This window comes from Lacerta agilis, chromosome 8, assembly GCF_009819535.1.
Source record: "Lacerta agilis isolate rLacAgi1 chromosome 8, rLacAgi1.pri, whole genome shotgun sequence".
Lineage (NCBI taxonomy): Eukaryota > Metazoa > Chordata > Lepidosauria > Squamata > Lacertidae > Lacerta > Lacerta agilis.
The window spans coordinates 59423322-59494845 of NC_046319.1; the positions used below are offsets into that span (position 1 = coordinate 59423322).

Here is a 71524-nt window from a genome sequence, read left to right on the forward strand (position 1 = left end):
TTTAGGCAAGCTCTGAAGCATACGTCCAAATCCTCTCCCTGTTTCTGAAATGGGGGCATTTGGAGCCCTAGCGACATTGCAGCTCTGACGACAGATGCTTCAGAATACTCCCACAGTGACAAAGAAGATCCTCCTGTCTGACATCAGAGCAACGTCAGAAAAGTAGATCCATTCCATCCCATGACAATGTGGATGCATTTTATTTACTTATTATTTCTTTATTTCATAAAGTTTATACACCGCTTGATTGTAAAAATAAAATTTTCAAAGTTGTTTACAAAAGATAGAACAGTAAAATCAAGAAATATTTACAACCCCATTTTTAAAACATACAAAAGTTAAAATACTAAAACAGATTAAAATTACCTTGTGCTACGTCTATTGTTAGCAATACTCAGAGTAGATCCATTAAAATGAATGGACATGGCTAATTTAGGTTGAGCGATTTAAATGGGTCTGCCCTGAGTAGAACTTAGTTGGTTGTAATTCTTCCTTCCTTGAAGAGCTCTTTTAATGTTTTTTTATACTTGGCTCCAGAAAATTAATCATCTGAGTGTATACACCCTTCCATGGAATTATGGAATCATTGCCTCAGGCAATTTATTAATAATGCTTTCCTTACATTCCGTTGTGTTTGGACCTGGTTGTTTGGTTCAGTGCATTTTGCGGGATCAAGTTAGCTGTGAAGTTTGGAACACAGACAACTCCTCAAAGGGTATAGGCTATTTTGAACTATAAATACAATTCTTAGCTCTCTGTAGACTGAAAATAAGTCAGACTAATAATAAAAATATTTATTAGTATACAAAGATAGTACATACTTCTCCCAATGTAATACAGAACTGAGGAATAGTCACCAATGTCTCTGCTGCTTCTGTTCTTGTCCCTTTAACTCAGGAGTGGCCAAACTTTTGGAGCCAGTGAACAAATGTGGAATTTTGAGGAAACAGACACCAGTCAGAAAATGGCTGCCGTGGATATGTGACATGCCACAAAATGGCTGCCATCTAAAAGAACAGAAAAGGCGATGGGTCCACAAAATGGTGGAGGCATTCACCCCATCAACAGTCCTGTCATCCATGAGGAAAAGATGACTTGCAGGCAAAACTGCAATTAAAACAAAGGCAGGCTAATCTCTGTGTTTCCTCCCACCCCCGAAGTTGAGGGTATCTGCCACAACATAGGACTAGCACTGTCAGGATTCCTTGTGCAAGCTAACCAGCTATGTGTGAGGGACAGAATCACCTGGGAATAATCATGCCAGCAGTACCCACCCAGTTGGCAGGGTACCTATCAACCACATTTAGTTTTCCTTTAATGGGCTGAAGTGTGATTCACAAAGAGGATTCAGGAACAGCTGGGGAAAGACATTTCCTTTCAACTCTATTTTGGAGGGAGACATTTCCACGTCCCTTGTGTTATCGCCTCCCCTCGCGCCATTCCTCAGTTGCTGGATGTGTTAACTGCTATTGAGCGTCTGCATTCCCCTCAGACTCTTGATCCCCCTGCACTGTCAGCTCCAAGTCTCTGAACAGGTTTGTAAAGAGCCCATTGCTGTGGGCAGAGTCTAAAGTATCTGGGTTTGTACCGAGGAACCAAGGCTTGTTTTCCAACCCCTTGCTCGCTTGAGTTATGCAGTCCGATACAGTGGATCCCAAAGGCTGATGCTGGGGATTCGTCCAGGCTGTCAAATCCCAGGCCACCCACTGCCCAGGGTTCTGATCTTGAATGAGGCTGCTGCAGGTGTGATGTGAAAAGAAGGGTGGTGGCATACTTGACAGAAGATTGCCATCTGAGATGGCATTTTGGTTGGATTCCACCGCAGATGGTTGCAGTTCTGCAGGCTGCTTTCTGTAGCTCCCTGTCTTTTCATCTCTTGTGGCAGGTACTCTCTCTTCCAGAAGGGGTGGAAGCAGCTGTGGCATATCTTGCATGTCTTCCTGAAGCAGCAGACATTGAGTTCGCTCTGCATCTCCCAACACAGGCACTGGCATCTGTTGGGGCTTGTTTCCCCACAATTCTCTTTTAATCTGTTCTGGCACCTGTGATTTATAACGCTCGCTGTTCAAGGAGCCCTCAGCTAAAGAATCGAGCTTCCTCGCTTGATTTGCTGAAGAATTTGCTTTGGTGGAGCTGGTGCCTTCAAAACACACGCCATATGTTAAAGGCGAAGGACCTTGCGTGCATGGTGGGTTGTTCTTGGCCATTTGTGGTGTATAACCTACAGGCCGAGCAATGGTCTGGAACAGTGGTGCGTTGGCCTGTTTCTGGTAAGCTGTTTCTGTCATGCTGAATACTCCCTGGTCCTCCAGTGCCTCCAGAAGATGTTGGGTGATCTGTGCCGGTTGCTTCTCTATAGTAAGTTGGACAGGCTTGCACGAATCATAGGGGTTCAGAATTTGTTCTACCCTCGGCACGAGAGGTTGGGAGCGTAAAATATCCTTGAAATCCTATCAGGGGAAAAGGATTAAATTTAGTTGCCAGAGATAAGAATCAGCATAAAGCTAGGCAGCTAGAGAGATAATGAAGCAGAGTAGTGGAGAGACCAAGTGGTGAAGCATTAAGCAATCAAGTTCTCTCTCTGCCATGGGGCCAGCATGGAACACAGGAAGTTGCCTTATACCAAGTCAGGCCATTGGTTCATCTAGGTCAGTATTGACTACAGCAGGGGTAAGGGGAACCTCTATCAGCCTGAGAGCTACATTCTGTTATGGGCAAGCTTCCAAGGGCCACATGCCAATGGCGGGCAGGGTCAGAGGCAAAAGTGGGTGGAGCAATGAATGTAAATTTGACTTTTGTATACTAATTTCTACAGACACTCAAACACTCCTCAGCTTCCATCCAGGCAGGCACAAGACATTACCAGAGTTCAAGGTCACATCCCAGCTGGGGAAAAACATTCAAGGAGTGTGTGAAGCAGGTCGAGTGAGGGCTGTGGCCTGGTCAGAGGGGGTGTGGCCTGTGAAGAGTTTTGAGGGCCAGGCAGAGAGGACTTGAGGGCCACAGCTGGCACCTGGGCCTGAGGTCAAATGTGACAGGCTACAGTGATGGGCAGCAGCTTACCAGGATTTCAGGCAGGGGTCCTGCCCACTGCTACTTGGAGAAGCCAGGGATTGAACCTGGCATCTTCTGCATGCAAAGCAGAGGTTCGACCACTAAGCTATGCTCCTTCCTCTAGGAGGAAAAGGTTTTTCACTTCAAGGTGGGAATCAACTTTGCCCTCAGGGAAACTTCCATGAATTTAGGGGAGGGGAGGCAGGGTTCTTATCCCCTTTCATAATGGGCTTTGTAGAAAGCACTGCTTCTATTTTATCCAAAGCCTACTGCAAAATGATCCCGTCTCTCCCCCTGGGTTCTCTGTGTAAGCCAAAGAGCTTGACGGGTTGAGAGAAATTAATGGTAACCACAAAAATCACAGGTGGCTACTAAGCCAAGCCAAAATATGGGAACTCCTGGTTAGTAAACACCAAGAACTGCCATGTTTTGTTTACAAGAGTAACCATTCCACCAAGTCTCTCCACTTGCAAAGAAATTACTACTAGGAACCCAGGCAGTGCAGCAATTTCTCCAGCATTCTTGGGTGGGAGCTACAGCCTTCTCCTTGCCCTTCAGGCGCTACTCTTTTATGTATGAACAATGCCCAGAAGTTAAAAGCCCAGGCTCATTAATAAAAAGATCCAACAACCTTCCATAAAGGGGGGCGGGGCGGGAGGTACAGTACATACCAAAGACGTGGGTTGCTGTGCGGTGTGCTGTTTAATATACTTGTAAATGAAGTAATATATTGTTCCAAAGATCAACACTGCCGCAAACAGAGCTACCGCGAACAAATATGCAAACCAGGTGGTATCTGGAGAGAGAAAACAAACCTTTAAAGATAGCAAGACCAGGAGAGTTGAGAGGGCAGGAACAGATGGCATGCACCGTCTAGTCATTCTGGCTCAAGAGTTCATAGGACTGGTCTGGGCGTTTATAAAGGATCATCATCTTTCCAGCTGAAGTAAAGGGAAGTGATGAATGTCCATAGGGACAAAGGAAGCTGCCTTAGTCAGAACATTGGTCCATCTATCTTAGTATTGTCTACACTGGCTGGTAGCGCCTCTTCAGAGCTTCGGACAGGGGTCTTTCCCAGCCTCACTAGGAGATGCTGGGGGTGAAACATGAGACCTTCTGCATTCAAAGAAGGTGCTCTACCACTGAGCTATGAGGCCCTTTACTTTTTGAACTAGCAAAATGCCCTTATTGCGGAGAGCAGAAAGAATGGCTATGAATGGCAAAGATGCCCAGAGGGAGGGCACTGCGCCTCTGTACACACCCAAAGAACCTGGAGCACCAGGGGCAGTTTTACAGTGGTGTCCACAAGTGTAACACTTCCCCACAGGAATGAAGCATAACTCTTTATTTATATGAGAGCAGGTAACAGGTTTCAACATTTGTGAGACGGAACCTGCTTCTTGCTCCTGGTGTCCCCAGTTTCTTGTGGTGGAACAAGGTTTGTCTCCTGCAGAATTGCAGCCTGGTGTAATTTAATCACCCTGCTGCGAAGGGTGCCTCTTGGTTAATGCCTCTAGGTTAGCACTTGCGACATCACCAACCCATTCCAAATCCCTCAAGCAGTGTTTCATTGTTTGCAAAATATTTGTGGCTTTCTTGTTGTTAAGATAAGGGCTTAACTCACATCCATGGAAAGGTATATGTACCTGTGTAAAATAAATAAATACACTGAGATTGGGGGGGGGGGAGACAAAGAGCTCCATAGATTCATTTGTGGCAGGCAAGACTGGGGATTGCTACATTCATTTGTGATGCAAGTTGTGCCACTTAGGTTCACAATGGGAAAATTGCCTGTGGTGACTGCTTCGTCTCTAATGTTTTAAGTATTTAAGATCCGGCAGCATTTCATAACAATGTCTCACCTGATAATGTTTTTGCCCGAAAAACATAAGGCTTGCTGCTTTTGTCTGAATATCTTATGTGTATTGTTCCATTGTATTCGGTGTTGGAATACAAGTCAGAGATTTCAAATTCATTGTTGTTGTTAACTTTGACCCACTAGAGAGAGAGAGAGAGATTTTTATTTTAAGGAGGGAAAGTGGTACTTTGTGTTATCTACTTTCAAAGCTCAACTAAGGGCCAAACTGTATGTTATGCTTAATGTGTAGTATATAGTTGTGTCTTCTGTTTCCCCATAATTAATTAGAGTTGCAGCGGGCCTGATTGGTACCCTAACTACGACATGCCAGATCAGAACCCTGCATGGCTACAATCCCCTGATTTCCACTCCTGGTGTTAGCTGGGGATAAACCTGCCCTCTCCAGACCATCAGGGATCCTTGCACCTCTGATTCACCCAGGAAAAACAGAAGATGTAGCTGCATGCTGTGAACTAGCATAACACGAAGCTTAGTCCTGACACTTCATAAAACAAGGGTGTTTCTGCATGAATATGTATAACAACACAGAGAAAGCTAAAGACTGAAGCTGAAACTTTTGGTTACCCTCAGTTTCCCATTTCTCCAATCTGAAGTTCAGTTCTCCATGTTTCCACATAAGTATGCAATTCTTAAAAAAAAAAAACGCCCTTGTGAAAATTCACGAATGTTTCAGTGCAAATTACTCCTAATCCACCCATTTTTGTATGCGTTTTGCCTAATCCACACATTTTGGCAAAACAATTTCCCCTAACATAATGCACATTTGTATGTTATTTTCACCAATATATGTATTTTTATGCACACTTCAGTATGTGCATTTTTTGACAAATCACATGGCTGGAGAACTGCATTACAACATTCGCAGAAGTGCAAATATTGAAGGGCTGGCTGTGTTTTGGTTTGCATATTACTGTATTTTAGAAAATGTGAATGAGGTAGGTTTGTCTTTAAATGAGAACTGAATTGAATTTATTTCCCATCCTTAATCTGTATGGAATAATGTAGCATCCATCTGTTTTTTTTTTCCTATCCTCCGTTCTCTCTAAGTGGGCAGGTCACGTTCCAAGTTGTGGCTTGCTGCGGCCAGATGCTGCGTCCCATTTGCCAGCATTCCTTTGAACTTAGATAGCATCTTCCTCTTACCATTAGAGGGGAAATTGTCTGATCAATCTCAGGAGTTGGTAAACAATTTGGTTTTAGGGTTAGGATGTTAGATCTTACCTTTCTGCTACCTCCTGTTTATTAGTTCCTGTCTCTATCCATTTGCTACATGCTTTGATGTTATTTGATGTGTAGGAATGTAGTTGCCAGCTTTCCCATGATATCATGGTTACCTGATGCCATCCCATATGAGACCCCTAGGGAGGTGTGCTGGTTAATTTTCATTGGCTTGTTTGAATCTGTAACATTTTTTGCCTGTTTGTAATAAAATACCCTGAGGGGAAGTGCAGAGGGTATTTTTTCTATTCTCTCTCTCTCTGACACTGTCTTCCAGGGCTTGCTGGTCAAGCGCTGCCTCTTTGTCTTTTCTTTCTAAATCCCTTTCTCACTTGCACACATGCATCTCCCTACATAGTGGTGCCCTCTCTGAGGATTATGCAAATAACTGAACTCCCTGTACAAAAAGCCAGCAAATTTTCCCTAGGTGCCGTGGACTCAAGCCTGCAAAAGGGGTGCCACAGACTGAACAGATCCCTTCAGCTCTGAATCGAGCAAAGGTACGCACTGCCATTTCGGGGGGGGGGTTTGTCCATGAGAATTAATCTTAGTAGTTTGCAGGAGAAACATAAATGTCATTTATTGCGTTTATTAACATCAGCAGGGCATAATGTGCCAATGGAAGATTGGCTGCAATCGCTGATGCTTTCGATAGCACAGATTTGGCATTTGGAACAGGAATTTTTTTTAAAAAAAATTTAAATGGGATGAAGTAGGAATTGTTTTACATGAATCTGCACAACCTGATCAGATCTTGCACGTGTGGAAACTATGCAGAGAGGCAATGGCAAAATTTTCTAACCCTCTGCTGGATATATTAGCTGAGGATTTGCCAAAGCAATCTATAATCATTTTGCCCCCTTCTCCAATGCTTCCCTTGACTGAACATGATTTAAATCTGGTGCCATCTGCTCATTCTGTGGGCTACTGCCCAGAACAAGCACCTCAGCCCATGGTGGGAGAGGTGGTTACTCAAAGTATGATAGGAGAAAGCAGCAAGTCACAACTTAGAACGTGACCTGCCCGCTTAGAGAGAATGGAGGATAGAAAAAACCAGATGGATGCTACAGAATAATACACCACTGCAGTAGGCCCATCTAGGAGAAGGAAACTCTGACCCTAAACCTCTGCTGCCTTGCAGGATATCTTTGGGAGAAGGAAAGGCCAAGGAGGGAACCCTACACAAATCCAGAGTGGAGTCCCTAAGACAGTTGGGTGGCGCCTTGTACACCTCCTTCCAGCAACTCCTGCAGACAAGCTGGTGCCAAACATACTGCTCTGCTTTCCTTTGGGCCACATCAGTAATGCAGAGAGGGGTCTTGTCATCTGGGCACACTGCCCAGGCTTGTACCCTGGGGAGGTCACTTTGGTGTGGCTAACGCAGCAGTTTGACTTCAAACCCAGAAGTGCATTCCATTGTCTCTTGAGTCAGACAACAACAGTCAAAGAAATAAGAATTGGGTACCTTCCCCCAAAGTTACCATTTTCTCTCATACACCTGTTTCCCCAACCCCCTTACCTCCTGCTTTGTCTTTCGGCAATATATCGTTAATTCATATTCAACGGTCATTCCAATTTGACTGAAAATGTCTACGACGGTCAGGGTCTGGTTATCCTTGTCTCTCAGAGGGGTAGCAGGAGGTTGCACGTAGAACTTTATTGAATTAACACTGGGTGTGTATTTCACATCAGGACTCCCAATAATGGCTTGGAGAGAGAGAGAGAGAGAGAGAGAGAGAGAGAGAGAGAGAGAGAGAGAGACGGAGGGAGAGGGAGAGAAAAAAAGGGATTTGTTTAAGACTGAATAGTTTAGTGATAGTAGTTTTGAGAACTGGATAACTGAGGCATTTTTTAAAAAAAATTGGCTCAGTTTCTTTAATACTGACTTCTCATTGTTAGCACGCTTGGCCCTCACATGATGTCTACACCATGTATTTAAAACATTCATACGTATATGTACATAATTTTAATTGTATGCCACCTTTCCACAGTTCAAACCATGATCAAGGCGGCTTACAACATGAAAAAAATACATAATTACAGCACAACAAAAGCAGCCATAAAGAAAACATCAAAAAATACACAACCAAATTGAAAAAAAATACACATAAATTATAGTAAGATCTAAAATAAAGTTAAGATAAAATAAATTAAAAATTAATATCAATAACAGCAACAGCAACAAGACCCCCTAAGCAAGTCCCCAACCCAAGAGTACCATTTAAACACTCATGGCTGCTCCCCAAGAATCCTGGGAACTGCAATTTGTTAAAGGTGTTGGGAATTGGCCCAGCGCTGCCATTAACAAACTCCAGTTCTCAGGTTCTTTGGGGAAAGCTATCAGTGTCAGAGCAGGATGAAGAGGACCAAAACACAGGAGTGGAGAACCTTTAGCCCTCCAGTTGTTGCTGAACTACAACTCCCATCAGCCCCAGCAAGCACTGCCAATGGCCACAGGTGATGAGAACTGTAGTTCAGCAACATCCGCACAACCTGTAATAGCTGCACCTGCTGAATGAGGCAGCTTTCTTAAAGAAACATGAGGCCTGTCTTTGGGGAACATGTTTACCTTACTCCTGCAGCTTTCAACTACTGTATGGAAGGGAGAATTTCAACAAATGCATCTTACCCCAACATAGTGCCATAGTGGCGAGACATCCTACAACTGTTGAAGTTTATTTTCTTGTTTACTTTTTAACAATGTGTCTCACTTTCCCACTAAAGTAGAACTCAAGGCAACTCAAGGAGAGGGCGTGTGGTTTGGAGAGAATTTTGAGGGACAGGTGCTTTGGTAGACATTTGGCTGCTGGGCCAGATGTTCCCCACCTTGATTTACAATATTAGCCACTTACTGTTTTCCCGGGGATAGAATCTTGAGGACTCGGCCCATTTGGAGACGCAACAGTTAGGGACGGTGGCTCTCACTCTGGCGTAGTAGCAATCGGTGAAGTTTTCCGTTTCAAGCGTGAGGTTGCAGGAGCTGCGTGTGATGTTTTGGCACTCATTCTTGTTCTGCCATGCATCCCCGTACCTATGAACAAAGGTAGCTGAATCAGGCCAAAAGCCCACTTAGCTCAGTATTATCCAAGCTGACTGGCAATAGTTCTCCAAGATTTCAGACTAGTGTTTTTCCCAGCCTCACCTTGAGATGCCACCGGGGATTGAACCTGGGGCCTTCTGCATGCAAAGCAGATGCTCTACTTCTGAGTTACAGCCCTTCCCCCCACAAACACTGCTCCCCACCTGCTTTAGGCAATATGTGGGTGGAGAACAGGCAGCGGCATAGACAGCACACGTCACTGTTAAACCACAGGGAAGGCAATTCAGGTCTGAGATAGACATCAGTGAAAAAGAGACACGTGCCTGGATCTGCCACGGTGTGTTGCAAGCTGCGATGCTACCAGCCACTTGGCTGGCTGTGCTATTGTTGCCAGGATTCCAGGTTAAGACAAATAAGATGTGAAGGTTTCAGAGCAGTTGGGCCTATTTGGAAGTGAGTTCTCTGCATTCAGCCCAGCATTCACTCCAGGGTTGAGTTCAGGAACCTATCTGGTTCGGCAAGCAGAACTGAGCACTGCACAGCACCGATTGGCCAGCGCCTTTTACATCACCAATGCAGCTTCCACCCCCAATCTCTAGGACAATTTTGCTTTTAAAAAGCTTCCTTTTTAAACAATGCTAAGGTGGCATATGACAGATACTTTAGGGGTCAAACAGGCTGCCACCTGGGGCACAGTGGAGTTAGTGCAGATTGTGGTGGAATAATGCCTGGTTCATCATGGGTTAACCTATCACTCCCATGTTAGGTAGGTGTTCCCTGGGAGGCGGAGCTAGTTGGCATTCTAAAAGGAGGGGGAACAACCTTGAAAGGCAGTTGGGGGTTTGGCAGTTGGGTGCGGAGGATTAGAAAGAGAAACTGCGAGGTTAGGCTTTGGGGAATGGGAGGAAAGGTCCTTTCCATTGCTAAAGGGATGCAGGAAATATTATAATTAAGCTGAATTACATAAGAAGATTTGTACCAGTAATAACCCGAGACATCCATGTTTTCAAGTTACCTAATAAAGTTAAAAGTGCTTAAACGTTCGCTGACTGTGGCAGTGTATCAGTACCTTAAGAGGTTTGACTAAGAGGAGAGAACAAAGCTTTCCTGTGGAAGAGGAAACCGTTTGCTTATTCTCCTGTCATACAGAGGGCTGGACAGTGAAGCCAAATGTGCCACGTAGTTGCCTAAAGTGAAGGCAAACTGCAGTAGGTGGGAACCCTGGGAGGGAGATCCCATAGGTGGCAAGAGGTTTTCAAACGTAAAGCACTGAGGTACCCCAGAGACAACTCCCATATAAACACTGAAGGATTCATCCTAGTTGTCAGTGAAACTTAGGGAGAGTCACGGTTGGGGAAGTATCTACAGGGGAGGGAATAGGATCCTTCACACAGATCACATCACACAATGTGGGCCACTAAGGTCAGAAGGCAGGTTTCATCCTCAACCCAACGGTGTCCTTAAGAAAGCTCTATTACTTTTTTCCCTGCGTAAGTGGAAAAGAGCAGAGGGTGTCATGTTACACTGAATCAGACCTTGGGTCCATCTAGTTCAGTATCGTGTACACTCACTGGCATCAGCTCTCCTGGATTTCAGACCCTGGAGATGCCAGGGATTGTACCTGTTTCTGGGAGGAAGGGTTGGCTATAATGGCAATATAATAAGAGGAAGAAGAGTATACTTCCCCACCACTCTGGTAACTGGTGGCCTTTGTCAATAGGAATCTCATGGGTGGGGTGAAATGCAAGAATACCAAACAGGGCACATGGCGCCTCTGTGCAGGCCCTCCTTCCAGACAGCCTCCACCCATCATAATAGCCCATCATTATTTTTTTTTGTTTCATCATTCTTGGCGCAGGAGGAGTGGCTCCTCTCATATGCCTCCCTTGAATGAGGCATGCAAAATATGCAGAACGGGGGAGGCTCTCTCTTGGGGTTGCCAGCTTGTCACCATCTTAGTTATTCAGCTATCAAATTTCCAAGCTGCCCTTTGCTGCAGAGCCCCAGGCTGGGTTGCAGCAGCACAAACAAACAAACAATGACATTAAAACCGGTTAAATGAATTTACATTGAAGAAAATGCCAGAAAAGTATATGTAAAAATAAAAAAGGGAAATTGAGTAGGTCCTAAAATATATATGTCAGAAGGCCAGGGTAGAGTGGTTTGTCTTCAGTGCACAGTGAAAACAATGCAGTGATGGCACCAGGTGCATTTCTTTACCGTCGCAGCAGGTACAAGGCCTGGGCAAAGGGGTGGGTGTTTCACTAAGGCAGAAGTAGCCAACAGATTCTTTGGATTACAATTCCCATTATCCCTGGCTATTGGGCATGCTGGCTACGCTTACACTAAGTTGCCATGTAGCATACCTTGCTCTCCATATTTGACCTGATGGTAGGGATGGATGGATGGATGGATGGATGGAACTCAGTTTCTAATTTTCCCAGTCTTTGATTCAGTTCTCTACATTGCTGCAGTGATTTACAATTTTCCGCCATGAAAAGTTGTCAGGATTTTAGTGCAAATTTCTCCCAACGAACATGTTTGTGTGCGGTTTTGATTAATGGACTCATTTCTGGGGGGCAATTTCCCCCAATATAGCACACATTTATATGTTCTTTTCATGAATATATGTGTTTTTTATGCACACTTTCCCCTAACATAATGCATTTTTGGAAAACATTGTTGCAAAATTGGGAGAAATGTGGATTTCAGTGCATGGGTGGGTGGGTTTTGGTTCTCATAAAACAAATTGGGTAGTTTCACTTAAAAATGAGAACTGAATCGAATTCCCCCTCCTCCCAACTTTCTAAAAGCCCCTGCGCGCAAAACAAAGCTGCAGTTAAGAGGAGACCAGGTGTCGCTATAGGTTGGAGATGCACTGTCCGTAACCTCCTCCCAACTTTCCAAAAGCCTTTTTGAGCAAACAAGGTTTCAGGTGAGGAGTTTTTTAAAAAGTCAGCACCTTACAGTGCAATCCTAATGTCTGCTTACAATTAAATCCTACTGGGTTCAGTGTTTACTTCCGTGTAGTTACTAGGATTTGCACTGCAGCTTTAGCAAAGCAGCAACAGCAGGATTAGAGGAATAATCCACCAGACTTTCTTTATTTCTCCAGACAATCTCATGGGTTTACAGAACAGAAAGATGACAAGACTTACTGCAACTGTCTGCTACCAACTTTGCGAAAGGCTTTGTGGGTAAATACGCTTGTGGAAGAGGAGGGCAAGTTTTTAAAGAGATGGTGTCACTTACTGCGAAAGCCATAAATATGTTTTCTTTTTTTTTTATAAGAATTTATTGACATTTTTACTTATAACAACATACAACCTTAACCACACCTACATTTATACACAAACAAAACAAATACAATTACACATCTTATACAAAGATTGCCATGATTTTTCTTCTTAATTAGACATCTGCTAAAAAAAAATTCCTTTTTCCAATCTTGACAGTTGACTTCCCCTGCCTTTTCACCTTCGAGTTTATATCCATAATCTACTTCTTAACCTCTTCATTTAAAAAAAAATTAAACTTAATTATATATATAAAGTAACACGTTCATCTTAATCTTCATCTTAGTCTTAATCGTCTTAATCTATAAACTTAAACCACTTAAAATGACTTCATTTATACTACATCCTCATAAATCCTCACAAATCATCCTCATCAAATCTATCTCTTCTATCCTTTGAACTGCTGCTAATAACATAAAAACTTGAAATATCTCTTTTCATATTCAAACAAATAATAAAACAAACTATTGTTGACAGTGATCACCCTCCGATTTCAAAATACCATAACAGATTGCTTTAGATTTTACTTAGTACTTCACCCCACACCCCCTCTGTCCATTCTTCTTCTCCTGATGGCATCAGCACTGAACTTCCATGCAACTTCCCTCTCCCAACGTCCACAGATCCAGGCACAGTCCAACACTCTCCTTGCCACGAGCTCCGAGGTATCCAACTCTCCCTCTCTCAGCTTCTCCGGTTCTTTGTAACATTCCTTTTCTTCTTGTAAATACCTTAATTCTCTGTCCCTGGCCCCCGAGCTCACACCTCGGGGACTGGATATAGCAAATCTTGACATCGCCTTGGGGCTGCCACCCCCAACAAGCGAATTTCTTCTCCGAAGTAGCTCATTCATTTCTTCCCATCTTTCCATCCATCCTCTCAGCTCTTTGACAAGATTTCCTTCCAAAGTGTCAAAAGTTTTGTTAGCCTCCTCTGTGGGCAGTTGGTTCCATTTCAGACCCCCACACAAGACTTTAACTTTTCTGTAAATTAGTTCCACCTTCAAGGCAGTGAGCCTTTGTTCATCTGTTAGTCCAGAGTTCAATACCAGTTCAAGGACGAAACCCAGCATACTGGCAGAGGAGGAGGAAGTGGGTATCATATTTCTTTTCCTGTCTCTTTGTTCGTCGCCATTTTCCTAAGCTGGAGCGCAAACACCGCAACTTTAAATAGAGATATTTTCCACTAGTTAGCTTCCCAAGAAAAAAGTTTGCCAGTCTCATGTATCAATTTTAGATACTTTATAACCAGTTCTGTGGCAGCAATCCCTCAAATTGGTTAATTTCTTAGGCTCGAAGGGAGGGAGGCAGGCTGCCTTTCTCCTTCCCCCCGGATCGTTCCAAAAACACGATTTCTGCCAAGATTATTTACTCACGACCACCGGGTTCCTTTAGCTCCATTCTTCACAGGTAGAACTTGGACGCTCACCGCGGGCTTTGCCGCCGCATTTGCATCCCGGTTGGGGCATATCCCCGTAAGCCCGGCTCCGTTGTCCCTTCACCCCCACTCCCCCTTTACAGGGGGGTAGGGGAAGGGTTCGGAGCCTCCGCGGGCACAGCCGGGGAGCCCAGGGTGCGGGACGCTCTTCCCGCACCCCAACCGGAGCCGCGCGCTGCGGTAGCGCGGCTCCTAACCCCCGGGATGGATCGGGCGCCTCGCAGCCGAAGCAGCCCCGACCACCCGCTATGGCGTCGCCAGCCGGAAGTCGAAAGCCATAAATATGTTTTCATCGTCGCCAAGCTCTCCATCAGTCAACCATTCATTATGTTTTGGTGGGTGTTCCCTGAAAGTGTGTGTGTGTAGCTATCAAGCTATCTGGCGCCCTTCAAATCAAACCAGGTATCTCTTTTCCTCCCTCTTTTGCATCTCGAAAGCAGGCAGTGGTGCAATTTATCTGCATGTTTTCCTCTTCTCTCTCTCTAGCTTAATTGCTGCAATGAATATTCAATTTAGATATTAAGGTTTAATGAGAATTTCACAACCCATCCATGGCCTGCAATCAAAGGGTTATGCTTACTGGAAAGATCAAAGGAGAAAAGTGTCTGGGTGCCAAGTTCTCCAGCTTGTGCAACAGAGGAAGATCTAAAATACGGTGCACTTCAGGGGACACACCAGGTATCTCAGCAATGTGATGGAAGCAAATTGGGTGGAAGCTGTCATCAAGAGGATTTGTTTACACGCCACCCCTACCCCAGTCATCTGAGTTAGATATTTCTTTGCTCATTTTACAGTTCTTGGAAAACATTCAGGTTGGGGTCTACTTGTGCAACAACATGAAGTGAACTGTATATCATGGGCCTGCATGATGAAAAGAGAGCTCTTTTTTATCTGTTCTGCCAGAATAGGAATAATTCTTGCATATTTTGTGCATTCTTATAACATGTGTTTTATGCACATACAGTGGTACCTCGACTTACGAATTTAATCCGTTCCGAATGCACATTCGTAGGTCGAGAAATTCGTAAGTCGGAAAAAGCAATTTCCCCATAGGAATGCATTGGAAACGAAAAATTCATAAGTCGAGTAAACCGCATCTAAAATTCGTAAGTTGAGTAAACCCCATCTAAAACCACCAACGGATGTCCTTCGGATGTCAAAAAATTCGTAGGCGTGTGGGCACCTTTTTCATTCGTAAGTCGAAAAATTCGTATGTCGAGTAATTCGTAAGTCGAGGTACCACTGTATATGTATACCTCAAGTTTCCTAAAGTTACCAGCACATAAACAGATACCTACAGCAATGTGTATAAAAGGGTATTTTGCATGAATACTTATACAATTATGTTTCAGAAATATAGTACGGAATATATATATATATATATATATATATATATATATATATATATATGAAATATAGTGTAGAAACCAACAAAACGGATAATGCCCAAGTGCTCTATGCAAGAGCACTTGACTGGGGCTGAATCTACACATGGAGGGTGGGGGGAACGGTATAAATAAGCCATGAATTCAATTGTTATAACAAAAGAAAAAACTCTATGTAAAATCGCATACACAAAGTTATTTGCTCTACAGCACCACCTGGTGTTTCGTGTTTATAACACATTTAAAACACTCTTTGTTTGTTCTCTAATGTAGCTGAGTCCTTTGTCAGGACCACCAAACACCGTGCATAAATCCATGGGAAACAGATTGGTGAATGTGTGTACTTCCATGTTTGTTTACAAGCACGCATGCTGAGCAAGGAGAAGCAAGCAATTCTTGAAAGCAGCATCAGTTCTTCCCACAGCTACAGTGGCATTGCAGCTCCTCAAGGCTGCCTCTCATTTGCCAGTTGCATTCCAAATGGTAAAACTATTTCTGCACCCTGCTACGTAGGCGTGACCTAAATTCCTTGCACTGGGAGTATTCACATTGTGATATTGGTACAAGACAACCAGTGTGGTGCAGTGGTTGGAGTGCTGGAGACAGGGGTCCAAACCCATTAAGCTCTCTGTGTGACCTTGGGCCAGTTACAGTCTTTCAGCCTAACATGCCTATTTTGCAGATAAAATGGATGGGAGGATCAATTTATACCACACTGAGCTCCTTATAAATGTAATAATTGGGACTGTCAGCTCCCATTAGTGAGAACCTAAAGCTACACAACAGCCTCAAAATATGGCCATATCCAGAGCCGCCTCAGCCATTAGGCAGAGTAAGTTTATCATTTCAGATGGCAGATACTGGGGGTGGGGCCAACAATGGCTGTCCCCTTCTAAGCCCCCCCCCCCAACTGTCCCCTTCTCTTACAGGACAGAGCTGTATTTGTCCATATGTACTTGCTGCCATCATCTGTGGCATGGGACACTGTCCCATTGACAGTACTAGAAAGTCCAATTGGCTTATGCTTCTAGAATGGGGAGGACACATCATCTTGCCTGTTCCCTCGGGCAGCAAAATGTTTTGGGCTGGACCCGGGGTCCGTTCCTTCCCTGGACCTGACACAATGCTATTCCCACAGCAAAGTATTTTTCTCCCTATCTGAGATATCTGTGGGTTCAAAGAATAACAGTCACCAGTCACACCAAGTAAGGAGAAGGAATAGTCCTCTTACTTCTTGTACTGCACATCGTACACCGTGCCTGGAAGTGGCTCCCCCCAGCTCTTCCAAGTGAAGATGTTTTCAAAGTTTGTGGACAAAAAGATTGGTTGTTGAATGAGTGGTGGTCTCTCTGCTAGCGAATTCCCTATGATGAAGGGGGGAAAATGATTATTAGAGATTAACCGTAGAAAGTGGAATCTCTGTACTTAGGCTGTGTATATCTTACCAACTTAAAAGGAAGGTAGGGTCACTCTTTTTCTCAATTCAGACTAAAGGTGGTTGCTGCTGGCGGGGGCAGGGGGGGACAACGACACATTGAAACAAGGGATGGAAGGATTACCGTATATACTTGAGTATAAGCCTAGTTTTTCAGCACATTTTTTGTGCTGGAAAAGCTGCCCTCGGCTTATACTCGAGTGAGGCGGGCGGTGGGGGCAGCGAGAAATAAGCCCTTTCTCTCCACTCGTTCCGCCGCCCGCTCACCCCAGTCAACCATTCCTTAAGAAGTGTACAAGAACGGTGGTTCTTTACTCTCCCCAGGCAGCTTGTTCCATTCCTGAACTGCTCACATAAATGCAAACTTTAGACCCCAGAAGGCAGAAAGCCTATCAGTTAAGGAAGTATTAAAACCCCACAGGTGCTCACTTTCCCTGGTTCCTGCTTAAACAGGACAGGATCCCAGCCTTCTCTGTATAACACAAGGGAACATTGCGCTGTGGGTTAAACCACAGAGCCCTATGGCTTGCCAATCAGAAGAATGGCGGTTCGAATATCCGTGATGGGGTGAGCTCCACAGCAGCAAAGGAGGAAGAGGAAGGAGCAGCCCAAAGGGCTGCTTTTGGGCTGCTCGTTCCTCCTTCTCCTCCACAGCGGCAAAGGTGAACCGGCTTATACTCGAGTCAATAAGTTTTCCCAGGTTTTTGTAGGAAAATTAGGTGCCTCGGCTTATATTCGGGTCGGCTTATACTCGGGTATATACGGTAGTCCGTTTTGGCTCTCTCAGTTTCTCATTTCTCAAAATTTAAATACAGTTCTCTACGTTTTTTTCAACAACTGATGGTGTTTTTTTTTGTCAAAAATTCGCACGAAAAGTCTCCAGTATGTTTGTGTGTAATTCTGCAAATAAATATATTTTTTCAGCAAGCAATTCCTCACAATATAATGCATCTAGTATATTATTTTAATTAACATATTGATATTTTTTGGCAAAGTTTCCCTAAATATATACCATCTGTGGTTGGAGAACTGTATTGCAAAATTTCGATATTTGCGAATTTCCATGAACTACCCTGTTTTCTTTAAGCTCTCATATTGATTTAGGAAAATGCACATTTGATGGAATCGGCTATCAATGTGAACTGAATCAAATTTATCCCCCATCTCTATTTTTTCCCCATACAGTATTTCATAAGAAATGACAGGATAGATATGGATAATGATAACATTTATTACCCACCTTAATGTTTGTGGCTAATGTCATGTGTGCACCACTTCCCAAACCAGCAGTGGGAGCACAGAACAAATGCAGAGTGTGGCCCCAATTAAAATTCCCCTCATACCAAAGTTTGAGAACCCCTGTTCTAGAGAATTTTATTTGCTGCTTTTTGTTGTAGTGTTGCTGTACATTGCTCTGGGATTCTGTAGGTGGAAGGGTGGTGTAGAAATGCAATAAAACTCAGGCCAGTGGGGACTCCATGCCTCTTTACTTGGCCCTAAGGTGGGCCACCCACCCTCTCAGGCCCCCCACTTTGCCCCCTCCTTGAGGGTTTTTGCCTCACTGGTAAGTTTCCTTGCACTCTAATAATGTTTCTTGCCTGTGTAGGTGGAGGATAGAGAGAGATATGTGCGTAGAAACTGGCTTTCTGTACAAAGGTAACATTTACACTCATTGCTTTGCTCACTTTTTGCCTCTGACCCCACCCACCACTTGCATATAGCCCTTCAAATTAAGGCTGCCTTGGGCTGAAATGGGCTCTCCGCCCCACAAACAAACGAACAATGGTTTCAGGTGGAGAGTCAGCTATTGGCTTAAACCTGTCAAGCACTCTCAGCTGAGTGGTGTTTTGGCAACAGTGATCAGGAAATACAGACCCACATTGTTTAAAAGGTTTACAGTTCATTTGTTTTTTTTAGAATTGTAGAAATAAAAAAACATGCAGCTGGGATTTCCCCCACCTCATTACCCTCGCCTCATGACAGCGATGCAAACTGCCATGTTGGGTGTTGGCTGTAGGAGTCAACTCCTAGGGGGTCTGAGGCATAGCTGTCAACTTTTCTCTTTTTTAAAGGGAAATTCCCTTATTCCGAATAGGATTCCTCGCAAGAAAAGGGAAAAGTTGGCAGCTATGGTCTGGGGCCCCCAAAGTTGATGGGCATTGCCATTCTAATGGTGTGCGTGTACTGCATCTTGTGATCGATTATGCGGGGCAGGGCTTACCCCCAATATTTTCAGTTACAGGTAGGTAGCCGTGTTAGTGTGCATGCACACGAAAGCTCATACCAAGAACAAACTTAGTTGGTCTCTAAGGTGCTACTGGAAGGAATTTTTTTTTTCCCCCCCCAATATTTTGTTCAAGTTGGCATCCTTGGTGTTGGCTCCAGGTTTTGCAGTTCCCATGGGCAAGAGGACCTCCTCAGAGTCCACTCTCTCAACAAGTCCAGCTACTATTCCCAGAATTCTTGGTTGTGTGTGTGCTTTAAAAGTGTGTTGTGTACACCGTCAGAGTCTCACAAGCCGCAAATGGCATTAAGGATGAGAATTAAGAGTCTAGCCTACATCCCTCCCTATTCAAAGGGCAAAACCTCCCATGCAGGGTAAAGGAAAAACAACTCTTCGCAACTCCCAGCTTGGACTCTCCTGCTTTGACTGTGTAGTGAAAAGACATAGGAAATACTTTGATTTCATGTCAGCTTTCTGTATTTCTCCCCCCCCCCCGCAGCCCCAGGTAGGTTGGAGACCACCTATCTATTGAGAGGAAGACTTTCCTCTTTAGGACTGAAATCCTAGGCTTAGTACATACCATACCCTGCAAACCCTTGCACTGTTAAGATTAGTAAGATTCTTTATTTTAAAAAATTCCACAATACAATAAAATTAGGAATAGAAAAGAAGAGAAAAGGACAATAGAAATAAAGAAAATAAAGAGAGAGAGAGAGAAATAAGATAAACAACACAAAACAAAAACATTAGCAAAAGCAAACCCCTACACATTTAAAGCACATTCCCCCCCCCCAAAGAATTGTAGTTTGTAGTTTGTAAAGGGTTGCTGTGAATGGCAGCTCTGAGGGTATTAAGGATTTCTAGGAACTGTAACTCTGTGAAGGTGTAAACTACAGTACCAGGGTTGTTGGAGGGAAATAATGTGTCTTGAAGGTTTAGTCATGTGTAGGCAGCCCCAGTCAGAGGGGAGTGCGACTTGCTTGGTCGCAGAGCCTTGGGGGCACAGCAAGGGATGCTGCAACTATGCTGTAGAATGGAAGGCGGGGGGGGGGCACGCTTAATTTTGACGTCACACAAGGCATTGCTGGATTTTGATACCCCAGGTCTGCCACTGGCCCCAGTTGCCATAGATGAACGCTGTTGCTACCTGCTAGCTTGACAGTTGAAACAAGTGAAGCTATGACAATGCCACTCCAGGGCGTAAGCTCGAAACAAAGCTAATGGGAGCAAGAACCGACCATGAGGATCACGTTTGCCTGCTTGGTAAACTCTCCCTACAGCTTTAAGAGATTCAGAGATCATGAAGAGAGGCTGTAATAAAGAGGAGTCAAAGGCTGGTTACTTACCCACTAGGGAGCACAGGGCCCAGAAGACGAGAAGTTCCTTCATTAATAGCACGGCACAAATAGTCGTGGTATGGGGCTCAACACTGGCTGAATAAATCTGGGAAGGCTCCGAATTCTTGTGCTGGGCTGGTGATCCTGGGCTACCCTGTCTGCCCAGGCTGAAGAGATAATACGGTAACTCTGTCCCCACTGCAGCACATGGAATCGAGCGAGCTTCCTCCGAGACGTCTTCCCTGCTTAAGTGCCAGAGGCACCAGACGCATCCAGCATTCTGAAGCCAGGCCAAGCATATTTCCTGATAAAGGACTTCCTGCTGACATTCCTCAGGAGAAGTCAGGAACTGGTTTTTCTGGTCTAGTGGCCTTTTCCTTCTTCATTTACTATTACCTCAGCCGGCAGAAATAGGGCTCCGCACCTCAGCCTGTGGCTACGGAACTTCTGCAATTCTTGTCGCGCAAGCTGCTGTTGCACTGGTGAAAATAATTTTTTTTTTTAAAAAAAAAAAACCCCTTTTGAAAAGCCTGCACAAGGGAAGACAGTGTCAGGATGTCGTTTTGAAACAGCCTTTTGCTTTGGTTTGCTTTTTAAAAAAGCAACAACCATGCATTCCTAAGCCTGAGGCGAGCTAAATTATAAAGTAAAATCAATAACATTAAATAAAATGTGAGTTCTCGTTTGAAAGCTACATCCTCTGAATACTTAACATTATCCTAAAACAACTTGCATCTGGTGCACACCTTACATTTGAAGCACATCCAAGACACGCTTAGAGCACATGACTTCCCAGAGAATCCTGGGAACTGTAGTTTGCTCCTCGCAGAGCTACAATTCCCAAGGATATTTGAGGGGAAGTTGTGCACTTTATATGTGCATGGGATATTATTTAAAAGGTGGGGCGTGTCTCTAGACTTTGTTCCCTCCAGATATTGTCGGGCCACAATGGGGTGGAGAAGTGAATGTAGGCGGCAGGCTGGATCTTGGCCTCTCCAACGACCATGGGCCATATTGGCAGGTGGGTGGGGCCACCCCCTGTCAATTAACTGATGTCACCGGATCAGATGAAGCATTTTCCTTTGCCTTTATGGTTTGAATTCAGGCAAAGGAATAGAGCTTTACTTATGAGCAGTGCCTGCAAACCCTTCTTTTGGCAGGGAGCGGTGGCTGTATCTGCCTTGCACCTGATGACATCAGGTGTAGGGCAGGTGGGCATGGCTCTTGGAAAGCAGCCTCAAATTAGGTCTGTGGGGGTCAAAGGTTCCTCACCACTGGGCTACAACTCCCAGCATCCCTGATCATTGATGCTGATGCTCGCTGAGGCTGATGGGAGTCTAGCAATATTTGTAGGGCCACAGGTTGCCCATCCCAGTTCTGGAGGGCGCCGCCTTGCCTTCCGCATGGCAAAGAAGAGGAAATGGAAAAGGGCTCAGTTTGGTTTGGATGCGAAAAAGGTCGTTAAGTGGTTTGCAGGGAGAGGGGTGGTTGCTCAGAGGGACAGAACTGACATCGCCGTGAATCTATCACAAAGTGGGGTTTAGATGGGCTCACAATGATGGAAGTGCAAGTGAGAACCCCTGTTTTATGGCAAGTGGGATTTCAAGGAAGGGCCATAGCCCAGGGGTAGAGCATCTGCTTTGCACAGTGAGGGTCCCAGATTCAGCTGGCCCTAGTCTTCTCCACTATTTCTGTTTATAGTAATTGTTTCTGATTTGCATCTATGCATATAAATTGGCATGTACAATTTCCGTGCAAATCTGTGTCCTCTTTTGCCTTTGTTTCATTGGTGCATTTTCTTGTTTTTGGTGATGCGTAGGTAGTCAACTTATGCCCCCAAAGAGACCCTGCACCAGGGGTAGGGAACCTCCAGTCTGCAGGTCTGATCAGGCCCACCAAACTTCCAGATCTGGCCATTTTATCCACACCACGCCCACTCGCCCTACAACTGATGTCATATTTGGCCTGGTTCAGCCAAAAGGGGATTTCAGGCACTACTGATCACTGATTGGTGGTGCCAGCAAAGGCCCGAGTCAAGCACTCCAGAAGACCCCACTAAGTGCTGGTTGTCAGGTCATGTGGAGCGCTTTCCAACAGGCTTCACAAGACTGGAGAGTCAGCTGACAGTTATGTCTTGCAAAACCCCTAACACAGAGCTCTGCAAAACGCGAGAATCAGCTAGCACTGGGGTTGATGGGAATTGTAGTTCCAAACATCTAGAGGTTACTAGGTTGCTGAAGGCAACTCTACAGACATTAGAGTGGTGAGTAACCTGCTTGTCTGCTTTTGATATACGTATATATAGAGAGAGAGGTTATCGCTCATTTGTACTTCCTAGAGCAAAAAGCTGCCACATCCACCTCCTTGCCAAATGAAGCTACCCAACAGGTCTGTTACTTAATATATACAGCTGCTCATCATCAACGGCCTGTTTTCAGACTTGTCATTAGAAGGCAGTCACTGTGTCAACAGCTGCCTGTCTCTGTTCAAAGGTGTAGCTGCCCTTCAAGTCACTTGGAAGAATTTTGCCAGCACTAAGAAAATTTCAGAGGGCACGGCCAGTTCACAAACCCTTTCCGCTTTCAGGTTCCACACGTGTGAGAATGTGGTGGAAACTCATTTTACCACTTCTGCTTTGTCCGAACACTATCATTAGGCTCATTTCCCCTTTCTCGCGCTTTGCCCCGGCAAACAGCCAACTTTTTTCTAAGGTCCAGAGAATAAGGAACTATGGCAGCCACAGAATTGGATAGCAATTCTCCTTTTCTGTCTGGAGGACCCTAATATTGATTTCAGATGGGAATATTGAGAAAGTGGTGTGGCCAAATGTCACAAAATGGCTGCCTGGCCGGCGGAGAGGGAGAGGACATGGCCCAGCACTGCAGAGCTAAAGCGAAAAATGTCTTTGTTTTCTCCATCCCCTAGACAGACTCGTAGAAAAGCAGCCATCAAGTTTTTGTTGCACACGTAAGAGCATAATAAGAGCCTTACTGCTGGATCAATGGCCCAACTAGTCCAGCACCCTGTTCACACAGTGGCCTAGCACAGACAGTTTTGCAAAGCAATGTTCCCTGGTCTAATGCATATTTGTATGTTAATGGATATATGCATTTTTAGCACTCATTACCTCATTACCAACTTGCACAATTGGAAAATATAAGGAAGCTCCATTATGCAAATCAGATTCCTTTTCTCACACCGATGCATCTTAAGTTCTCTTGCAATGCTGATTCAATACCAGTCTCCACTATTAGGTTGCGGCAGATTACATTCGTCTGAAACAATGGTTCCCAAAGTGGACGTTACTGCCCCCTGGGGGGTGGTAGGATTACCAAGGGGGGGGCACTAAGATAAGGTTACCAGATGTCCCCGTTTTCCGGAGACAGTCCCCGGATTTACAAATCAGTACCCATACAAAATCCATTGAAGTTGAAAAGTGTCCCCGGATTCATTGAAAAAAATCTGGTAACCTTACACTAAGAGGCAAGAGGGTGGCGGGGGCGCTGGAGGGGCACACCAGGTTCTGAAAAGCATGCACCAGACGGTCAAGTTCATCAGTTTTGTTGAATCAATTAATCTAAATGGTTTAAACTGGGTTTTCTGAAGGAGCGTCTCTACCCCCATCAATCTACCCGGACACTGAGGTCCAGCGCCGAGGGCCTTCTAGTGGTTCCCTCATTACGAGAAGCCAAGCTACAGAGAACCAGACAGAGGGCCTTCTCGGTAGTGGCACCCACCCTGTGGAATACCCTCCCACCAGTTGTCAAAGAGAACAACAACTACCAGACTTTTAGAAGACATCTTAAGGCAGCCCTGTTTAGGGAAGCTTTTAATGTCTGGTGAATTATTATATTTTAATATTGTGTTGGAAGCCGCCCAGAGTGGTTGGGGAGGCCCAGCCAGATGGGCGGGGTGTAAATAATAATAATAATAATAATAATAATAATAATAATAATAATAATTTTGAATAAATGTACAATTAATTGTTACTGTTCTGGATTTTATTGTGTTATTTATCTTCCTTAGGGGGTTGTGCAAACTGTGATTCTGAATGTTCTTTATAGGGGCACAGAGGATGAGTTTATGGAACCCAAAGGGGAGGGTTTTGGAACCACTGTCCTAAAAGTTCTGCCTCAGTGGTGAGGAAGGTTTGGCTCTCCAGAGGCTGTTGTTGGACTCCAGACCCCATCAGCCCCAGCTGCTGTGGCCAGTGGTCAGGGACAAAGGGAGTTGTAGCCCAGCAGCCTCTGGTAAGCCATAGGTTTTGCACCCCTTCTCCATATATGTAACAGATAGACCTTTCCTCAGTCATATGCAGGGCAGACCCAGCCTGTTAGGCCCACTTGTTGTCCATCCTGTGTGAATTGGGGCTGGACCCTAGTACACTCTTCTTTGGGTGCAGTGGGAAGCCATTGCTTGTAGCGATGGGGAAAGCTGTGCATTTTGAAAAGCATTATGAATCTTCTCATCGAGGAAAACTTGAGAAGCTCCCAGTGACCCCCAAGGTTACCCAGAACACAGGCCACATTCACACCATACATTTAAAGCATCATCATACCATGGGATGCGGGTGGCGCTGTGGTCTAAACCACAGAGCCTAGGGCTTGCCGACCAGAAGGTCGGCGGTTCGAATCCCCACGACGGAGTGAGCTCCTGTTGTTTGGTCCCAGCTCTTGCCCACCTAGCAGTTTGAAAGCACGTCAAAGTGCAAGTAGATAAATAGGTACCGCTCCGGCAAGAAGGTAAACAGCATTTCCGTGCACTGCTCTGGTTCGCCAGAAGCGGCTTTGTCATGCTGGTCACATGACCCAGAAGCTGTTTGCGGACAAATGCCGGCTCCCTCAGCCAGTAAAGCGAGATGAGCGCCGCAACCCCCAGAGTCGTCCACGACTGGACCTAATGTTCAGGGGTACCTTTACCTTTTAACCACTTTAACAGCCATTGCTTCCCTCAAAGAATCCTGGGAACTGTAGTTTGGTAAGGGTGCTGAGAGTGGAGTTAGTCTGAGATTTCCCTGCCCTGCTCTGGGTTCTGTTCAGTAAAAAATATTGCCTGCTGGCACTCCTGGCAGCTTTATCACCACCACTGTCAGGCCTATGAAAAATATATTGGCACCAGCAGAAGAAAAGGTGAGCCGGGGTGTTGGTGAGTTTCATTCTGTATGAAGACTTTCACATACACACCCTGAGCCCCTTCTCCATTTCAAGCTGAAAGTTATTAACAAAATGTTTGGCTCAGCCCTATTTCAAAGTGATCTTGGTTGTTCTCATCACTCCTGCATTCCACAGAAACATGTTCGAGTATCTCCCCTTTTGACCGATTGAAAAACACACAAAGTTTTGAATATATTTTTTCCTGTAAAAGTTTATTTGTAGCCCATTTATGGCTATAAAAACATACATTAGCAATGTAAATAACAATACAATTCAACATTATACACATGCAGTGACACACTTCCCATTTTATTGATAGGGTTGCCAGTTATTATTATTTATTGAATACGGAGCTCTCAGTTTCTAACCTGGCGATTCCTCAACCGTATTTTTCATTCTAAGGAGAAATACCACCTGTCAATATGCATGGGAAGGAACCATTTCTCCTACCTGAAGAAATCAAGTGAGAAGAGCATGCAAGGTTACACTTCAAATGTGTGCATGTGTCAAACTCTGTCACAGTAAAACTTCCTTTAGAAAATACTGTTTGAATTACCCGAAGTGTTACCAAGGGTTGGTGCGGATGGTGGCTTCTAGCACACTTGGCTTGGCAATGTAAGGGGACAATGACAATAAAGATTTGTTCTATTCTATTCTATAAAAGGGAAGGTGCGAAGCAGCTTTGGATGAGGTAGGTTTGTTTTCTCTGGAGGAATCATAGAATAATTGCAAAGAACTAGCCCCCGATGTCCTTGAACATAATATTCATGTCTCGAAAAGTGGGAGGCACAACACAGTTATGGAAACGTCTCCGGCTTAACGGATCTTAATTTGGGGTTCAAGGAGAGCAGTGACGCTCATTTTTCCTAACCCTTATCTGAGCATGTGTGCCCCAACACTGTATAAACATGTCAAAACAACTGCACATCAGAAGCGAAAAGGCTGTAACAACAAGAAGGCACGAGGAAAGGAAGGAAAAGGGAAGGGAGCAGAAGGCTGTATTGCTTTTATTATAATCCAAATAAAACTTTCTATCTGTCCAAAGAGGGATGAACACCAGGAGGACTCCAGATCAAACCTGCCCATATGAGGTTGACCTCAATCTTGATCTCCATTTACCAACCTCCTCTCTCCCTCCACCTCCTTTTAAAGAGCTGGGGCTGGAGGGAGAAAGACGCAAGGGAAAGGAGCCTTCCCTCCAGGTACCTGCCGCACATTATCCCCATCCCAATCGCTAACCTGCTTCAGGTAATGTGGAAGAGGATAGGAGACGAGGTTGTCAGAAAGAACAATGGCTGGATTTGTTGGTTTGGACCGTTGTACCTTCAGAGCAAAGCTTCTTGGCAAAGCTAGCTGCCAGTCTCAAGGCAAGGTTCGCAAGATTCAGCAGCCTGTAGGGCCGGCTGTCACCACCAGAGGGCGACAGTGCATGGTAAACTCTGCGCAAGAGTCTTTGCCAACCTGTTGCCTTGCAAATGTTTTGGTTCACAACTATCAGTGGCCCCACCAACACAACCCTGGCTGGGGCTGATGGGAACTGTAGTCTAAATGGGAACTGTCCGAAATATCTGGGGCACCAGATTGATAAATATATGAGGTATGTATGCACATCTAACAATATATTAACAATATAAATTAACAAATGCATTTAGAACACTTACAACAGCTTGGGACTTCAGAAGGCCTCTTGTGCTCAGCAGAGAGGATTTTTTTTTAGTTCCAACAATGGAATTTAAGACGTAGATCTATTTATTGAATTGACAGTGCCACCCTGTGCCCATGACATATTGCACTGTAAATTAACACATTTATTCTCCTGGCTTTCTTTGTGACTGCTGAGCTGGCCCCTGGAGCCAATGTAGAAGCTTTTGCTACAGTGTGGGGCTAAAACTCTGAAGCGGGAGGCACCTTTCTCTTCCCACACCTTGTTCATTAAGGGATGGGGGGGGGCGAGGATTAAAGAAAACAACATGAGCTTGGACTGAATTGGATTCTGTATAATGGTTAACTTCCCTATTGTAGAATTCAGATATTTCAGTGCAAAGTTCACCACCCTGGTACTGGTGAAACGGCTGTGATCCTAAGATTCTATGACTAGGGAAATCCATTTCAGGGCATCCAAATCAGGTTCTTGCAATATAATGTGTGTGCCTCGGCCAATACCCATGGAATTTGGGTTCTGGAGTACGGCCTGATTCCAAGTCTCTGTTTTCTCCAAGCAGCCCAGGTTCTAAGGCTCCCCTACAAGGCAGCTCCAGAAGAGGTATTTCATCCACGAGACTTCCACAACCACTGGAGTCCTTTTCAGAACCTCTTCCGTCTACAAACTGCTCCTCAAAATGGAGCCCACAGGAGTCCTGGTTGCCTAGCATCCCAAAGAGAGGTATCTTCAAGTCCTCCAGGCTTGCACAGTTTTCTTCAGGATGACCTCGCACAGGTGTGAATTGCTTCCCAGTGGGAAGGTTAATGCTAAGACCTTCTATCAATACTGATGAGAAGTTTATATCCTCATCCCATCCTTTTCCTCCAGCAGTTGGAAAGCCAACTAGAAACCCAAGGGATTCCTCCACAGAGGAACTCTCAGAACTTGAGGTCCCCTCATTCTCTTGGAACCCAGAAGAAGACTCCCCTGTCACCCACTCTGTTGAAGCAGGGACCCCTGGCACCGTTAAATCTGGCAAACCTGACTGAGAACTTCCATAGACAGAAGATGGCAGAGGTGCTTCCAGGCACATGCTGGCCATTTGGCAGTTCAAGCTTTTCTTCTGGAATCGAAGCACTTCCGTGTAGTGTATGGGGCTTCCGCTATCGTCATCTTCCTCATCTTCCTCACTTTCTTCTGACGGCACAGAAGGACTTGGTGCTGAGTGTATCTGGGGGACAGTCTTATTCCTTCTTCCTGATTCCACAAGTGCTCCTGTACATGTTAAGGGATCCAACTTGATTGATTCCCTTTCGCCAATTAACAGCAACTTTGTTGGGCCTTTGGAAAAATCCTAATTAGGGAGACAGAATGTGGTTGACCATTTTAGAGGCTAGATATTTTAAATTCTGGATATAACATTTGTTTATTTCCTTAGTTACTTATACACTCCTTGACTGCAAAAACAAAAAACCCACTAAGCAGTTAAAAGGAAGTATTTAAATTATCAGTAAAAACAGTTAAACAGAATTAAAAACCTTTTAAAAATAATTAAAACGAACAGCAAAATAGATTAAAATATGTCAACATTTCATCTTGAAGTCACCATGACATACTATTTTAAACTAGAACTGATTATGCAAATGGTCAATAGCTAAGGAGGTTTTTGGGATGGGGGAGAAATTACCTTCTGTTCACATTTCAATGCAAACCTACCTGGTTTGCACTTCCTAAAACAATATGCAAACAAATTTTAAATTCACACTTCTCTGCATTTTGAAATGCCATTTTCCGACAAAAAAAAAGTAATGTGTTAGGGGGGAGTGTCAGTAACATTGCAAATATTAGTAAAAGTAACATACAAAACTTCTTCACACAATATGGAAAATTGCTGTCAGAAATGTGTGTGTTGGCAGCATTGCATTGAAAAAGGCATATGATAGAAGAAATGCACACTAAAATGCAGAAGATTTTCATAACGCCTGCTATATATATATATATATATATATATATATATATATATATATATAATATGTATAAAATGATTTCTTGGTTTACAAAAGTATGTGCAATGTCCTCTTTTTCAAGCTGCGTTTTCTACAGATCAGTTTCATTTGTTGTGAGACATTAGTGTTACATTATGAAGAAAAGGGGGAAAGAGGTGGAGGGGGGAGTGGCGAGTGGGGTGGGGTGGGGTGGGGTGGCAATGCTTCTGTTCTACAGTTGTACCTCTGGTTACGTACTTAATTCGTTCCGGAGGTCCGTTCTTAACCTGAAACACCACTTTAGCTAATGGGACCTCCCGTTGCCGCTGCACCGCCAGAGCACGATTTCTGTTCTTGTCCTGAAGCAAAGTTCTTAACCTGAAGCGTTATTTCTGGGTTAGCGGAGTTCTTAACCTGAAGCGTATGTAACCTGAGGTACCACTGTATTTAGTGTATGTGTGGGGTCATAACGCCTTTTTCTTTTTTAAAAAAATGCAAACTGATGTAAAAATGTGGCAAGCTGAACTTAAGGTTGGAAAAACGAGAAACGGAGAGAAAGTAAAATCGACAGATTCATCCATCCCTAAGAAACGGTGCGATCAAGTGCAAAGTAGAGGAGAAATGCGTGCTTGCACATATTTAAAATGCAGCAAAATTTCCAGCTCTACTCTCCTTGCATCCCTTCCTGTCTACTGGGAGCTGTAGGCAGTAGCAACACTGTGTCACATAGAGCAAAAGTGTTTCTGGCTTAGTACAGAGGTATCTTGGTTCTCAAACTTAATCCGTTCCGGAGGTCTGTTCCAAAACCAAAGCATTCCAAAACCAAGGCTCACTTTCCTATGGAAAGTAATGCAAAATGGATCAGTCTGTTCCAGACTGTTAAAAACAACCCCTAAAACAGCAATTCATCATGAATTTTACTATCTAACACAGGGGTCCCCAAACTAAGGCCCGGGGGCCGGATGCGGCCCAATTGCCTTCTAAATCCGGCCCGCGGACAGTCTGGCAATCAGCGTGTTTTGACATGAGTAGAATGTGTCCTTTTATTTAAAATGCATCTCTGGTTTATTTGTGGGGCCTGCCTGGTGTTTTTACATGAGTAGAATGTGTCCTTTTATTTAAAATGCATCTCTGGGTTATTTGTGGGGCATAGGAATTCGTTCATATTTTTTTTCAAAATATAGTCTGGCCCCCCACAAGGTCTGAGGGAAAGTGGACCAGCCCCCTGCTGAAAAAGTTTGCTGACCCCTGATCTAACGAGACCATTGATCCATAAAATGAAAGCAATAAACAATGTACTGCAGTCACACAATCAATCAATCAAGCAATCAATCAGTAGCTGAACTGGGTTCCACACAGTCACAAAAACAAACAAAAAAAGCCGCAAAAACAAAAACGCAAAATAATTAGTGAAAACAGACATACCTCAGCGTAACACTCAAATTGGAAGCGTAACACTCAAAACGGAGCATGTTAGGCTTCCGAAAAAAGTTTCCAAACCAGAACACTTAATTCTGGGTCTGCAGTGTTTGGGTTCCAAGTTGTTCGAGTACCAAGGCGTTTGAGAACCAAGGTACCACTGTATAAAGCAGCATTATCTGTTCCATATACAAGGTGTTTCAGACCTTGGTTTCAAATGGAGAAGTTCAGTCAGGGTTAAGTCTCTGGCAAGAGGAAAGAACCTTGCCATTTGACAAAAACCACAGAACAGGGAAGTAATCTACCTTCCTCCTCCTCCCATTCTTCAACATCTACACAAAAACCCCGACTGAGGTCATCCAGGATTTTGGAGCGCGGTGTGAGCAAAATGTGGGTGGCACACAGCTCTGCTTCTCTTTTACATCTGCGAGTGTGGCAGCAGATGTGCAAGACTGATGTGTTGTCTTGGTAAATGGCTGGATGAGAGCCAATCAACTGAAGCTTAATCCTGACAAGGCCGAGGCACTGTTGGGTGTGGGGGGTCCCTAGGTCAAATGGATGGGATGCAGCCTGCTTTGAGTGGAGTTATGTAGCTTGGGGTTACTTCTGGATCCATTACGGTTGATTGAGGCTCAATTGGCCTTGGTGACATGGAGCATTGGAGCACCTTGCATGGCCGAATTGCACCCCTATCTGGACAGGGGCAGCCTAGCTTCTGACTGTCGTCTTCAATCTGGTAATCTCTAGGTTGGGCTACTTCAATGTGTTATTTGTAGGGCTGCCCCCACAGTTGGGAAACTGCAGCTGGTGCAGAATTCAGAGCCCAGATAGTGAACCAATTCTGGTATTTCTGCAGTCACTACCAGTTAAGTCTCCGAGCTCAATTCAAAGTGCTCGATTTGACCTATAAAGCCTTATGTTGCTCAGGACCCCAATATCTCAAGGACTGCCCTTCCCCCACATGAACCAATCCAGAACCTGACAGCCATCACCAATGGTAGCTCCAGAGGGTGGCAGTACAAGAACGGGCCTTTTCCGTGGTGGCTCCCCACTTCTGGAATGCCCTCCCCATGCTTGGCGCCATCTTTATCCATTTTTAAATGCCAGGCAAAAACGTCCCCCTTCCCCAGGGGTTTTGGCTCTTAATTTGAAGGGTTTCGGGTATTTGTGCCCTTTTAGTGGGGTGGTGTCTGGAAGACTTGTTTATATATATATATATATATATATATATATATATATATATATATATATATATATCTGTGCTTTTAGATTTTTATCAGCAGCTAGTTATACTAGGGTTTAGTGTTTTGTTTTTGTAATTTGCTTTGCATCACTTTTGTGGGGAAAGTGATCATCATCATCATCGTCATCATCTTCCCATACCAAAGCTTGAGGCATCTTGATTTGATTATTCATGTTTCTGTAGCAGCAGAAGGCAATAAAGGCACCAGCAGGGGGCATGAGGAGCAATGGAACAGCAACAAAGACCCAGTTTTCTGCTGCAGAAGAAAGCAAACAAACAAAGCAGTTAATACTGTATTTGGGGTAAGTTGTTCCCCTTTCTCCACTTCAGTCTGTTTTATCGTTCCGTTCTTCCTGGTCTCTTAATTAAAAGCAGTGTTTTGTTTTTGTTTTTTTAAATCACAGACAGAATGAAATTTTCACTGTGATAAAACAAAGCTTCCTTGGCACACAGTGTCTCTGAATATATTTCTGGAATGTGGGGCTCCCCAATATGAGGCCACCGGGATCTGTTCCCATCTACATAAAGAGGCAAAGCTATCTACCGGTACTTTAGCTGTGTGATCACGACGCAACTTCAAACATCCATTTGCACCCATCTAAACTGCATGTGCGCAAGCCTGTCCTGCACATGCTGGATCAGGGCAAGTATACAAAATGGACAGTAAAGTCTTCGTACAAGCGCCCGTTTCCTCCTTCCTTGTACCTTTTTCATGCAAGAGAGTGCAAACTGGTTTCGAGTAGTTGCTCCATTTTTCACTCACGAAGGCACGGGCACGGAAGCAGTATCTGCCGCTGCTCCAGTGTGTTGTGTCGAAGCCCAGAACATTCTTCTTGATCTCAGTGTAGTTCCTCTGGCAGATAAGAAAAGCAAAGGGGGTTGAAATCGACAGTGTCAGGGACCGTGCTGAGGAGGGCTGCACTGAGGAGGACCCTGAATCTTCCCAGGAGCAGGAGGACAGCATAGATTTGGAACAATAGTTTGCAGAGGGGCATAGTTCAGAAGGCAGAAGCTGGGAAGTACTGGAGGGGGAACAGCTAGTGGGAGAGGCACTGGGAAAGAAAGAGTTAACAGACTCACTGTTGCTGGAAATCATTCATCTGCTCAGCCCAAGGTCAAAAGAGCAGATAAGGTGGCAGCACAGAAAGCACAGTGGTTGCGAACTCAGGTTGCAAGACCGAGTAGTGAAGTGGGTGACTAGGGAGGAAGTGGGTGGAACCCTTAATTCGGAGCACCTTCATTCCGAGGAATGTATTCTTTGTTCTCTCACTGTGATCATTAAAGTTTCTAACTGGTAAAAGGCTCCTTTCTCTTTGTTCTGCTTATCTACTGCCAAAGGGGGGGAGGAAGCCGATTCCCTGAACAAACGGGGGGGGGGGTATCAGCAAACATAAACTTTGGCTGAGACTAGGGTTTGAGAGGGGGAATGTTCAATTTTTATTTTACATTTTAGAAACTTGCATTTCATTGGGAAACCGGGGACAAATTCACACTTTTTATACATATAAAACACAAACTGAAACACAGTGAGCGTTTGAAAATTTGTGCATTCCGAATTTCACCATGCACTTCTCCAGCCAAATAATGTGTACAAAAATGCAAACATTGTGGAAGTTGAAAATAACAGACAAAAAATGCATTATAGGAGAGGAAATGGGGTTGCAAAAATATGTAAAATAGTCAAAGCGGCATGCAAAATGTGGTTAACAGGAGAAATGTGCACTAAAATACTGACGAATTCTCATGAGAATTTAAAAACAATGGGGGGATAAATTGCTTCAGAAATGCAGAGAACTGAAGTTAGGGTTGGAAAAATGAGCAACTGAGTAAAACTGAAATTGACAGACTTGCCCATTCCTTGTCCACCAAGAGGCATTACCATGGTTCAAGGATGATTTCAAGCCAGGCAAAAAACAGCTGGGGTGCAAGGCAAGGCCAGTGAAGGGGTGTGGCCAAGGGCCAGACAGAGAGGCTTGGAGGGCCACATTCAGCCCCCAGGGCCTGAGGATCCCCGCCCCTGGTTTAAAGTATACACCAGCACTCCCTGCTGCAGCTGCACTTTGAAGAGGTCCAGTGTACCACACACAGGAGGCTTTTCAATGGAAGGAAGGGTGGGATACAAGTTTAATAAGCACTCCCTAAGCAAGCCCTGAAATGAGGAAGAATTGTTAAATGGCAATGACTTTCAAGAAGAATGTCTGCAGATGATTTTGAAGTTGCATATTCACTGCCTACTTACTGGTTTCCCTGCTCCATCGATGCCATACTCCAAGTCATAGGTCAGGTCTTGAAATGTGGCCTTTGCACAGGATGGGTAGGAGGAAGCAATGTTCACATCAAGAGCATTTTCAGTCTTTTTCAGTTGCAGAATTGGGGGAGCAAGTTCCACTGGAAACGATTGGACAGATGTTAGGGCAATACTGAGAGAGACAGAGAGGAGTAAATACCCACCCCCATCCCCCGAATGCTTGGTTTTTGCCGGTGTGTTCTACATCTCACTGATGCAATAACACACATCATTCCGCTCTATCTGTCGTTCTGCAACGCTTCCTGAATGGTACAGCACTCTTGAGCTATAGAGCAGCAAAACTCTGGGACCCAGAACATTCGTGGTATAAAAAGTTACAGGATTTCAGCAGGAAGCTACAGGGCATGTGCTGACTGGAAATGAAGGCAATATGCTTGCTCTGAGACTTGCAGGAACAAGCAGTATTTGCAAGAGAGATTGCATATAGAGAGATTCAATGTCAATTTGATTCAATTTGCAAGAGAGATTCAATGCCATCCTGAGCACAAATCATCATGAGTGCACAATTTTAATAATATGTCTGGAAGTGTCCTAAAATTCCTGCTCATTTATGGGCCTGTCAGGTAAGCCACCTTGGCCTTTCTAAACCACAGCACTTGCTCAATCTTTACTTCCCCAACCTGGTGCCCTCCAGATATTTTGGACAGTTCCGTGTCTTTCTACTTCACTGCCAATGAGAGCCAGGTTGGGGAAGGTTAATCCCATCAGGTACAGTGGTACCTCGGGTTACAGACGCTTCAGGTTACATACTCCGCTAACCCAGAAATAACGCTTCAGGTTAAGAACTTTGCTTCAGGATAAGAACAGAAATCGTGCTCTGGTGACGCAGCGGCAGTGGGAGGCCCCATTAGCTAAAGTGGTGCTTCAGGTTAAGAAGAGTTTCAGGTTAAGAACGGACCTACGGAATGAATTAAGTACTTAACCAGAGGTACCACTGTATTAGTGTTTTATCCCTATCTGCCAGGCTGTCTGAAGAGAAAGGTACCTCTGGCCTTATAAGGAGATCCCCTCCTCTCTTTCACTTATTAGGTCTTCTGGAACAGAACTGTGAGCAGAACCTTCCATTTCCCAAATTAACAATTGGCGGCACTAGTACAACCACCCTCTGCACCTTGGTCACAGGTTCCTACCAAGCATACCATTAACAGTGTAGTCAATATTATTCAGTTCCACCCATTTGGAAGAGGCCATCCCAGTGCTATTCTTCATCTGAGCTTTCACTTGGACTGAGTATCTGTTGTCCAGTTCTGGAGACACGCAAGTTACGTTGCAGACTGTTTCGGAGATGTCCCTACAGTGCAAGACGTCATCCCATTGAAGTCTGTAAGGCTCACTGCATGAGGAAGCCACCACGGTGGCAGGTTAGTATTCAGATTCACAAGAGGATGTGACGATTTCAATTCTGAAGAACAGTCAGCAACCAATTGCAGCCAGGGGTGGGGATTAGATGGGGCTTTGCCAATACTCAGTCCCTAAAGGATCTTCTTTGTTTTTAAATGACAGGCTCAGTCTTAGAAACAAAATATCCAAGAAAGTGTACCATTCTTCATAGAGGTATGATTTAGAAGAGCTGTCATGAAACAAAATAACCTTGCCTGCACAGGATTTTTTTTTACAGAATATAAATATGGTTTATATGGAATATAAACATAACATACATATACACACACATATAGGCCACATTCACACTATACATTTAAAGGACTATGTTCTCGTTTTAAACAGTCATGGCTTCCCCCCAAAAATTCTGGGAAGTGCAGTTTGTGAAGGTGCTGAGAGTTGTTAGGAGACCTCTGTTTCCCCTCATAGATCTACAGTTCCCAGAGTTCCCTGTGAAGAGGGATTGATTGTACCGATAACTGTCACTCTGTGAGGGAGAAGTGCAAGCTGGATTTCGAAGGGGCAGAGGAACCAGAGAACAAATTGCAAACATGCGCTGGATTATGGAGAAGGCTAGAGAGTTCCAGAAAAACATCTACTTCTGCTTCATTGACTACGCAAAAGCTTTTGACTGTGTCAACCACAGCAAACTATGGCAAGTTCTTAAAGAAATGGGAGTGCCTGATCACCTCATTTGTCTCCTGAGAAATCTCTATGTGGGACAAGAAGCTACAGTTAGAACTGGATATGGAACAACTGATTGGTTCAAAATGGGGAAAGGAGTACGACAAGGCTGTAATTGTCTCCCTGTTATTTAACTTATATGCAGAATTCATCATGCGAAAGGCTGGACTGGATGAATCCCAAGCCGGAATTAAGATTGCCAGAAGAAATATCAACAACCTCAGATATGCTGATGACACAACCTTGATGGCAGAAAGTGAGGAGGAATTAAAGAACCTTTTAATGAGAGTGAAAGAGGAGAGCGCAAAATATGGTCTGAAGCTCAACCTAAAAAAAACTAAGATCATGGTCACTGGTCCCATCACCTCCTGGCAAATAGAAGGGGAAGAAATGAAGGCAGTGAGAGATTTTACTTTCTTGGGTTCCATGATAACTGCAGGTGGTGACGGCAGTCACAAAATTAAAAGACGCCTGCTTCTTGGGAGAAAAGCAATGACAAACCTAGACAGCATCTTAAAAAGCAGAGACATCACCTTGCCGACAAAGGTCCGTATAGTTAAAGCTATGGTTTTCCCAGTAGTAATGTACGGAAGTGAGAGCTGGATCATAAAGAAGGCTGATCACCAAAGAATTGATGCTTTTGAATTATGGTGCTGGAGGAGACTCTTGAGAGTCCCATGGACTGCAAGAAGATCAAACCTATCCATTCTTAAGGAAATCAGGCCTGAGTGCTCACTGGAAGGACAGATCCTGAAGCTGAGACTCCAATACTTTGGCCACCTCATGAGAAGAGAAAACTCCCTGGAAAAGACCCTGATGTTGGGAAAGATGGAGGGCACAAGGAGAAGGGGACGACAGAGGACAAGATGGTTGGACAGTGTTCTCGAAGCTACCAACATTGAGTCTGACCAAACTGCGGGAGGCAGTGGAAGTCAGGAGTGCCTGGCGTGCTCTGGTCCATGGGGTCATGAAGAGTCGGACATGACTAAACAACTAAACAACAACAAAACCACTCTCAACACTCTTAACAAACTACAGCTCCCATAATTCATTGAGGGAAGCCATGACTGTTTAAAGTGGTACAACAGTGTTTTAAATGTATGGTGTGGATGTGGCCATACTTGTTTCCTGTTTTGTTTAATGTGTGCATGTAACTATGCCCTTCACCCCTGAAATATATTGTCAAAAGATAAAAATGGAATGCCCAACCCAATAGCACTGTCAATTTCCCAACCAGTCTGAGCCTGACCTATGGAAAGTTCTGACCAGCAACTGATGTTACACAACGTATTCAGTCAAAGGCCACAGCAGGCCACACCTATTTTTGCAGGTGGGATTCAATTGCAAACCAACAAATACAAGTCATGCAATTAATGAGGATTCGGCGTTCTTGGACAACACACACACACACACACACAGAGAGAGAGAGAGAGAGAGAGAGAGAGAGAGAGAGAGAGAGACCTACTGCAGTAAGGAAAGTGATGAGGAAATGCTCTGGAAAGTGTGGGGTGACAATTACTTCGTGTGACATTGGATAAGCTCCTTGCAATGAACACTCAATAAATGGTGGACATGACAACACCTCCCTGTAAACTTTGTGCAAACAAATCAGGTGTGAATGCTCAATAAACAGGGTCATCTGGGAGACTGTCCTCCCCACATTTTCTCTGAGAAGTGTGTGAACTTAGCTCATCCTGCACGAGAAAACTAGAAGAGGATTTTTTTAATTGGGAGACACAAACACACCCACTGCCTCCAATTTCTTATGGGCTAGTACGGTAATATTCCCAGAAAAATCAAGTGGAAATTATAGTCCAGCCTTTCCCAATCTTTCCCCAGATGTTTTGAACTACAACTCCCAGCCAGCAAGTTGGTGGGAATAGTAGTCCAAAACATCTGGAGGGCTACCAAGCTGGGGGAAGGCTGTTCTAGGCATTGCTCTTGTCTTTGATGCTCACATCCATTGAACAGTGTAGGTTACTCCACGAAGGTCATCGGAAGCTGGCAGCCATGTCAAGAACAGATGGAAATCCTTCGACACAAGCGTCAGATTTTGAGGAGGTGATAGTAGGAATTCTTGGCCTGTTGGAAAGGAAGACTTCCTTAAGTGCCCTGGGTTTCATTCAGGCTAGCCCAAGACTTTTTGGTGGCTCAGGCAGAAGATTCGAAGGACAACCACCCTACTGTAAGGCAAAGCCCACAGGGAACATCTGTGAGGAAACCTTGTAATCTGGATGAGAATCCCACCCGTTGGGCCTCATTTATTCATTACCTGAGTTGGTAAAGGTAAAGGGACCCCTGACCATTAGGTCCAGTCGCAGACGACTCTGGGGTTGCGGCGCTCATCTTGTTTTACTGGCCGAGGGAGCCAGCGTACAGCTTCCAGGTCATGTGGCCAGCATGACTAAGCCGCTTCTGGCGAACCAGAGTAGCGCACGGAAACACCATTTACCTTCCCGCCAGAGCGGTACCTATTTATCTACTTGCACTTGACATGCTTTCGAACTGCTAGGTGGACAGAAGCTGGGACTGAACAATGGGAGCTCACCCCGTCGCGGGGATTCGAACCGCCGACCTTCTGATCGGCAAGCCCTAGGCTCTGTGTTTTAGACCACAGCGCCACCCGCATCCCCTGACCTGAGTTGGTAGTATTCTTATTAATATGAATTAGTTGCATTCTTGCACTCAAGTGCCTCAAAGCAAATCACACGGTAAAAAAAGAACATAACGAAAACATTAAAATCAGTTTTAAAACAGCAATAAACAAAAATTAAAACACTCCCCCAATAGCCTATGTAAAGGGACCTTTCCTAGCACCTCACCTAAATGCATTTCAAGCTCAGACAAAGGCTGGAACTGTCTGAATTCTTTAGTACATATGATATGGGCTTGCCCAATGGTTACCCCTCTCTGGTCCGAGGTCCTCACACACATTAATCTAATTCTAGAGAAATATTTGACACCAGTGAATGCTGAACTGTATTTCAGTGTAACAGGACCTCACTGTTACACTATGTGGTGTAGTGGTTAAGAGTGGTAGACTCGCAATCTGGCGGACCAGGTTCGCGTCCCTGTTACTCCACATTCAGCTGCTGGGTGACCAGGGCCGTCTCATCCATAGGGGCTAGTGGCGCGGTGCGCCAGGGCGCCAGCCCCCCAGGGGCGTCCCGCGAGCCCGCCGGCATACCGGGCGCCCCCTCCCCAACCCGTCCCCACCCCCATGGGCAGGCTGTTGGCCGGGCGCTCGCGTGCCAGTGGCGCAGCTGCTGCCATCCATGCTGGTCCCGGGCGGGCTGCGAGCCAGCCGCCCTCGCCTCCGGGAGCACTGGAAGGGCACGCAGAGCCCCCACCGCTCCAGCGCCACGCCCCTCATCCCCCGCTTGCCCACCCCCCTCCCGAGGGGCAGCAAGTGCAGGAGGCAGGCGGCGGAGAGGCGGCACCCCGGGGGCACCGGAGGGATTGCCGCGCCACGGCGGCCGATCTCCCTAAGACGGCCCTGTGGGTGACCTTGGGCTAGTCACACTTCTTTGAAGTCTCTCGGTCTCACTCACCTCACAGAGTGTTTGTTGTGGGGGAGGAAGGGAAAGGAGAATGTTAGCCGCTTTGAGACTCCTTCGGGTAGTGATAAAGCGGGATATCAAATCCAAACTCTTCTACTGAGGGGCAGCAAAACTGGATTCGGTGAGTTCCAATGGGGACAAAGAGGCTGACACTGCAGTATTGGGAAGAACGCCTCTCGCCCCCAGTTGCACAGCCGTCGCACGTTCTGTTAACATTGGCAGTGTACAAGCAGGCAGCTTTTCACAGGCGGTGGCAGGACAAGAAGTTCTCTGAGATTTGGCCTGTGTATAAAGGCTTGTTTGCCTGAACTGGAGTTGAGCAACGGGCTTCTTCATCTAAGGTCGTTTGTTGAATTTGGGGGCTAGAGCAATAACCCTTGGCTTTCCCTTGTGTGTCTCTGCATATGCGTGTGGATAAATGGATGGTACACACGAGTGCCTTCTTTTAATACTGATGCAGTGACTCTCCTTCTCTGTTCCATAAATGTGTCGTTTTGGTGCCAAATAAAAACTAGAAACAATAATGATTTTTAAAGTGCTGCAGGGGAGAGAAAGGATGGTCGTTGCGACAAAGACAACCGACCTGTGTAAACCTGTGTCTGCTCAGCACAGAGAAGCCTGTTTCTGGGTGAGGCAATAAATCTATACAGTATTTGGGCTAAACCGCCTCAGACTGCAGGGTGGCAGAGCGGAGTCGAGTGTCATGTGACAGAATGCTCCTCCATAAAAATAAAAATAAAATCAGTTGGGGAAAGGTTGTAGCCCAGTGGCAGATCATCTATTTTGCAATCAGAAGGTCCCTGGTTCACTTCCTGGCATCTCCAGGTAGAGTTGGGAGACAGACTCCCTGTCTGAAACCCTGGAGAGCGGCTGCCTGTCAGTGTGGACGATATGGAACTAGGATTCAGGATACGGCACTTTCCCCCATTCTCTGAGCCCTTTCACACAAATATGCCCTTCCGCACAATTTGTCCTCACAACAACTCTGTGAGGGAGAGGGATTGGCCCATGGGCCGCTAACCACTATCTATTTTAAGACTTTCCGTAATGATGCCCAGAGAATGTGTCATGGTTACATATGTATACATAGTGATTGCTTCTTAGATAATGATCCCAAGCTATGAACTCCTGCAATACAGCAATTTTGCCTTTTTAAAGGGGAAATGTGATTGCAGTTGCAATTATCACAAACAGGAGCACTATAGACTCCCATTATACAGCAGCAAATAAAACGTTTTTAAGTGTGCTTTAAGTGCAATTTGACACTACATGGTGATGGTGAGCCTTACAGAAAATTCAAAGTATGTTTTAAAATGCTTTTTTAAAAAAAAGCATTTTCAGAACGGTTTTTATATGTGTATAGATTCCACCTATGTCAATATCCATCTTTGGTTAGGTGTTTGTCTACCCCACATTGACGCTGCTGAGGAATTTTGATGAGGAAGTGGGGGAAGAATGCAAACTTATTCGTAAAACAATATTTTACTAAACTTCCCTATAGAGCAAATATATGTAACCGGAAAGCACCCAAACCACCCAGCAGGAAATGATAGTCTAATATATATAATAAAAGGGAAGTGAGATTATGCAAAAATGATCAGATCAAAAGAGAGACGGTGAAGGTTGGAACCAATCTTGCACAGCTGCCTGGCATTTCCCCATTTCATACGTTGAAACACCCAGTTGATAAGTAAGGTTATAACTTTAGGGCCATATAGTCCCTAAAGTCATACCTCTTACCTCGGGAAACGGCCGCTTCAGGTTGCGCGATTTCAGGTTGTACACTACACCAAACCCAGAAGTACCGGAACGGGTTACTTCTGGGTTTTGACGCTCACGCATGCGTCAAAGTACTAAATTGCACTTTGTGCATGTGCAGAAGCACCAAATCGGAACCCGCACGTGCACAGATGCGGCGCTGCGGGTTGCGAATGCTGTGGGTTGCGGACGCACCTCCTGCATGGATCACATTCACAACCCGAGCGTCCACTGTATATGGAATTCTGTGACTGAAACTCTACAAGGCTTCTTTTTGAAAAGTATCTGCGGGGTGTCTATGATTTGCACTGGGGCACTGCAAAGAGGTGAGAGTCCACTTCCGCACCCAAATGCTAAAAACTCATTTAAAAAAAACACCACCCACCGAAAGTGGCTATTTACCTGTTAGGGAAAGCCCAAAGGTGCCTGTAAGTTTCCCTTAATGGGGTGTGTAGCAGCCAGTTAGTATGCCTCATTTCAGTGCACCCCCCCAACAAAGCATCCCTTCCCTAGGTTACGTAGCGACACAAGGTGACAGCAGGTACTGACAAAATCTTGTGATCACCAAATGTTGTGGTATTTGTTAAAGGGGCTGAGGGTTGCTGGGTGACCCCTATTTTCTTCAGAGCTACAATTCCTACAGTTCCCCGGGAAGAAGGATTGGTTCTTAACCACCCTGGAAGTTGTCTGAATAGGCCAGCATGGTGAATAGGGGCAGCCAAGGTGTTGCCCTCCATTGCTTGTCCATCATCCCAGGTCATAGGCCATGCTGACAGGGGCTGATGGGTGTTGGAGTCTGACAACATCTAGAGGTCGCCACATTTGAATAGGCCCCTGTGGAGGGTTTCTTCCACTGTGCAGAAGCTCAAAGCATTCAACACTGCATATGGCAGCCCCCACAACCCTGCTGCCCTCCCGGTGCTTTCGACTGAAACTCCCATCAGCCCCAGCCAGCGTGTGAGAAAAGGGAAATCGTTTTACATCCCATTTTCAGCCAGACATTCATTCCCACATCTCCTTTTGCCCTGCTGCCTTTTTCCATCTGAGGGTTCTCCTTCCACACTGATAAGACCGACAACCTTGTTCCTTGCCATAAATCATCGCTCCCCGTCAAATCTGGCCAGCAGCAGAGAGACTTTGACAAAGGAAAACCAACAGCAGGCTCTCCTTTTTAGACTTTGCACCCTTTGGAGGATAACCCAGCAAATGTATGAGTAGAAACGAAAGAGCCAGAGGGAATTTGGGCTTACCGACTGTCCCTGAAGCCTGTCCGAAGAAAGCCAGCATCACAAGACAACAGACCCTCAGGAGAGGAGCACAGCAGATCATGTTTTGCCCAGGAACGTTTGTTTCTTACTTCCACTTTCAGGTTTCCTGGCAGCTAAACAGCACCTGTGGCACACATGCCAAAGCATAGCAGCCCCCTAGAGGACAGGAAGCACATTTACTTGCTGAATTTCCTGGATGCACATAAAAAGGCACCTTTGGCTGTTGTACTTAAGAGCCTGCTGCAGTATCCATCCCTGAAGTGTCTCTCTATTCCAAGCCCTGCAGGCTTATTCACTTGCTGCTGTTGGTATTGTTGTTTGTAACATTTATATCCTGCCCTTCCTGTAAAGGATCCCAGGGCAGCAAACGCATCAAGGCTAAAACTGCAACTCAGACTTCTAAAAACAGTTTAGAAATCCTAAAAGCAATCCGGATCCCCAAGGATGTGCTGTACGCAGTGTTGGATTTACATATAAGTTAAACAAGCCATGGACACGGGTGGCGCTGTGGGTTAAAGCCTAGGGCTTGCCAATCAGAAGGTTGGTGATTTGAATCCCCGCAATGGGGTGAGCTCCCGTTGTTCGGTCCCAGTTCCTGCCAACCTAGCAGTTTGAAAGCACGTCAAAGTGCAAGTAGATAAATAGGTACCACTCCGGCGGGAAGGTAAACGGTGTTTCCGTGTGCTGCTCTAGTTCACCAGAAGCAGCTTAGTCATGCTGGCCACGTGACCCGGAAGCTGTACGCCGCCTCCCTCGGCCAGTAAAGCAAGATGAGCACCGCAACCCCAGCGTTGTCCACGACTGGAGCTAATGGTCAGGGGTCCTTTTACCTTTATCTTTTAAACAAGCCATAGCTTAGGACCCCACTCTCTTGGCCCCACCCCAAAAAAATTAAAGGAAAAAAAACCTGGATGTACATTTCCAAAATATAAGATAAAAAACAAATAAAAAAACCCTACACACAGCAACAGTGTTTTGTGTTGTGTAGCCTCCTGTGATGTAAGAAATGGGCCCCGCCTCCTAGCCTGCTCCCTAAAATATCACTGGTTTGCTCATTTCTGTATCAATTACTTTGATAAAATACATATTTTGTTATGTGCAAATGGCTTTAGATACCTATTAGTTTAATAAATTACCATATAGCATATATTCAACACAAAAAACAGCGGCAATTTGTTGTTGACATAGGTCAGCTGGCATATAAAGGGCCCCATTACCTTCAGTAGCTTAGAGCCTCATCAAACCTAAATCTGGCCCTGGCTTACAGGGAGCTGGCTTCCGGCACCAGACCAACTCTGCGTTACAAAGATGCCTGCAAACGTGATATGAAGGCTGGCAACATCAACCCTGCCATGTGGGAATCTCTTGCAGATGACCGCAGGGTTTGGAGACAGGCAGTCGAGTCGTGTATCCATAGCAGTGGCCAGAGGAGAAATGACCACTGGGGAACAGCACAGAGAGAAGAAACGCCATGGTGCATCTGCAGCACAGCAAACAGATACCTTCATCTGCTCCAGCTGCAACAAAGCATGTCTCTCCCGCATTGGTCTCTACAGCCACAGCAGGCGCTGCAACTGTCCAATAGCTTGACCCAAAGGCGCACTCCTCCATTGCCTCCCGAGACAGATGGATGCTAACAACTCTCAAAACTAGTAATTCAAGGTGGCCAGAGATAGATCTTTCTGGCATCAAATGCCTGGGTAAATTTCTTTCACAATCCCATCAACATCTTGAATGGGATGTATCTCAGCAATTGCTCTCTTTGGTGCTCTGCCTCCTTGTGGTGGAATGTGTGAATTCCCCCAAACATTCCCATTGGCCACTAGCCAGAGACAGCTGCAAAGGACACGATCCACATAAAGCACTCTTATACCACTTTAGCAGTTATGGGCCTTGGAGGTGGGGGAGAAATTCTTTGCAGTTCTCATTTAAGGGAGGATCCATCCAATCTGTAGTTTTCCAAAACAATATGTGAACTGAAACACAGCCACCTTTCCAAATTCACACATCCAAATTTTGTGATGCTCTTCTCTACCCAATGTTTACAAAAAATACATACTGGTATATTAGGGGATAGGGTATATAAAAATCAGTAATTTTTAATTAAAATGTGTTATTTAACAAAATTTATATGCTGCTTGACTGTAACACATCCTCTAGAGAGCCAGTGTGGTGTAGTGGTTAAGAGCGGTAGTCTCATAATCTGGGGAACCGGGTTCGTGTCTCTGCTCCTCCACATGCAGCTGCTGGGTGACCTTGGGCTAGGCACACTTCTTTGAAGCCTCTCAGCCCCACTCACCTCACAGAGTGTTTGTTGTGGGGGAGGAAAGGAAAGGAGAATGTTAGCCGCTTTGAGACTCCTTCGGGTAGTGAAAAGCGGGATGTCAAATCCAAACTCCTCCTCCTCCTCCTCCTCCTCCTCCTCCTCCTCCTCCTCCTCCTCCTCCTCCTCCTCTTCTTCTTCTTCTTCTTCTTCTTCTTCTTCTTCTTCTCTAAGCAGTTTTCAATAAATATTTAAACCCATGTGTATTGAACTGCGATTTAAATGTATGATGCAGATGTGACCAGACCAGAGAGAAATCCCCACCCACAAACGCATGCACAATTTGTTTCAACTTGGATATGAACGTATTATTTATTTACAAAAGTATTTGTCTACTGCTCTGTCATTAAAAAAAACAAAAATCAAAGCGGTTTGCAGCAATAAAAACTTAAAACCACAAAATGGAGAGGAAAAAAGAGTGAGTTTAAAATCTATAGCAATGTGTTGCCCGCCCCCTTTCTCAAATACTAGAAACCTCCCCAGGGTTATTTGTTCAAGCTGGGAGTGGCAGCCTTGAATCCCTGCCAGGTTTCACCCACCGTTGCTTGAACATCTGGAATGAAGGTGCCACCAGAGTCCCCCTTTGCACAAACAGTAGCAAGTGAAAATGAAATGAGGCCGGTTGGTTTGTCGACTTTGCACACATTCCTTTATCAAACCAGACTGCAACACCCAGGCTAGGAGGGCAGAGTCCAAATGACGTGGGGATTTGGGTGCCGCCTGTTTCGCTGAACAAGCACAGAGAAATCGGTGGCCGGGCCAAAGCAGTGGACTTTTAACCTTTCCTACTGTTGAATGTGTACAAGTATATTTTAATCGCACCTTGTGGAAAACAGACCAGATCAGGGTAGCCAACGCAGTTGACACCGACCACCACAGGGTTCATGGGACTAGGCAGGGGGTGAATAAAAACCTAGGGGTTGAAAGGGGGTTGAAAAGGGCCTAAGGGTGGAAAAGAAGATTGCATGTGAAAAATTTAATTAGGTACTATGATCCTTAGAAATAAGGGACAGGGGCATGTACAGAGTGCACCTCCCTTGCCGGTGAGGAGCTTCTGTGTGGTAGTATTATTTTCACTTGATTTACATCCTTATTTTTTTACATGTTATTATTCCTAGTAATAGGGATTGATGATGAATAAATGTCGATTATATATTGCTCTTTCCTGACTATTTTACAGTATTTACATTCCTGAGAATTCAGGTTGGGATCAATGACGACTTTGTAAGCCGGGTGTCGGCCCGCCCTGTTTTTGCCACCTGAGGTGAAATGGGAATGAAATGGGAATATGCTGTCCCATGCCTCCGCTGTGCTGTGCCCCCCTACTTCCTCTGCTTCCGGAACTGCCCCCCTCCTCACCAAAGTCAACGAGAGCCAGGGAATTCCCCAAGATGTTCCCACTTGCCAAAACACAGCCCTTTTGCTGGCAAGAGGGTGGCAGAAAAGATGGCGCAAGCAGGAGGCCACCTCTTGCGGTTCTGCTATCTGGGGCAGATACCTCACCCTGCCTCATGGGTGGGCCAGGTCTGTTTTAAGCTGAGAAATCAGAGAAGCTCAGAGCCAGGCCCTTGCAGAGCCAGGCAGAAACAGCAGCTGGCTGGACAGGCACTTGGGCAGCTACAGACTCTTGTGGTGTGAGCCTGGTTTTCTCCTACCTGCCTCCTACTGAGCCAGACCACTGGCTCATCCTGCTCCATATTGTCTACACTGACTGGCAGCAGCTCTCCGGGGATTCAGGCAGGGGTCATTCCCAGCCTTACCTGGGTGTCCCACTGGGGACTGAATCTGGGACCTTCTGCATGCAAAACTACAGACCCATCTCCATGCCCCCGTGTCATTCGGGCTCTGGCCTGGGATGGGTAATTTGGCAGCTCATCTTTCAACCTGTTAAAACAAACAAACAAACAAACAAACAAACAAACAAACACGGATAAGTTTTGGAAAGAGCTGCAGCAGCTGTAGGGAGAGAAATGTGTCTTAGCAACCTCAGAGGCAGCAGCCAATCATCATTGTACACAGCTAGTTTCTGTTGTTGCAAACCCCACCCAGCTTTTGATCCTGGAGGGAAATGCATTCTTGTACTGATTGCAGGGAAGACACACTTTCAAAGCAGGCTGCATACACACCATACATTCAGGGGCGTACCCAGGACCAAAACTAGGGGGGGGGGGAGCCATGGTCGTTCAGGTTCAAAAACAAAAACAGCTTCAAAAAACAAAAACAGCTTCAAAAAACAGAAAAACTTTCCCCCCAAAACAGAAAGCCCCAAATGGCTGAAAAACTCAGTTTCCCAGGATCCTCAGTCCTCGCAAAGGAACTACTCACAATGCAAGGGAACTCAGTTTCCCAAGCTCCCTTGCAACGATGAATCCTGGCAAATTCAGAAACTGTTCCTCTCTTGCCAGCACGATGTAGCGTGGATACAAAAAGCAGGCAGACGAGGAAGGATGAGAACCCAGGCTAAGACCATGGTCAGCCCTCGGATTTGCCTCCTGACACTGCCCAAGTCTCAACCTGCATCCCCGTTTGACCAAGCAGGGTGCAGGCTAGGATCCGGTCTCTGATAGGCACGCCAGCTCTTTGTCGGCATGAGGGAGGGGGAAACAGCTGGCGCAACACACACACACACACACACACACACACACACAGTGGCCTGCTGCCTTGGCAAGAGGGCAAGAGCTCAATTGTTATTGAGATTTTGGGAGCGGGAGTCGTTGAGCTTTTTTTCAGGAGGAGAGCTTTTTTTCCCTTTTAGACTGCCGATAACCATTTAAATTTTTTTTATTTTTTATTTTTTGCTTCTGGGCGGGCAGCTGCCCCCCCATACACTCATGCATACATTTAATGCACGTTTGAAGCCTGTTGATGTCCCCCAGAGGATCCTAGGAATGCGGTTTCCCCCTCAGATAGCTGCAATTCGGAGTACACTACAGTGCTCAGGAGATGTGTTTGTGTGCAGCCTCAGCCTGATGGGAAAGGGTCATAGCTCAGTGGAAGAGCATCTGCTTTGCATGCTGAAGGTCCCAGGTTCAATCCCCGACATCTCCAATTAGAGCTGGGGGAGGAATTTTGTGTGAAACCCTGGAGATCTGCTGCTAGATGGACTAGCACTCCTATTGTTCTCCAATGACGTGGCTACCTTCATCATGTGTTTTGTTGGACCGGTCTCAAGGTCGAACCACTCAGCGACTCATTCAGAATGATAAACTGGGCCTATTTATTATGTGAGTGTGCCAGAGTCACAAATCCCTCAGTTCTAAGAACCAAACAAACCAGCTAAGACCCAAATTCAAGCCATCCAATATTTTAAAAGTCATTATTCAGTTGGTTGAACAATGCTTCATTCATTTGTTAGCTTTTAATTTATTGAATAATTTGAATCAGACAACCTTTAATCAGAATGCAATTAAAGGCGCTTCCGGGCCATTGCTATTGTTGGATGAGATTCAGATTCAGCCACATCCCATCAAATCCCATCCAGGTTGTGCAATTAAACTGATTTGGAGCTGTTCTGCAAATAAACCCACTTCCCTCAAAAGCAGACTTTTGTGGGTGTAATGAAAGTTATAGTTCCCCATAAGCAAATCAGAGTGAAGGCTTATTAAATAGCCAACATCATCTCATCTCCCTAAAAAGAATCCAGGTAAATGTTCAATAAACAGGTCAACCAGAAGCACTTTAAGAATAAGCATCAAAGATCGTGAACGGATTCACTTCTCACTGGGCAGCTGGATGGAACAGAATAGCACCTGTGTTCAGGGCCGTCTTAGAGGGATCGGCCGCCGTGGCACGGCGATCCCTTGGCGCCCCGGCGGGCCACCTCTCCGCCCGCCTCCCTCCCGCGCTGGCCGCCCCTCGGGAGGGGGGGTGGGCGAGTGGGGGATGAGGGGTGTGGCGCTGGAGCGGCGCGGGGCTTTGCACGCCCTTCCCAGCACTCCAGCTGGGGCTCCAGAGGGCGGCCGGCTTGCAGCCCGCCCGCTGGTGTGCGAGTGCCGGGCGGGGGCGGGTTGGGGAGGGGGCGCCCGGTATGCCGGCGGGCTCGCGGGGGTGCCCCTGGGGGGCCTGGCGCCCTGCGCCACCCAGCCCCTATGATGAGACGGCCCTGCCTGGGTTTTCCCCCCACTAAATTACCTCTGTTGCTTAAATAACAAGAGATTTCCTTCCCTCCTTTCTCTTTGTTTAAAAAGTAAGTTTTAAAAAAAAAAAAACCAACAGAAGGATTCTGGAGTATTACTGAAAGATGCAGAGGTGGTCCTTTAGTTTAATTGGAACAGGTCAGATATTATGAAGCACAATTAAAGGATTCTAAAATTGTGTGTCTGTGAGAGAGAGAGAAAGAGAATTAATTTTTATCCACACTTTGGTACACTACCTCTGAATTTGTTTGAAGGGCTGTTATCAAATATTTTAAATATTTGTTATGTATTATACAGGGTGAGCCTTTTAAAAGAGGCCCCGTGGAACATGAGGAATCTGTATCCACGGGGCCTCTTTTAAAGGACTCACCCTGTATATGTTACTTAGTATATATGTTATATTCATTCATTCTCTCTCTCTCTCTAATGTGGCATTGCAATGGAAAGCAATTGCCACTAGATGGCACTGCTTGCCACCCCAAATGCCATTTGGGAGCAAGACGAGAAAGTGAAAACTACTTCAGCCTTGAAATATCTTTTAGAGACTTGGAATGTGTATGTAACCTTTTTCTCTCCCAGGTCAGTCTCATAAGCAGCTTGGGTTTACATGTTACGGTACTCTTCGCTGTTAATTCTCCCTGTTTTATTTATTTATGTTGCCATGTGGATTCTCGAAGAGCAAAAAATAATAATACCAGTTTTAGAGTTCTCATGTTGTTGTTGTTCAGTCGTTCAGTCGTGTCCGACTCTTCGTGACCCCATGGACCAGAGTACGCCAGGCACGCCTATCCTTCACTGCCTCTCGCAGTTTGGCCAAACTCATGTTAGTAGCTTCAAGAACACTGTCCAACCATCTCATCCTCTGTCGTCCCCTTCTCCTTGTGCCCTCCATCTTTCCCAACATCAGGGTCTTTTCTAGGGATTCTTCTCTTCTCATGAGGTGGCCAAAGTACTGGAGCCTCAACTTCAGGATCTGTCCTTCTAGCGAGCACTCAGGGCTGATTTCTTTGAGAATGGATAGGTTTGATCTTCTTGCAGTCCACGGGACTCTCAAGAGTCTCCTCCAGCACCATAATTCAAAAGCAGCACCATAATTCAAAAGCATAATTCAAAAGAGTTCTCATAGCATTCCAATAATACACTATCTAAAAGTATGTTCACAATAGTGGCTTAAAATGCAGCAAAGTCATTCCCACTCGCCCCGCTGCATTTCAAGCCACGTTTCCACGGTCTTGCTCACATCAGAGAAGAGGCCAGGGATATCTTCACCCAACACCCATGACCTTTTAGGTTTCCCTGTCCCTGAAACCGCCACCCCACAGGAATTGCTATTCATCTGTCCTCTGCACATGTGTCCTGATTTGCACATGCACAAACAGCTGTCACAAATGAAGTCTTAGAACTTTCTATACTGCAAACGTTCTGGGGTTTTGTCCTGCTTTCGTTGCATTATTCCCCCTCCGGATGGCAAGACTGTGTGGTAGCATTGCAGAACATCACAGAACCAACTGAAGAAGACTAAAGCAGGGGTCAGCAAACTTTTTCAGCAGGGGGCCCACCTAGCAGTTCGAAAGCACGTCAAAGTGCAAGTAGATAAATAGGTACCGCTCCGGCAGGAAGGCAAATGACATTTCTGTGCGCTGCTCTGGTTCGCCAGAAGCGGCTTAGTCATGCTGGCCACATGACCCGGAAGCTGTACGCCGCCTCCCTCGGCCAGTAAAGCGAGATGAGCGCCGCAACCCCAGAGTCATCCGCAACTAGATCTAATGGTCAGGGGTCCCTTTACCTTTTAATACAGTATTAGAGCATGTTGCTGAATAACCACAAAATAAAACATGTCTGGGGTAGTGGGGGGTCCCTCTCTTTATAAGTGCTTTTAATTTCCAAAGTGCTTTAAAATTGAATTGCTCTCATCCTCACAAAATCCCTGCAGTGTAGGTCATTATAATTCCCTTGTATCAATGGAGAAATGAAGCCAAGGCAGGGTGATGTGAACACAGTCCTCTTCTCTGGGTGAGGCATTTTCTTTTTCACGATGCAAAAGTGGCCACACGACTCCTAAACGTTTTAGCCAAAGGGTAGCCGACATCTCCTTCCAGATGCTGCTAACCTCCATGGGGTGGGGGGGACTTTCTTTAAAAATTTCCCCACCCGCTTCTGGTTTCTGTCTTTAGGGCCTGATGAGGCTCAGCCATTCCTCGTCTCTCCAGAACCCTGAAACTGAGAGGCTGAAAATTCCTCGGCATTCTACAACTCCCATCAACCAATAAGGCTAGCGGTCAAGGTGAAAGGGAACTGTAGTTTAGAAACATCTGGAATGCACCAGGTAAGCAACTCTCCCTTGCTGACGCGTGAACATCAACTCTTGGGTTGTATTCTTATTCAGGCTTGCAGCAGAGTTTATTTTTACAGAGAATCTTTATTATTTACCCAAAAAATTTTTTTACACTGGTCAAATAAAACAACATAATTCCTTCTCCTCTAGCCATCCTGCTCTGAGACTCAATTGCTGACTCATTTACAACTCTGTTCATTCACATACTGACTGCCCTTTATTGACCTACATGTCCTGTTGCTGGGGAGATTTTTCTGTTGCCTAGCAACCTGTTCAAGACCAATTCTCAAGTTCTTTCTAGAATATTCCAACATCCCAACCTTAGCCTTTCTTTAGGGAAGTTTACTGCAATGCCCAATACATTTTAGATGTCAATTTTAGTGCCTTTTTTCGAGCTCTACAATATTCTTACAAAAAATAACAACAGAAAATAAGTGTTCTCTGTCCCAAATTTGGGTTTCCTTGTCTCAAAAACCTGGATTTCAGCAGTGCAGAAAATCAACTCTGTTGTATGGATGTATAAATTTAGCAGAAAGGATTCCTTTAAAACAAAAACAGAAGTTATGTCTCTACGCCAGTGTTTTTCAACCACTGTTCCGTGGCACACTAGTGTGCCGCGAGATGTTGCTGGTGTGCCGTGGGAAAAATTGAAAAATTCAAGAGAATTACTTTATATATAGTCAATATAGGCACAGAGTTAATTTTTTTAGCATTTTGTAATGGTGGTGTGCCTCGTGATTTTTTTCATGAAACAAGTGTGCCTTTGCCCAAAAAAGGTTGAAAAACACTGCTCTACGCCACCAGCACCACCCATTTGTGTTCACAGTAAGGCAGCGAGTGACAGTGAAATAGAAACCCTGGCAGAAAACCAACAGCAATGGGAAACCCCCCATACAAACCCATTTTCTGATTTAATGGAGGCCTTTTCACTTATGAAAAGTGTGTGGGATTATAGCCTGGTCTTGAAGGACCAAGGCTGACATTCCTTCCAGAGCTGCCTCTCAAAGATGCTTTAAATGCTAATTACCTGGAAACAAAAGCCAGGTCAAGCGGCCTAACATGGGAAGAGTGCACAGGCCATGCCAAATAATTAAAAAATTAAATCTCTTAGTGCTACACCCACAGTAGCCGGGAAGCAATGAGCTGGTGGAGCGAGACACAGCGAAATGTTCTTATGAAAGGCTGCATTTGAATGTGTTGCTTGACCATTATTATTATTTTTTAAAAGAGAAGTGTATTTTTTTTAATCAATTTTCATTCACAAAACAATTTCAAGCAATAAGAAAAAGCAACATAATAAATTTAAAATGCACCCCTTAGAACGCTTTAATCTGAAGACTGATTGACATTAATGCAAATTACTTAGGGGGCTATTCTAATGCTTTTAGTTGTTTTCTATTTTGTTTTGGTGGGGTTTTTTATCCTTTTGTTTATTTCAGGTGTTTATATAAACTGGGTGGGCTGGAGCACCAAGGGAGGGCCCAGTTGGTGGTTTTCCTGTTTTTATACATGTATTTTTAAGAGCAGAGCACAACTATCAACTAGATCCCTTCCTTCTTGTTTAATTAAGCACTTCATTTGGTTTCAAAGCTTGCAGTGCTGTTTAAATACTTTGGGTTTGATCCAGTGAAAGATACTAGCTCCTAACAAGCTCTTAGGGATAGTTGCTCAAATTCAGTTTACCTCAACCTGATTTAAGGATACTGTATGGTGCAAGAGTTTGTGATGAAACAGATTAAACATTTTAAGTGCAGTGCAATGTTCCTGCAGCTGCCCTCCAAGGTCACTTGAAAATGACCTTGAGCATTCCGCTTGATTTGTTTGCAGAGAGGTTAGATTACGTCGTCTTGAGCCAACGTTATCCCACATTTTCCAGTGCATTTTCCTTCTCACAAAAAAAGGTTTGATTTGAGGGGTGGGTGGGTTTGTTGCACAAAAGCTCCAAATCAACTTTAATTGTGCAACCTGAATTTGCAGATAGGTGACTGAATCCCATACGAAAATAGCAGGGTGGTGGAAGCATCCGCGCGCGCGCACACACACACACACACATTATGCTGCAAACTTGGGGAAAGGCAGTTTGTAAGTTTTCAGTGAGGCTCAGTTTGGATTGGGAGCAAGCCAGCTATAGTTGATGCATAGTGGGTATGGGCTAGCGCACCCATTGCCTAACTGACACACCTCGTCTCCCTTTCTTCTCCAAACAGGGGTGCCAACTTGCCCCCCCCACATTGAGTGGGTGTGGTCACGTGACGCCGTCATGTGATGCCGCCTGGCATGCTGGGCTGCAGCTGGGACGAGTGAAGCAAAGATTGCCTGGCTCCCGGGGTGAGGCTGGGGTGCATGAAGGGCGCCCGGCGGCAGCATGGGGTGGTGACCCCCTCAATATGGGGGTGGGTGGGTGCTGCCCTCTGCCAAAAAAATATTCAGGGAGCTGAAGCCCCCTCTGCCCTATATACCTGGCTCTGCTGGCTCCAAATATCAATTTGCAACAGTTTTAGAATATAAGTACATTTTATTTATTTATAAGTACATTTTATTTGTTGGAACACTGAAGGATGATTCCTTTTTTTAAAAATAAAGATTTATTGGATTTTCCAAATTAAACCAATTACAATTACCCACATCCCATACAAAACAATACAAACACCAACACACAAACACAACACAATTACTTAAAAATCCTTCTCTTCTTCCAAATCTTACTTGGGACCTCCTCTCGGCCTCCCTTGTGCGTTCATTTCGAATCTTCTTTAGTAACATTGTAAAATCTAAATCCTTATAACTGATCTTAATCTTACAATTATAATCAACAAATCTTATATCATAAAACTTATTCTCATCAAATAAAACATCACATTTTAAATCTTAACTTCTTATATCCTTTCTTCTCTTAACTCAGTAAAACTGTTACTCTTATTACTTCTAATTCTAACTTCAAAAGTATTATAATCAACTCATTTTCCTGAAACCTAAATATTTTTTCCATTCTCCACATCCTTTTGCTCTCTGATGTCGGGGTACCATGGTTAGCCTTCCTATTCAAACTCATAAATCCCTTTAACCCACCCCCCTCCTCACCATCTTCCCCCCTCCCATTTCAATCCCCCACCAGGCTTCCCCCCAACATTTTCCCAGTCCAGGTTTTCCTTCTCCCACATCGATACAGTTGCCTTCTTCTTTCAGAATGTCACCTTTTCCTTGATACATGCAAACCAAAACATTGTCACAAAGTAACTTTGCTCCACTCTTCAATTCAAATTGTATCTCCCAGAGTTGTTGTTCAAACATTTCTGGGCTGCCACCCCAGAAAGCCGTTATACAGTCTCGGTTGCCAGTTTCGGACCTCTCACATCCAAGAAACTTTTCTTCTTATTGTCTTGTTCCCTTTCTTCTTCAGATAAAGTCTCTGGAATATAACTCTCTCTAATTGTTTCTTGGAGTTCCTCAGTGAAGTTCTTCCACGTACTTTGAAGCTGAGAAAACTTGTCGATGACATTCTGTTGCAAAAGTTGTAATCCCAAAAGTATTTTCCTCTGCACTGGAATCATTGTTGGGTCTGGAAAGACCATGGGAACCAAACAGGCAGGAGTAGGCAGGAAATAACAAAGTTTCAGTACTTTTCCATCTTCATTGCTCAAATCCCAGCCGCCATTTCCCCCTTAATCAGAGAGTAAACTTTCTCTCTCTATAATTCACTGTCAATCGGAAGAAATAAATCAAATTTCTCAGTCTTGCCCCAAACAGGGGTTTCTCAGGTAGTCAGAATCAGAAATAGCATAAAACTTCAAAGCAGTCTTAAATAGCAACAGCCAAATCCGGTGTTACCTTAATCTTGCCGCATCAAAGAGAGACGGACTTCCTCATTTTAAGTCTCTCTCCGTAAGCCTAATTAAAACGTTTAAAGTCCAAATTATAATCCGTACTTACAGATTTCTTTTTTTTAAGTCCAGATTGAGGAAAAACAGAGCGCTCAAAGTCCAGCGGCCGGGCCACTTCATTCCCCCAGTTGGAGGCGGTTTCCACAGCCCCGTGCCGGAGCCCGTTCACTCAAGCCTCCCTTTTACAAGGGAAGCCTGAGAACGGGTCGGCACCACGGAGCCCGCTGGAAACCCTGGACCACGGGACTCTCTTTCCGTGGCTTACTGGAGCCCGCAGCGCGGTTGCGGGGCTCTAAAACCCCCGGGGGAACCGGAGCCGTCTCGGAGCCGAGACAGCTCCCAACCGCTGGAGATGGCGCTCACGCCGGAAGTCCCACTGAAGGATGATTCCAAGTACACACACATAAATGCACACACATCACTGCATTGACCCTTCTGCATTATAAAGCAGTAGTACCATACCACTTTTTATGAGTTGTTACTCCTTCGCCCAAATCATTATGGAAATCTAGTTTGCAAATGGTGCTGAGAGACCCTTATTCCCCTCAAGGAGCTACAATTCCCAGAATGGTTAACAGTTGACTGCTCTTCCCAGAGAATTCTGGGAATTGCAGATCTGAGAGGGGAACAGGTGCCCCTTTAACAGCTCTCAGCACCCTTAACACACAACACTTCCCAGGATGCTTTGGGGAGGGGGAAGCCATGACAGTCTAAAGTCGTAGGATACTGTTTTAAATGTATAATGCAGATGGAGCTTAAAAGAGAGACAGCCTACTAGATGTCCAGCAAGCGAAGGAATACTGAGAACCAGCTCTTCTTCTTATGAGAAGCAATTCACGAAGCCAGTGTTCCCCCACCCCCCAAAAAATGCATGTCTCTCAAACAAATGGCAAAGGTGAGTTCACATCATGTGTGAGGAATGTGCTGTGGCTGCACTAAGCAAACAGTACATCTTCACCTACCTTCTTATACAGGGTGCTTTCAACACTAAGTGCCGATTGAATGTAGAATTACCACCCTTTGTTTACTCACTTTTTATGGAGCATCTACATGGCACTGGCGTCAAATTGCTGTTCTCCTGTGTTTTCCCTCTGCTCCTTATAACACAGGAGAGCACCCTTCCTGCCAGCATAGATTTCTTTCTCAGAAGAGATTGCTCTTCCTTTTGAAAAGGAGACAGGTTTTTGACGTGTGTGCGCCAATGTGTCAGGCAGGTGAGCCTATTGTCATACTTTATTTGCTTTATTTGTTTGTTTGACAAGGGTTTACATCCCATTATCAGCGCAGATACCAAGGCAGGGCAGAGCATAAAACAGAATAAACAATCAACATATCTAGACAAACAACAGTAAAAGGAAAGAAGAAACTAAAAAGAAGAAGAAAAACAGAGACAGCTGAAAACAACACATCAGGGGAAAACAATCGCCCTGTTAAGAACACTTAAAATTCCTACCGAAACAGGTAAGTTTTAACTTGACGGTGAAACCATCACACACAGCTATGTCATAGGAACATAGGAAACAGCTTGTGGTGTGAGACAGGCCCTCTTTCTAGCTAACTCAGGATTCTCTACACGGACAATAGGGAACCTTTTTGGCCCAATGGGCCAGATCTTTATCTTCCTCACCTCTGTGGGCTATATTTGGTAGGTGGACAAGACCACCCACCTGTCCATCATCTGATATCATAAAAATGCCAGGTAATTGACACCTGTCAGTGTTTGGACCATGGGGGTGGAAGAAGATAGTTTCCCGCAACATTCCCAAAAGGCTTGGCAAATAGCTGGTTGTTGGGTTTTGCGAAAGTGCTGTGAGTAGGCTTTGCAAAGCAGGTTGCTCAGCGCTTCAGTGATATCAGGGGCAAGTGGGTGTTCCTTCCTCAAAATGGCCTCATGGGCCAAACGGGGAAGACTTGTGGGCTAATTTTGGCCTCTGGACTGGAGGGTCTCCACCCCTGGTCTATACAGACGGGAAGTGGCTCTCCACTGTTTTCAAGAAGGGGTCCCTCCCAGCCCTGTCTGGAGATGCCAGGGAAGGATCCTGGGACCGACACTGAGCTACATCCCAATAGCATGGGCAGAACATATAGAGACAGCCTCCACATGTTGCTGGACTACAACTCTCATCGTCCCATACCATTGGCCATGCTCACTGGGACTGATAGGAGTTGTAGTCCAAACCATCTGAAGGGCACCAGGTTGGGGAAGAGCTGTCTAGGCTCTAGGTAGCTCTGGGCCAGGTGGATGGGGACAGGATCCACGGTTGAACAAACCCTTCCTGCTTAGTCAGCAGAAGATGACTACCTGCACTGGCAAAGAAAAAGAAAAAGGCAATGGAATCTGTTCACAATTTTGCTTCCATGAAACAGGGAATCCACTACAGTGACCACTTTACTTGGCCTCCTTACCCCATAAGTGCCCATTTTGTCACTTCGATCTGAGGACCTGGCACTGCTGCAAGTAGTGCCACATAACATTTGCTCTGCATTGGTGGCAAATCTTTTTCATTGTGGCAGCAACTATTACCTGGAACCCCCCTGCCTAATAATATGAGGGAGGCGACTTTGATGTGTGTTTTTTGATGTGTTTAAAAGATATTTTTATTTATTTAGACAGCAAGCCTTCCCAGCATGCTATTTTAAAATGTATGTATGTATGTATGTATGTATGTATATTTATATATATATATATATATTTTAAAAGACTGTTGATTTTATCTATCTTTGGATAATGTTATTATGTCTACTTGATTTTAAAAGTCTGTTGATTTTATCAGTATTGCCTTATGAATATTTTATATTTTATGTAAAACGCTTACAGGTTGTCAGGTGGTTGTTGGGTTTCGAGTAAGTGGTATACTGTAAATTCAGCTTGTTAAATGAATGAATGAATAAAACTACCGGCACAACCAGCATTGTGTTTGTTTGTTTGTTTGTTTGTTTGTTTGTTGTGGGGGGGGAAGCCTAGTAGGTTGTATCCAACTACGTCTTCCCCATTGAAATGAATGGACTTAACTTAGTCATGGTCATTCATCTCAATGGGACTGCTCTGAGAAGGGCTGGCATTGCTTTGCTGGCTCTCAGTTTGTTCTCTGGGTTTCAATTCTCTCAGTTTTCTACAAGGCCTTGACTCCCTCAGGTCTGGACTCCTGGCTCCTAGCCTCAGCTCAGCAACACTGCTCCTTGAAAGCAAGCACCAGGAATATGGGGCGAGGGGATGGTGGCCTGCCACATAATGGCATCAAACAGGGACAGGGTAGAAATTTTGGTTGGTTCATATCATTAAGGTGAACCAAAATGCAGCTATTCTTCAAAATGTACACTTCTCTGCATTTTGCGATATGGTTTTCACTAGGAAGAAAAAGGTGTACAAAAAGTATGTATAAAAATGCATTAGAAAAATTGCTTGCAAACACACACACGGCAAAATTGCAGTGAATATGCTTAGATTAGGAGAAATTCACAATAATATGCTGAAACATTTTGTGATTTTTTTATTATTATTAATTGCAAACAGATGTGGAAATGTGGCGAAAGGACTTAAGACTGGAGGAGGGAACAAGAAACTGAGCGAAGTGGACTTTATCAGATTCACCAGTCCATAGCATCAACCCACAAGTTCAGTATACGTATTTTGTGAGTACCTCTAACACCTACCGGTATATATTATAGACAGCCCTGGGATGATTTGGCTTGCAGGGCTGCAGTTTGCGACATCTCCTCGTGGCAACCCTGAAGCATGTTCCTGCTGCTCATAAAACTGAACACCTTTTGCAACCACGATTCCTCTTGTTCTACTGACGCTGGAATGGCGTCATGCTTTATGGCATTGCAAAGGTTCTGGTGGCAGTCGTTGGGTAGAGCACATTTCAGAGAAAAAGTGATCCATAAAAAAACCCCTATGTCCTTTTACAAAATGTTAAGTGAATGATTAACTTCGGTTATTCAAATCTGAAAAGCTTTTAAAAGCACCATTAGTGTTTTAACATGTGTACAGCATGTATCTTGTATGCTTAGAGGCAAGCTGGCAGTGGTGTTGTCGGAGCAAGACTCTGGGGCAGAGGTCCATGGTCCCATTCTGCAGGAGGGCCCTAAACACCGCAGGGCTGGCTTCCCACTGAAGCTGCTTTGGTCCAACCATTGGTCTAACTAGCTCAGTATTGTCAGCACTGACTAGCAGCAGCAGCTGTCCAGGATTCCAAGCAGGGGATCTCTCCCACCCTACCTGGAGAAGCCAGGGGTTGAACCTCAGCCCTTCTGCATGCACAGCACCTGTTCTAGCATGGAGCTACAAGCCTATTGAACATACTTTGCACATGAAATACACCTCCCCTTTCTTATGTCCATCTACAGAACTGTACCACTGCAGGCTGATGTTGGGCGTGTGCCCATCAACATTTCCAGAGCTCCACTTTAAAATCAAGGGCAACATGAACATAACCTCCAACATTTCTTTGATGAAAATAGGGGTGTGCTGTTTCATCATCATCATGTTATTATTTATCCCCACCCATCTGACTGGGTTGCCTCAGCCACTCTGGGCAGCTTCCAACAAATATAAAAAAAACATAACACAATAGTAAACATTTAAAAACTTCCCTATACCGAACTGCATTCGGATGTATTGCACAGGTTGTATAGTTACTTATCTCCTTGGCTCAGGGGGTTGCATAACCCCATACCCTCCAACGTTTCTCCAATGAAAATAGGGACGTCCTAAGGAAAAGCGTGACATTCCAGGATCAAATCAGAAACCGGGACGGCTTCTCTAAATCCAGGACTGTCCCTGGAAAACAGGGACACTTGGAGGGTCTGCATAGAATCTGCTCATTGTTTTGTTTTTAAAACATTATAAACTAATTTTACTTCCACCCCAACTATCTAGGTCTGCCTTTCTCTCTCACCATTCATTCCCTTGCTGGACCATCCTTTAGAATAACAGGAATTTGCCTTATAGTGAGTCAGACCATTAGTCCATCTAGCTCAGCAGGGCCGTGCTGTCTGGGGCTGATGGGAGTTGTAGTCCCAAACACCTGGAAGGCACTAGGAATGGCCAGCTTTTCATAATGCAGAGAGGGGGAAAGAGTGGAATTTCTTCTTAAAAGCTGCCTCTGGTCTGGTCTGCTTTGCAGTGCCATCAAGTATCCCGTTTTCCCCAGGATTCTCCCTTATTTCAAGCAGTTTCCCGCTGCTCTCCCTTATTTTTTATTTCCCTTAAATTTCCCGTTTTTAATGGAAGCAGCTCCTCCCCTACTGGCCAGGGACTGGGTGGGAAGACCTCACCTACTTGGAGAGAAAAGCCTCAGCCCTCAAAGCAAGTGGGAGCCGTTTCCCGTGCTTACAGGGGGGTGTATTCCTCCCCCTGCATCAGCCCCTATCCGTTGCCGCCGAGCCCCTCAGCCGGCCAATAGGGTTAGCTGGTGAGCGGAGCCTGGCTGCTGCTTCCTGTCCTGTTGTGATGGGATCAGACAAGAAGACGATGGGGCTCCATTGCACGGAGCACATGGCTGCCCTCCTCTTTGCTGGCTGCCCTCCTCTTTGCTCTACTCCAAGCCCGAGCCCGCTTGGAGTTTACATTGCTGCTCCGCCCACTTTTGCTTCTGGCTCCGCCCACCACTGACATGTGACTATCCCCGGGATAGGTGAGACTGCTGATCCCTTATTTTCAAATCTGAAACTTGACAGCTATGCTGCTTTGTATTGGTCTCTGGCAAAGGGACCCTGTAGCAACAGAAAATTATAGACAGTACTAGTATGAAGCATGTATTTTTATTTCCCCTAGCAGCAAATTTTAGAAATGCAGAAAGTAGGCAAGGCCTCTCTGAATCAGCCCGTGAGTAAGCACTCTCCTCCTCCGACTGCTCATCACCACTTCGTCATCTGCTCCAGAGGCAGTTTCGCAGGGCAAAGGCTTGTGTCACAAATATGTCCCGACTGGCCCTATTCACCAGGGACAGTCCCTCTTTTCTGACACTTTCCTGACAAATGGTGCTATAAGGTCACATTCGTGGCATACATTTAGGGCACATGGCTTCCTCCCAAAGAATCTTGGGAACTGTCACTTTCCCCTCACTGAGCTACAGTTCCCAGCACCCACAACAAACTGCAGCTCCCAGGATTCGTTAGGAAAAGCTATGTGCTTTCAATGTACTAAAACAGGGGTCAGCAAACCTTTTCAGCAGGGGGCCGGTCCACTGTCCCTCAGACCTTGTGTGGGGCCGGACTATATTGTTTGGGGGGGGGAATGAACGAATTCCTATGCCCCATAAATAACCCAGAGATGCGTTTAAATAAAAGGACAACATTCTACTTATGTAAAAACATGCTGATTCACGGACTGTCCGCGGGCCGGATTTAGAAGGTGATTGGGCCGGATCTGGCCCCCGGGCCTTAGTTTGCCTACCCATGTACTAAAAGGTAGGGATGCCATATTTCAAGCAGGAAAAAAATGAAGTTTTTGAGCTATTTTTTAGAAAAATTGCCCCAAATGATACTGCCGACATGGGCTGCCATACCGGATTTTCCTGGACATTTGAGCGATTTCCACCCGGACACTACTTCCAACTACAGTATTCCGGACATATGGCAATCCTATAGGCCAGTGTTTTTCAACCTTTTTGGGGCAAAGGCACACTTGTTTCATGAAAAAAATCACGAGGCACACCACCATTAGAAAATGTTAAAAAAATGTTAAAAAATTTAACTCTGTCCCTATATTCACTATATATAAAGTAATTTTTCAATTTTTCCCACGGCACACCAGGCAACATTTGAAAAACACTGCTATAGGCCACGTGTCTAGAGGTGTGTTGGTACATCCAGCCTTTCTGAAGAAAGCAATGCTCCTGGAAGTGTCTACTTAAAAAAAGAAGGAGGAAAATGAAAAAGTAGAGAGAACCTTTCAATTGCGCCTATTAAGACCTCTGCATTCCCTCTAGAATTGCAAAGGCAGGAAGATGGGGGCTAGCAAACACTCAGTGCTCTGCGGTAGTCTTATAGATGGCTATATAGAGGAGTGTCTTGTGACCTGATGCCTCTGCGAAAGAGATACTGGCTGTGCCTAGCTGAACTTTGTGTGCTCTTCATCTCAGAATCTGCATACACTGGCCATATCTACGCCTTACACTTAAAATGCTATTATATCTCTATAACAATCATAGCTTCCCCCCAAGAATCCTGGGATCTGTAGTGTGATAACTATTAAGTAGTGGGTGGACATAGCAGACGACACAGTGGTTCTCCAAGCAGCTCTCTTTATTCTCAGGCTGGAACAGAACTGAACTGAAGGGCTGAGCCAGCCTGGTTATATAGTACTCAGTAACATGCAACAGTAACAACTCTCTCTAGCTACCCAATCCGTGAACGGCACTCTCAATCCTTCATTTGCATGTGGACCTGAGTGAGAACTGCAGTCACGGTGGGCAGAGTGAAACTATATACACAACACCCCTAGTGGCCTAGGGTGAGAACTTCAATACATAACAATAACAAAGGAGTGGTTTAATAAAGGAATTCCCTAAACTGTGCTCCGTGAACTTCATTCATGTGGTCACTAGCATGTCTGTAAAAACACAGTTAAAAATCATACCGCGTCTAGCAAAATGCATTAGAATTGCTACAACAAACTGGGGGGGGGGGGTAATTAAGTTGCCTCCCAAGACTGTCAGCGATTTGCAGGGTGGTCTATAAAGAGAGAGAAAACGGGAACCACTGGTTTAACAGTCGATCCCTCTTCCCAATGAATGCTGGAAATCTTGGTTCTAACAGTTCTCAGAACCTGTAACAAACTACAGTTCCCAGGATGCATTGGGGGAAGGCAAAGCTGTAAAAGTAGGATCAGAGTGCTTTGAACGTAAGGTGCAGGTGTCACCTTTGCAAGTTTCAAAATAAGCAGATAGAGATGAATTTCTTTCTTTTTTTAATTGTGTTTTTTTTAATTAAAGATTTTCTTGATTCACAAAAGTATGTGCAATGTCTCTCTCTCTCGTATTTTTTCCAATTAACATTTTTACAAATTTATTGACCTAAAAGTTCACACCTTCAACCTGCAGCCCTTGGAAGGCTGCATAGAGGGGGATGCGGGCCTCAGCCTGAAAAATATTCTGCACCCCTTATCTGGATAATTAACCTATATCATATATAATGGAGAGAACCTCTTGCCGATACCATGGACATGGGAAAATCGGGAGAGGCAAAACTTCCTGCAATAGACAAGTTCACTGGGTGGTCACTCCCTTAGGCCTAAGGGCCTAAGCTATATGGATGTGCTGGAGAAACCCCTCCTTCCACCACAGCCGCAGGTCTTTGAAGTCAAACCTCAAGCCTTGTTTATTGCCAAGGAAAGAGAAGCAGATAAGTCTTCCCCCAGCTCAGCCCTCCCTGTTTACAGTAAAGCACGACTATTCAGGCTTGATGGGTGTTTGCAAAACACATCTGGAATTGGGCTTGTTCACACTTGCGGTTTATTGACGCTTAATCCCACTAATTTGCACACTTTAATGAGGTGTGAATTAACCCTTGCTACTGCTCCCTCCCTTGAATTCCTCAGAGATCTTGACATCAGTGTTTCACTTCCACACCTTCTCTGCATCATCAGAGCTGGCAGCTTAGAAAGGAGAGGCGGGTCGGGATGTAAAAACTGGGAACGGTCTCGCCTACACCCTAGAGCACCATGGGGTGCCCTCCATAGGTTTGCTAAACTACAACTTCCATCATCCCCTGCCAGCATGGCCAATGGCCGAGGTTGAGGGGAACTGAAGTCCGACAATATCTGGAGGTCACCACATTGGCTACCCCTGTGTAGACAGCCATGAAAGGGACACAGGTGGCGCTGTGGGTTAAACCACTGAGCCACTTGGGCTTGCCGATCAGAAGATTGGCAGTTCAAATCCCTGCTCCTGTTTCTCTGTCCCAGCTCCTGCCAACCTAGCAGTTCAAAAGCACACCAGTGTAAGTAGATAAATAGGTACCGCTGCGGTGGGAAGGTAAACGACGTTTCCGTGCGCTCTGGTTTCCGTCACGGTGTTCCATTGCGCCATAAAAAGTTTATTCATGCTGGCCACATGACCAAGAAAGCTGTCTGTGGAGAAATGCTGGCTCCCTTGGCCTGAAAAGCAAGATGAGTGCCGCAACCCCATAGTAGCCTTTGACTGAACTTAACCGTCCAGGGGTCCATTTGCCTTTACCTTCTTTAGACAGCAATTGCAGGCCACGAAGTGAACAGGAAAGGTAAAAGCATCATAGCTGTTCTCCTCCCCCAGGTGCCAGAAAACAAGGCAGTAAAGCCAGTATTTCCACTGACCACCTGAAAACAGCCCTCCAGGTCTCTCGGTCTGCTCCTTGGGATATCTCCAGGCCACCCCTATTCCCTAGCCACACCCTCTCTTCCCAGGTCCCACCCCTTCACTGGCCCTGCTTCACATCTTCCTTGAATGTGCTTGTCTGGCTGTGTCACATGCCAGTGGGTGCTCTCAGGGTTCCAGGGCCAGGAGGTAGAAGCCTCTCACTAAAGTACCAGTACTCATCAATCAGCAGGGTTTCTGGTGCAATCCAGGCAAAACAAGCAGAGGTCAAACACGGGAAATCAGTATGGGTGCCAACAGTGCTTTTTTTTTCTTTCCTTCCTAAAAATGTGTTTGGGGTACTCTGATTTTGACTCAAGAAAATCACCATTTTATAGTTCAAATTGGGAAAAATAAATACAGTTAATGGACAAAAGTACAAAGAACATGCATTACCTCATATTACACAGCTGACAGTTCACAGTAACTTCCACATTGGCAAGTGTGCACTAACATCTTCCCGATTCCTCTGTAAAACAACACCCACCCACATTCCACACTGCTTCACACATTAAACGCTCGCTTCTATCTGAGACTCAGGAAACACTGGGAAAGGAAATGAGGCCACCATCGGGGGTAGCAACGGAACTGACGATTCACCGTGCTACAGAAGAAACTAAAATTTTTTTTAAAAAATTTCAGTTTCTTCTCCTGTTAGAGTCACAAAAATGTTTAGGGGTATGCGTACCCCTGTGTCCCCCCAGAAAAAAGCACTGGGTACCAACGTGAACCAGAAGGTCAGGAAACAGCCCAAGGTCAATATCACACAGCACAACACAGCAAGGAGCCTCAGGCAGCTGAACAACTTGAGCTGGCATTGCCCACAGACCAGGATCCTCCTTGCCCTGGTAATCAGGTGGTCCTGGAGAGTCACTCCTATTCTACCGCCTGCGATAAAGTGCTGAGGCCTGCTGCGCTCTCAGTCTGGGAAACCTTTTAAGTCATACTCACCTTCTGTGTTGCCTGGCTAGCTAGCTAGGTAGCTTCCATCCATGATGCATCCATCCATCCATCCCTCCATCCGGCTGCCTCAGTGGGAAGAGATGAGAAGAAGCAGGGCTCCTTCCCTCATGGCCAGCTCTATCAGGCACTTCCTATCTTTGAACTGTTTCTATGCCAGATGATGATTTTAAGAACTACTATTTGTGGGATGTGAAACACGGGTGCAGTCAAGTACAACATCCCTAGAGTGGACATAGAAGGGGGTGCCTGGACCAGCCATTCGGAACTTCCTGTTTCTCCTGGGCTAGGACAGACTTCCTCTACATGTGACTAGAGGTGGGTGTGGCCTCACCTGTGCAGGTAAAACAAAAGCATAGGGCTAGCCGCCATCTCTCTCTTCTTTGACTCACTTCAATGAGGAAGCATCATATGCTTAGCCAAAGATGCTCTCTTGGCTTCCATCCAAGAGAGGACAAGGAACTATCTCCCTTATGGAATAGTCTCCAAGTGCATGTAACTTTTTGAAGCTAAGCAGAGGCGTAGGAAGCCTCTTTGCCGCCCGGGCGGTGGCATGCAGGCACCGCCCTGGGGATGGGGCATCACGGTGCGTGCGTCGTGACGCCACGCCGCGTCGGATGCACTGCGCATGCCCGGAATTTCCAGGCACGCGTAGTGGATCCGGCCAGCGCTGCTGCGAGCCAGCAAGCAAGCGGCGGGTCGGGCAGCCCCATGACCCGACACTCGCTCACCGCAGGAGCAGCAGCGCTGGCCAGATGCACTACGCATGCCCTGAATTTCCGGGCATGCGCAGTGGATCTGGCTGGGACTGCTGCAAGCTGGTGAGCGAGCGGTGGGTCAGGCAGCTCCATGACCCACTGCTCGCTCGCTCACTTGCTGGCTCGCCACGGGAGCAGCAGCGCCGGCCGGATGCATTTGGGCCGGTGCTGCTGCTCCCGCAGCGAGCGAGTGGCAGCTCTTGGGGCTGCCCCGTCTGGATGGGGTGCCGGGTGGTGGGGGAGGGGCCGGGGAGTCTCCCCCCTCCCCTGGAACCCGGGGTGGAGTGGCCCTATGCCCCGCCCTTCCTACACCACTGCAGCTAAGTCTGCCTTCTGGGATCCTGTTGTGAACAGATGTCTGTAAGTAAACTCTTTTTATACTTTTATAGAAGACTGTCTCGTGTCTTATATTTTAGGAGGGAATAAAGGGGGAAATATTATAGAGGTTTTAGCGAACCTGAGCAACGTATCCGCTGTGTAAGTTTAAAAGGGGAATGTAACTCTGCTAAATTGTGAAACTTGTTAACACAAGTTGGAATAGGAAATAATTAAACAATATATCTTCGCCTGCATCCCTGACTACTGTAGTGCATGCATTGGGAACCTTGAGGCTGGACTACTGCAATGTCCTCTGTGCTTGGACTTGGTTCAGAAGCTGCCACAGGTGCAGAATGGGGCAGCCAGATTGCATCAGGCCAACGACAGGTACAGTGGTACCTCGACTTACGAAATTAATCCGTTCCGAAGGTGTACTCGTAAGTCGAAATCTTCATAAGTCGAAGGCGCCATCTTGGAGCGGGGGAAAAATTCGCATGTCGAAAGAACTGCATTCAAAACTTCGTAAGTCGAGGTATCGTGCCACCGCTTTCCCTTCGTAAGTTGAAAATTTCGGAAGCGGCGGGCATTTTTTCGCTTCCGGAGGTCATTCGGAAGTCGAAAAATACGGAAGTCGAGTCACTCGTAAGTTGAGGTACTACTGTACTTGAATTAATTTACAAAGCCCTGAACAGCTTAAGTCCAGGGTATCTCATGGACTTCCAGCTTGATCACTGAGATCATCTGCAGGAGCGTCACTGGCCATTTTCCAACAATGAGAAACCAATCTTTTTGTGTCATCAGCCCAGTCTTGTGGAATACTCTGCCTTCTCTTTCAATTTTTAAGTAAACTTTTGTTTGTTTGTTTGTTTGTTTACTCTGTCAGGCTATACAGGCAATTAAGAACACATCTTTCCATAATAGCTGGTTTCTGGTTGGGGCTTTTTTATTTGGTTTTTATTGTATGGTTTTATGTATGATTGTTGTAAACCACTCTGGTTTTTTTTTTAAATTTCTTTTTTACAAGTTACAAGTAACGAAAATAAAATGGGGTCTGAGTTTGCTTTTCCCCTCTCTCCTCTCTGTCCCTTTCACCTTGTGTTCCACTTTCCTTCGATTGTAAGCCTGTCTGAATTGACTGTACCTAACCTGATCTGGGAGCCTTTGGGGCTGATGGGCAAATAAATAAAATGCTCCTCTGCAACTGGGTGGGGTGCTGGGGGCTGGATCTCAGCAGCACTTGGATATCAGTGCACCTCGTATTCTAACTGCAGGATCTGCCTGACCTCAGATTTATCTAGTGGAGGAATCCACCTGGGCTTTGCCTCAGACAGCCCTCTGCATGGCACAGCCAGCCCTTTTCCTCCAGGCAGGGCCTTGTTTTCTGGTGCACACCAGAGGTGTAATTTTTGGGGGCGAAATTCCTTGTTGCTACAGCAAAAGCAGGAGAATTGCCAAACGCCTCGCTGATGGAGCCTGGAGAGATAGGTGCAACAGCATCTCCTAATTAATTCTCCTTCTTCGTTAGGCAGAAAGGGAGGTCACCGACATTTTCTGCAAGTGTAGGTGTGTAAAATGGGTGAGGAATATAATCTCTGCTTCAAGAATGATAAACGGATTCCTGCTTTTGCTGGTGTTGACTGCTTGCTGCACTAACTCTGTGTGTGCTCAGGGAAACAGACCCACCCAGGGGCTGGGAGGAGAGGGGTATGGTTTTGATTGCATTTTTTTTTTAAATCACATTGGGTGAAACTTGCTTCATCTGCATAAAGCCAGCGTTACTGGAGGCTTTTCCAGGGCTGGGAAGGGAGGAGTGTAAAATCCTACATCCAGGCATTTCTGTTTGTTGTGGCCTCTTTACTGGAGAAAATCCATACACTGCACCTCCTCCCTAACCAAAGCCAGGCTAGATATTTTTTTCTGATGGGAAGCAAACTCTTCTTTTCACCACTTCTTCCTTCCTGGGTGAAACCACAGTGGGGCAGGGGATCAAGTGTACCCCAAACAAGGAGCTCACCCCGCCCACTTGCCCCCCACCAGTTGCTGGACTCTCTTTCTCTCTTGCTATGTGGAGAGGTTGCACTTTTCAGACTACATATATGAAGAAAGACAGAAGGTAATAAAAAATTGTCACCCTCCTTAACTGGTCCAGGTAAGCTCTCCTCCCTCCAAGATGGTCACTGCATTTCTCAACCTCCCTCAGCAAAGCAGCGAGGACTCTTTTAGCTTAGTTCTTAGTGGGAGTTAAGAAGAGCCTGCAGGATCAGGCCAATGGCCCACTTAGTCCAGCATCCTCTTTGCACAAATGGCCAACCAGACACCCACTGGCAGCTGGATTCCCAGCATTTGACATTCAGAAGCAGAACACGGCCACTGAGGGCAGTATCCATTGATAGCCTCTCCTCTATGGATTTGCCCAACCCTCTTGTAAAGTCATCCAAGTTAGTGTCCATTACTACCTCTTACAGGAGCAAATTCCGTAGTTCAGCTATGCGCTGTGTGAAGTATGTACGCACGGCTTGTACATTGGTGGCATGTGGCTTTGGGAAACTGAAAATGCTGAGTGCTCACAACTTGCGGAAGGAGTGGGTGAGGAACACCCATACGACAAGGCTGGGAAGCATGAATGTTACCAGAATGTTACCTTTGATGCTGATAGTACTTGGATGTGTGTCAGGAGCCCTGAGTGATGGTTGTTTTTTCCAACTGCAGCTCTACCCTTTTAAGTGGAGAACATTGCATTCTGAAGTCATACGCGCTGTACCAATGCGGAAGGAGATCAGATGTTTAACTAGCCTGCGGGCTTCAGAGGCCCAGCGTTGTGAAACAGCATTCTTAGCATGCAATGCCGGCATTAAGCAACGATGCCAAGCTAAGACAGGTGCTGCTGAGATCTTTATATATAGAGCAGAGAGGGTGTCCTAACCTATGGGGAGCAGTTATTGTAATTACAGTGTGCTAATAATTACTAGCAACACAGCTAACTGTGCTCTTCAATCCACCCCAGCCCTCTTCAAAGGCCTGCTCAATTAATAACGCCTTCCGTTGTTTTGCAAATTTAAATTGTGTGCCGCTTAGGCAGGGCGAATGAATGGGAAGTAATGTTGGAGAGGGGTGGCATGCGCCACAGAAACTGTACCATTGTCATGACAAGCCAGCTGGCAAGGCAAAATCCTTAATCCCTGTGGACGGTGTGGTGGCAGGAGGATGTTTTTGCAGATGGTTTTTGTCCTCATTTGAGAGTGACAAAAGCAGACATGACTTTCATGGGTGCTGGCTTCTGGAAAAAATGTATGTACAAGCACTGGGTGAAATTACTCACAACATAATCGACAATCTTGGCTAATTTGTGAAAAAATCTTGGGATTTTTCATGCCGTGACTCAGGAAAAGGTTCCCCATGGCCCTTCCCCACAGCCCATGAGCTTGGGTTTCCCTCTTGCTTCCAGTGTCTAGGGCAGGCAGACCCAAGGCACAGCTTTGACTCCAGCTTGCAACAGTGAACCACATAGGTTTTTATGGGATGTGCTCCTCTTTTTTCCTCCCTTCCCCCATCATCTTTCTACTTCTCTTTTAAAAAGTGCTGAACAAAAAAAAATTGATACGGCTGTTGCAGCCCATCTTAGTTTGTGGGTCTCAGACAACCAAGCTTAGTGGTAAAGTATGTGCTGTCAAGCATCAGAAGGCCCAGGTTCCATCTTCAGTGTCTCCAGGTAAGGCCATGACAGATTCCTGTCTGAAATCCTGGAAAGCCACTGCCAGTCGAGGTAGAGAGTACTGACCAAGGAGGGCCAGAATTCATACCTGATATGAGATACGATGTTCCTGTGATGAATGCATTGCATTCACCAGTAGCCAGGAAAGGCTGGGCATTTGCTGGAGCCTAAAGACCAGTGACATGTGACCCTGCTAAGCCAAGGAGGCTTCTCAAGTAGGTTGCCCAAGGATGCAGGCACACCATACCTTCAAAGCACATTATGCACCCAGTGGCGGAGAGCAGGCAGCGGCGTGGCTGGCACACATCCTGGGGGCGTGGCGCGTGTCCTGGGGATGTGGTGCCCAGCATGGTGAGGGGAAGCAGCCGTGATGGCACCCCACCAGGATCGTTGTGCCGGGGGCAGTGCACTCCCCTGCCCCCCTCTTCCTCCACCAGTGTCTGTACCCACTCCCAGGAAAGAATCCTGGGAGCTGTAGTAGCTTCTTAAGGGTGCTGGGAATGGTAGCTCTAGCGTTCCTGGGATTATTGTGTGAATGTGTCCTTGAAATGTAACTCATTGCACCACTGGTTCTGTCTGGTAACCAGCATTAGGGTTGGAAAGTCATAAAGCCAAGTTTCTATCCTACCTCCGCTCCTTAATTTATGAGGTTCTGACCTGGCTTTACCTGTCCTAGCTCTGCCTCCAGACACCTCCCCTGCCTTCCAGAAGACATTATTTTTCAACTCAAAAGTTGGCATCTCTGCTAGGCTGACGTTTAGCACCTGGCTCATCATTCCTGCTATATTTTTGTATTTTTAAAAGTTACGGACAACCTGTCTTTCTCTTTAGCACTACGAACCTGTGTGGCGTAGCAGGCGAGTGCCAGACTCAGGATCAGTTTCCAACTAAGTTACGGAACTCAGTGGGTGACTTTGGGCCATACCCTCCTAGCCTAACCTACATTGCAACATATTTGTGAAGATAAAATGAGAGAGGCAGGTAAGAACATACAAAAGTGTAAGAAAAGCTGTGCGGGGTCAGGCCAAAGCCAGGGGTCTTGTCCAGCATCCTGGTCT

The 71524-nt window shown here is 45.5% G+C and overlaps 2 protein-coding genes across 2 annotated transcripts; both read right to left on the bottom strand.

The window, feature by feature from the left end:
• Nucleotides 1–819: 819 nt before the first annotated feature.
• Nucleotides 820–20722, bottom strand: IL22RA1 (interleukin 22 receptor subunit alpha 1). Its single transcript, XM_033157762.1, has 7 exons — nt 20315–20722; nt 16541–16673; nt 9004–9182; nt 7671–7858; nt 4917–5052; nt 3726–3850; nt 820–2450 (listed from the first exon to the last, which is right to left on the bottom strand). Exons 1-7 carry the CDS (start codon nt 20355–20357, stop codon nt 1467–1469), a joined length of 1788 nt encoding a protein of 595 aa, XP_033013653.1. The 5' UTR covers nt 20358–20722; the 3' UTR covers nt 820–1466.
• A 5399-nt stretch (nt 20723–26121) lies between these two features.
• Nucleotides 26122–42768, bottom strand: IFNLR1 (interferon lambda receptor 1). The gene is made up of 7 exons (XM_033157763.1): nt 42688–42768; nt 38078–38201; nt 35195–35388; nt 33987–34135; nt 32453–32600; nt 31888–32003; nt 26122–28454 (listed from the first exon to the last, which is right to left on the bottom strand). Exons 1-7 carry the CDS (start codon nt 42764–42766, stop codon nt 27582–27584), a joined length of 1683 nt encoding a protein of 560 aa, XP_033013654.1. The 5' UTR covers nt 42767–42768; the 3' UTR covers nt 26122–27581.
• Nucleotides 42769–71524: the final 28756 nt, after the last annotated feature.

Bases quoted from the DNA above. Each gene is read 5' to 3' on its own strand.
- IFNLR1 (XM_033157763.1), bottom strand. From the start codon at position 42,766: ATGATCTGCTGTGCTCCTCTCCTGAGGGTCTGTTGTCTTGTGATGCTG. The intron at 35,389-38,077 runs GTGAGCATCAAA...TTCCTCATGCAG, and splicing joins ACCTACACTGTTCAATGGAT to TGAGCCTTACAGACTTCAAT. The intron at 32,004-32,452 runs GTACAAGGAAGG...TTTCTTCTGCAG, and splicing joins CACTCTCTTGCATGAAAAAG to CAGAAAACTGGGTCTTTGTT.
- IL22RA1 (XM_033157762.1), bottom strand. From the start codon at position 20,357: ATGAAGGAACTTCTCGTCTTCTGGGCCCTGTGCTCCCTAGTGG. The intron at 7,859-9,003 runs GTAAGTGGCTAA...TCTCTCTCCAAG, and splicing joins ATTCTATCCCCGGGAAAACA to CCATTATTGGGAGTCCTGAT. The intron at 3,851-4,916 runs GTGAGACATTGT...TTCTCTCTCCAG, and splicing joins TCGGGCAAAAACATTATCAG to ATACCACCTGGTTTGCATAT.